We start from the raw sequence: 66,435 nt of genomic DNA, 5'->3' as shown, positions 1-66,435 counted from the left end.
TCTCCAGAGATACTTAATAATTCTTTTTGTTTGTAGGTTTGTCCCCAGTCAAGGGAGCCCCCATCTCCCTGTGCTGACTACCTGGCGGGTAATTAATCAGAGGGGTATTGAAGTGTTTGAAACCCACAAGATGGCACCCAAGGGTACTTGGTGGCCTATACTGTATCCAGATTTGTGTAAATTAGCCTTAGGAGCACCAGCGCCCTGGGACATATCAGATTTCACGGATCCTGATAAAGTACCCGGCCCAGAAAATTATCCCCTGTTTGCGGGACCCCACTTAACAGGGGGAGGGTATTATAAACAAACAAGGACCATGTTGCATCGGCATACCTTCTATGTCTGCCCAGGTAACCATCGTGCTAAGTGGCTTAATTCCCAATGTGGAAAAAGAGACTATTTTTACTGTAAAAGCTGGGGATGCAAAACAACTGGGGATTCCTGGTGGTCTCCGTCCTCATCTTGGGATTATATTACTGTAAAAACAAATTATTCCCACAAGAGCCCAAATGCTCCTAAAGGGGTTTGTCAAGGTAAATGGTGCCATCCTCTCCGGGTAGAATTCACAATAGCAGGAAGGAAGGTCACAGATTGGGATAAGGGACATTCTTGGGGAATTAGGATATATAAGGAGGGGACAGATCCTGGCCTTTTATTTACCATTGAGAGACACCTTCCCCTATTCAGTAGCTATAGGCCCCAACCCCATCTTACCTGTTCAGAATCCCATCCCCAGTCACCCAAATCCTCCGCCAGCTTTAATCTCCAACCCCCTTTCTGAAACTTCCCCTGCAGATATCTTGTTGAAACAGAATTCTAGCTCCCCGGGTTACAAGGTTTCACCTACGGGGGACCGACTGTTTAATCTAATCCAAGGAGCATATAAAGCCATTAGACAGACAGACCCCAACCTAACTGAATCCTGTTGGCTATGTTTAGCAGCAGCACCCCCTTATTACGAGGGCATAGCAATCCAAGGGGCCTTCAATAATACCACTTCGGCCAACTTATGTCATAGAGAGACCCCTCACCCCTTAACCCTCACGGAAGTCTCGGGATCTGGGCTCTGCTTAGAAAACCCACCTCCAACTCATGCCCGCCTTTACAACTCCACTATCTCTGTACCTTCAGGAGAAAGAAATTACTATCTTCTGCCCCCGCAAGGGGCTTGGTGGGCATGTAACTCTGGTTTAACTCCCTGTGCAACTAGTATGGTCCTTAGAACCTCTCAAGATTACTGTGTCAAGATTAAGCTCCTGCCCTGAGTATTCTATCACCCCGCAGAGTCTGTAGAACAGTTTTTTGAACAACAACCAAGAAGGTACAAAAGAGAGCCTGTGTCCCTAACTTTAGCAATACTTCTGGGAGTAGGGGTGGCTGCAGGAGTGGGAACTGGAACAGCAGCCTTAATACAAGAGCCACAATATTATGCAGATTTGCAGATGGCAGTAGATAAAGACATCAAGACAATAGAACAGTCAATTACACACTTAAAAAAATCTCTAACCTCCCTCTCAGAAGTGGTATTACAAAATAGAAGGGGACTAGATCTGCTTTTCCTCAAGGAAGGAGGGCTTTGTGCAGCTCTAAGTGAAGAATATTGTTTCTATGCTGACAACACAGGGGTTGTTAGAGACTCTATGACTAAGCTCCGTCAAAGGTTAGAAAAAAGACAACGGGACCGTGAATCCAGGCAGGGATGGTTCGAAGGATGGTTTAACAAAACCCCCTGGTTAACTACTCTAGTATCCACCCTAGTAGGCCCCCTAGTCATTCTTCTCCTTCTCTTAACCTTCAGACCATACATCATCAATAGACTGCTACAGTTTATTAGGGACCGAATATCAGTGACTCAGGCTTTGGTCCTTACCCAACAATACCATGCTATAAAAAGAACAGAAAACTTATAGATTTTATGATTAAAATCTTGCCATAAGAAAAGGGGGGGATGATGGAATCAAACTAAAGCCCTCCAGGTTAAAGTGGATTCAAACCCAGTCCCCCAGACCAAAGAAGGATATTCAGAACAAGGAAGTAAGAAGTAAAATAATTCTAACTGCTGAGAAAGAGCTGACCTTTTCATGCTCCGTACACAAGCCGGACATCACCCGAAACTTTCCCCCTCCTACTGCTGCCGGCTCCCCTCCCACTACTACCACTTCTGCCGCTTCTGCCGCTTACCCAAAACTACCCCCTCCCACTTCTACCATTTGTAGTTTGTGGTTTTTGCCTTTAAAAGAAGCCTGTAAGCTGAGCTTGGGGCTGCTGTTCTAGCTCTCTCTCTGAGTGAGGCAGGAGCCTCGTCTGCGCAAATGATTAAATCCTCTTGTTTGTTGCATCTCCTGGTCTGAGGACTGAGTTATTGGGGTGCGACCTTCCGTGGACGTTGGGTACCCCAGACCGGGGGGCCCAACAGTAAGAGTGGTGGTCTGCCAGTGGCAAGGGAGGAATCCTGAATGAAACCTGATAGCAATCCTGGCATAAAGTTCTTGGTAGAACTGAGGCTGTTGCTCAGTGGTACAGCCATGTTTAACATGCTCAAGAAGCCTCAGATTTGAGACCCAGTAGCTCTCTTTTAAAAAAAAAAAAAAGTGGGGCTGGAGAGATGGCTCAGTAGTTTAGAGCACTGACTGCTCTTGCAGAGGACCTGGGTTTGATTCCCAGCACCTACACAGTGGCTAACAACCATCAGTAACTCCAGTTCCTGGGGATCTGACACCTCCTGACCTCTGTGGGCATTGCACGACATGAGTGCACTTACCCACATGCAGGCAATACACTCATACACATAAAATAAAAATGATAAACAAAATGTTTTTAAAATCCTGCATGCAGATCAGTTGGAGTCTTTCACCAAAAGACAATGGTCAGAGCAAACCAACTGTCAAGAGAACCAAGCTCTGGGCTTTATCTGACCAGGGAGATCACTTAGCCCTGCATTTGCAAGGCCATCACCAAGCAGCCAGAGAGCTTAGGGCCCAGAGGAGCCTGAAGAGCAGGTTCTTCCTGCTCCTGCTGCTTTTACTGACTTAAAAAAAATGTTTTTACTTATTTATTTTTGTTTTATGTCTATGAGTGCTTTGCCTGCTTGGATGTAAATGCACCTGTCATGCAATACCTTTGGAGGTCAGAAGAGGGCATCAGATCTCCTGGAACTGGAGTTACAGATGGTTGTTAGCTGCCATGTAGGTGCTGGGAACTGAATCTGGGTTCTCTGTAAGAGCAGTCAGTGTTCTTAACCACCAAGCCATCTTTCCAGCTGTTTTCTGACTTTCTAAACATTTTTTCTTTTTTTTTTTTTTTTTGGTCTTTTTCAGACAGGGTCTCCCTGTAGCCCCAGCTGTCCTGGAACTCACTATGTAGACCAGGGCGGCCTTGAGCTCACAGAGATCTGCCTGCCTCTGCCTCCCGAGTGCTGGGATTAAAGGCGTGTGCCACCATACCCAGCAAACTTTTTTTTAAAGCATATATTCACTGGACAAAACGAGTTTCAGCTGGGTGTGGTGGCACACACCTTTAATCCCAGCACTCAGGAGGCAGAGACAGGTGAATCACTGTGAGATAGAGGCCTGCCTGGTCTACATAGGGAGTTCCAGGCTAACTGGGGCTACAAGAAGGTCCTGTCTCAAGAAACAAAAAGCAAACAAACAAAAAATGGGTTTCAGGGTGGTACTTTCTTCATACTCACCCCATCTTTCTTTCCTGTCTCCCCTCCCTACTTCTGCTACTGTTCTTCCTCTTCCCCAATACTTCCATGGTATAAAACCTAGATTCAATGTAAGAGAGAAAACATGCAGTATTTGTCTCTTCTGATTCTGACTTATTTAACATGATGATCTTTAGTACTGTTCATTTTCTGGAAAATTACATGATTTTGTCCTTCTTTGTGGTCGGATCAATTCCATTGTGTGTATACAAGCCATATTTCCATTATCATTCATCTGTCAATGGACACCTATCATTCCTTAACTTGGCTATTGTTATTGCAGTAAAATGCATAGGCCTGCAGGTATTACTGGTAGGCTGAATTTGATTTCTTGATTGTATGGAGGTTTTAGCTGCAGCTTTTTGAGGAGCCTCTATATTAATTTCCATTGTGACCATACTGCTGTTTTTTTCTCCAGAGTCTTTCCAGCAGTTGTTATTGTTTTGCTTTGTTTTTAATAATAGCCATTCCAACTGGGATGAGATGTAATCTAAATCTTGTTTTGATGTAATCTAAATCTTGTTTTGATGGCTAAGGTTTCAGAGTATTTTTTCATTCATTTACCAGGTATTTGTATTTCATTGCTGGAGAAGTGTCTGATCATTTAATTTGCTCATTTTTGATTGAACTGGGGATTTTTTGCATTTAACTTTTTGTTCTTTTATATATTCTATTAATACCCTGTCACATGTACAGCAAGCAAAGCTTTTTTCCCACATTGTACACTGTCCCTTCACTCTGTTATCTGTTTCCTTTTCAGTGTAGAGACATTTTAGTTTATAGTCTATAGTGCTTGACGTCTTAGGTCCATAAGACTAGTAAAAGAAATAAAGGGGCTATAAACAAGAAAGAAGTCAAATTGTTCCTATTTTCAAATGATATTATCCTGTACTTAAAAGACCCTAAGGACTCAACCAGAAAATTCTTATGTCTGATAAATCATTTCAGTCAAGTAGCGGAATACAAAATCAACATATTAGTAATATGGGTTGTGGAGCTGGCTCAGCGGCTAAAGCACCTTCTATACAAGCTTGAGGACCTGATTTCAGATCCCCAGCACCCATGTAAAAGCTGGGTGTGGTGGCATGTGTCTGTAACCCCAGTGCTGGAGTGTGGGAGGAAGCAGAAGACAGCAGATGTATGTGTGTGGCTTCCACACCACACAATGGTGCATACATACACACACAGAGCACACCCAAAAAAGCTACAAAGCTTTTTATATACCAATAACAAACATGCTGAGAAAGAAATCAGAAAAATAATTCCATTCATAATAGCCTCAAAAAAAAAAAAAGAAAACCACTTAGGAATTGATAGAATATGTGAATTTCAGGAGAGCCATAAGCTTTATTAAAGGAGGCCATAAAGCCGTAAATCCCTTAAAGTGTCTAACTGGCCCTAAATTGGCAGCCTGGCTTTGCTCAAGTCTAGCCTTGTCAAGTCTTACCTACTGGTTTCTCCCTCGACAGAGAGACTGTTTGTGGAGCCCACCTGTCTCCTTTAGGGACATAGATAACTCACCCACTGGCCTGAGCAAATAATCTTCAGAAAAGAGACCTTCAAGGACCCCAGACCCTGGCATGGAGTTAACTCTCATAGCTGTGTGCAGCAGAGTTCCTATATAAGACCAGACTGCTCCTTCTTCAGGGTATAGATAATCATTCCTTGAGGAAAAGCTATCAGCCCTTTGCTGTGCTTTCAGAATCCAGGGAGCACATCCCTTGCCTATTGCCTTCTTTTTTCTGCTCTCCTAAATCTAACAGGAATAACTCTAACTAAGGAGGTGAAACATCTCTATGATAAAAACTTTAATATTTAGAAAAATAGAAGAGATTCAGAAATGGAAAGACCTCCCAAGATCATGGATCAGCAGAATTAATGTTGTTTAAAAGGCTGTGTTACCAAAAGGGATCTACAGATTCAATGTACTTGCCATCAAAATTCTTATTACATTCTTCACAGAAATAGAAGACAAAATTCTAAAATTCATATAGAGGCACAAAAGACCCCAGACAGCCAAAGCAATCCTAAGCAGAAAAGAGCAGGGCTAGAGCTATAAAACCTGGTTCCAAATTACACTAGAGCCATAGTGACAGAAGCAGTACATCCTGACACAAATCAGATGCATAGACTAATGTAGTTAAACAGATGAGTCTGAAATAAACCCACACAACTACTGCCACCTTAGTTTTTGACAAAGGTGCCTTTCCAACAAATGGTGCTGGGAAAACTGTACATCTGAATCTAGAAGAAACCAGAGCCCTATCTTACCCTGTACAAAGTTCAAAATGGATCACAAGCTTTAAGCCTGAAACCTTGAAACTGCTAGGGGAAAGCAATCGAAGATACAGGCAGAGGCAAGGACTATCTGAAAGGACCCAACAACCTAGGAAATAACAGTACGAACTGACAGTGTTCCTACACCAGGCGTAAGGGCACTCGCCTTTAATCCCAGCATTGGGAGGCAGAGACAGGCCCATCTCTGTGAGTTTGACACCAGCCTGGTCTACATAGCAAGTACCAGTCCAACAGGGGCTACATGGAGAACCTGTCTCAAAAAAAAAAAAAAAAAAACCAACGCAAAAAAAAAAACCCCACTGCTGCTTCTCAAGTCATCATCTCCAGGGCATCACACTTCCCACTCCAGGATGTCACATGCCTGTTCAGGATGACAAGGATTCATGGGGAAGGGAGCACCCAGCTCTACTCAGGAGGAGGACCCCCCCCCAAATTTGGGAGTAGGTCTGCCATGCTAGGCAGGTAACAAGTGACAGCAACTCACTATGTACCTGACCTTCAATGTCCTGGAGTAATACATTTCTTTTCTTTTTCTTTTTTTTCTTTTGCACTTGACATTTCTTGGGGGGTTCTTCATAAATTTTTCTGAGACAGGGTCTCACTATGTAGCTCTGGCCAGCCTGGAACTCACTATGTAGACCAGGCTGGCCTCAAACTCACAGAGATCACCTGCCACTGCCTCCTGAATGCTGGGATTAAAGGTATGTGCCACCATGCTGGGCTTATAATATATTCATTGAACATTTCATACTTCTTCTTTTTTTTTTATTGAGAAGGGTCTCCCTGTAGCCCCAGCTGGCTTGAAACTCGCTATGTAGACCAGGCTGACTTCGAACTCACAGAGCTCCACCTTCCTCTGCCTCCTAAGTGCTGTGATTAAAGGTATACACCACCATACCCAGCTGAACACTTCATACATGTATGTATACAATGTATATTGATCATATCCATCCACCACTACCTCCCTCCAACTCCCCTGGTACCCCCCCCCCCCCGCCCCCGCATCTCCCAACTTCATGTCCTCTTTTTTTTTTTAAATATTTTATTACTTTATTTTATGTGTATAAGTGTATTGCCTGCATGTAAATGAGTGCACTCTGTGTCGTGCATTGCCGCAGAGGTCAGAAGAGGGCTTCGGATTCCCCCGGAATTGGAGGTAAGGATGGTTCACAGCCACCATGTGGGTGCTGGGGATCGAACCATTGTCCTCTGCAAGAGCAGTCAGTGCTCTAAACCACTGAGCCATCTCTCCAGCCCCGTGTCCTCTTTTTAAATTGTCATTAATAACTTTCTGAGTCCAATTAGCCCATATGCACATGGGTGGGGCCATCCACAGGGACACTGGCAAACTGCCAGCTGCTGGGGCAATTTTTCAGACAGGATCTTCAGAGAAAAGATTATTGACCCTGGGTGTGTACTGCCACATTTCTTTCCAAAAAGAGCTGAAACTAATTCATAAAGCCCATTCCTGACATTCATTTGGAAGCATGCCAGGCAGCAGAGTGCCTGCTGGTCACTGGCTATGCACATTATCATCAAAACAGCTGATTTAATAAAACTATGATGTTTTATTTGTTCCTCTTTTTCTTTGATTGTTCCTATATTTGTTAGTTTATCCTCCACAAGTCTCTGATGATTGGACAAATAAAGTTAACTTTGGACATATTTTGTTCTGATGATTGATTTTGTCATTATTTTCATTTTTGTAACCTTGTGCTAAAATTGGCTTGCTGAAAGAAGAGATTAGTATTAGTTGCTGTGACACTGGAATAGCCCAGAGGCATAAACTGGACAGAAGTTTCTTTCTCTTCCACTGAAGGCCTAAGGAAGGGTAGCATAGCCTTGGACCTGCTCCACGAAGCAGGGAGGAGCCACACTTCTCTTGCTCTCCCCCCCCACCCCCCCCTTGAGACCTCATCCAGATGTCCAAGGAGACTGCTAGGACTCCAACAATCTCACTTAAGGAGGCATCTAATTGGCCAAAATCCAGACATGTGACCTCACCAGCCACAAGGGAGGCTGGCCAATGAGCCAACTAAAAATCTGGATCTTCCTTCTCAGGATGAAGAGAAAACTGATTAGAGCCAGCAGCTAACGCTCTTCCACAGACAAGGGTGAAAACTGTTAAAGACAATCCACTTATGTGAGAATAATCATGGTATTTGTGATGATGAGCTAATCTTTGCTAAATAATTACTACAGTCCACCAGACAGTATTTGTGGGGGACCATTGGTGGCACTTCAGCTCCTACACTGAAGCTCAGAGCTGCAGTTTCTGACTTCAGACGACTACAGGGGCTCTGAAACCAATTAGCCAACGAAGCTGTAAGCAATTAAGCAGTCTCCACACACACACATGTGTTTCCTATAAGCACTGTCAGATAATATTAGGGGGAGTTGTCTGAATCTTGGTTCTGGGTACTGCCCAATGCACAAATAATTTTTGTTTTGTGTTGCTTTGTTCTGCTTTGTTTATAAATTCCTCAAATAGACTTCATTGAGTTTAATTAGTTTAAGATTTTTCCTTTTGATTATTCCCGATAATTATAAGATTATTCCTGGCACTTGCTAGGTAACAATCCTATACCTCCATGAAGCAGAGCTGATCATCCTCATGTCTCAGAGGAAACTGAGGCACAGAGGGATCTGTGCTGGTTTTCCCTACTTAACAGGTGGCAGACCCTGGTTTTAAAACTGGCAGCTGACTCTAATCCCCAGATCTCAACACAACTATGAACATAGGTCTCTCTAACCAGCAGCTACACAGCCATGTCAAGAAAGCTGAATGGGGTTCTTCCTCAGGCTTCAGCCTATCTCCTTTCTCTGGGGTAGAGAGAGAGGATGTAAATCAGGGCTGTCTCTCCATTCTGAACATGTCACATAATCACACATTCAATCATGTCTTTTTTCAAACTACACATATTTGTGATTCACTGTCCAAAACCTGTGTTTGTCACTCTAGGGAGCAAGATTCTGCATCAACAGTAGCCAGCATAAAGTATAGCACATAGTAGGTACTAAAAAATAAGCCTGTTCTGAGTGAATGTATGTATGGGCCTACTATGTGCTAGGCATGCAAAAAGGACAGATACAGATGCAGCCCGCTGGCACTCGGGGCCAAGAAAAAGAAAGCCTAGTGAGCACTTCAGGGACCAGTTCAGGCAAAAGCCAGGACACAGCTGCCAGCAGTCTGGGGTGGCTGAACATAGCTTGGGGTTTTCAGGCAGTAAGGAATTTGGTCTTGAAGGTAGGCCTGAGCCACGCCGGAAATTCCTTTCGAGTCTTAGGCCACTGGAGGCTTAAACAGGGGAACACAGACCAGGAACCTAGGATGGCTCTTCTGATGTGCAGATGGTGGAAGGAGGGAGCACCAAAAGCTGGAGCGGCTGGATGGTAAGGGTGACAGGAGGCAGAGACCAGGCCTGATGAGGGTCAAGAAGTGGGCTCAGTCCCAGCAGAGGAAAGGAGTAGGGGATGTAGACAGGGGAGTGGGGGAACAGATGGGCTTAGAAGGGAGGAGGGGCGGGGCAAGAAGAAACAAAAGCAGCTCAGATGGGCCAGGGAACTGGGAGAGGGGGAGGTGGAGGGGTGGAGGGGTGCAGACACCCAGTAGGGGAGGGGGGCCAGGAAAGGGCTAGAAAGGCCCTGGCTCCAGTTGAGGCAGACAGAGCAGTTGGCTGCCTGCTGCCTTGTGCTCATGGCCCAGAAATGTCCCAGGCCTGCCAGAAGACTGCCTGGCCCCTGCTGGCCCTGTCTCCCACCAGCTCAGGCAGCTCCCACATCAGGAGCTTGGGGCTGCCCCTCGTCTTTCCATTCCAAGTACCCACCCCCCGAATCCCCCTCTGGACCCAGGTACCCCTCCTCCCCTACCCTCCCCAAATGGCTGATGAAACACAGACCAGGACAGGAGTGGGAAAGAAAAGACACTTGCAGAGGGCAGATCAGGAAGCAGAGGGTGGGCAGAGGCCGGCTAGGGGAGCCAGGAGACCCACAGATCCAGCAGGGCGGGTGGCAGAATAAGGTTGAGGGAGCAATCACAGCCGGCAGGGAGTTATGTCTGGTCTACAGTGCTTCCCTGACAGGCCTAATGAGACCCATATGATCCCCTGGCCCCAGACAGTGTAAGCTGATGCTGGGAGCTGGTTGTGTGTGGAGGGGGGGTTCTGTAGTTTCAGGGGCGGGGCTGGGGCTGTGGGCGAAGGCCCAACATATAACTGTGGGCAGCTGCAGTCTGAGGCCCCAGACATCCTGCCTCTCTGAGCTGAGCCGACAACATGAAGGTACTGGCCCAGAGTGGAGAACTCCTGGCTTGGTGGTGGTAGGGGGGAGGGGAGTAAGACTATTTGTGGAGACAAGCCACTTGCCAGAGAGGGGACAGAGAAGCATGGAGGGGTTCTTTTGACATTTAAGTTCTGGGGATATTGAGCCTTTCCCAGAGAGTGGGGAAAGAAGAGGGGACGGAGGGAAGGGTTTCAGACAGGGAAAGTTGCCGGATGGTGGGGGGCGGGCAGCCCAAGTCACGGGCTATGCTAAGCCTGCTTCCCATCACCAGGCCCTCCTGGCTCTGCCCCTGCTGCTGCTGCTCTCCACACCTCCCTGCGCCCCACAGGCCTCCGGGATCCGGGGAGATGGTAAGCAGCCCCCATTTGCAGGCACAGCCTGGAGGCCAGTGGAGGCCATTCTGAGGCAGGCTCTGCAGGGCATGGTTTACTCTTCCACAAATCAGCAGGTGGATGAAAGGCTCTATCTCTAGGAAGCCCCTTAATCTCCAGATTTTTCATGACAGGGTCCTGTAGCCCCAGGGACAAACTGTGGGGTGCTGAGTTGTCCCTTATGCCTTAGTCTCTTTCCTCATGTCCCCCCTCCCCCCAGCTCTGGAAAAGTCTTGCCTTCAGCAGCCCCTAGACTGTGACGACATCTATGCCCAGGGCTATCAGGCAGATGGTGTGTACCTCATTTACCCCTCGGGCCCCAGCGTGCCAGTGCCTGTCTTCTGTGACATGACAACTGAGGGTGGCAAGTGGACGGTGAGTAAGCAGAGGGACCAGAGGCCAGATCTGGTTCTGATCTCAGCTATGTGATCCTGTGTGGCACCTCTGTAAGTCGGTTTCCTCCCCTTTAAAATGGGAACTGGACCTAGGACTGCCAACACTTAAGCACTTGAGTAGGTTAATATATAAGCCTTTACAATGATCCTGTCAAGTAGGTGCCTTTGCTAGACGGAAATTTGAAGCCCAGAGAGGTAAAGTTACTATCCTTGAGCCACACAATCAATACCAGAACTCAATCAGGTTATTTGTATTGTAGAACACATTACTCCCTTTTTTCCCCTGTAGTGCTGAGGCAGAATGCAGGGCCTCACTTATGGTCGACGGGTTCCTTACCACTGAGCTACATCCCCAGTCCTCAGATCCCCCCTTAACCTTTCTCCCGGTCTCTCAGGTAGGTACCATGTGCAGCAGTTGCTTGATGAGGGGCCAGAAGCCAGTACATCTTGCAACCCTTTAACATACTCAGTCCTTCAGTAAACTGGCTCAGCATCACAGTGCCCATGCCAGGGTAGTAGGGCTGAGCAAGCCCCCCCATCAGCCCCTCCATTATCCAATCTTGTCTTCATGACTCCAGGTTTTCCAGAAGAGATTCAATGGCTCAGTGAGTTTCTTCCGAGGCTGGAACGACTACAAGCTGGGCTTTGGCCGTGCTGATGGAGAGTACTGGCTCGGTAAGCAGAGGCTGGAGGGCCAGGGTGGGGGTGGGGGTTGCCCCTCAGCCAGGTCTTTGCTGACCAGCTGCCACCCCTCCCCAGGGCTGCAGAATCTGCATCTCCTGACACTAAAGCAGAAGTATGAGCTGCGAGTGGACTTGGAGGACTTCGAGAACAACACGGCCTATGCCAAGTACGTTGACTTCTCCATCTCTCCCAATGCAGTCAGTGCTGAGGAGGACGGCTACACTCTCTACGTGGCAGGCTTCGAGGATGGCGGGGCAGGTACCCCTTCTGTCAGCCTCTACAGAGGCAGTGGGGGGAGGTGGGGGGATGCAGGGCTGGTCCCACCCTACTGGCTCCCGACCCCTTCAGGCCCCTCCTTCAACCCTTCTGGGCTTGGAAGGGCCACAGCTGGCTCCAGACCAACTCCAGCTGCTAGAGCTCAGCCTTGGGGAACAGCTACCCTGGCCCTGCTCCAGGCAGCCCTGCTCTGGGTGGCCCTGCAGAGGTGCAGCTGTTTCTTTGTGGCTCAGGGAGAGTGCTCCCATCCTAACAGGATACCATATGATGTCTCTCAGTGTCACTCATCACTACTATCACTCACTGCTTGCCAGTGCAGGGCTCCGTTCCTGGCCTCAGCAATCCTATCTTTTCTCCCTCCTGTCAGGTGACTCACTTTCCTACCACAGTGGACAGAAGTTCTCCACATTCGACAGGGACCAGGACCTCTTCGTGCAGAACTGCGCAGCCCTCTCCTCAGGGGCCTTTTGGTTCCGAAGCTGCCATTTTGCCAACCTCAACGGCTTCTACCTGGGCGGCTCCCACCTTTCCTATGCCAATGGCATCAACTGGGCTCAATGGAAGGGCTTCTACTACTCCCTCAAGCGTACAGAGATGAAGATTCGTAGGGCCTGAGGGGCTGGCCCAGGCAGGCCCCATCCCTCTCCCTGAGTGCTCCCTCTATACCCTACCCCGCAAGACACTGCTTCTGTTGCTTCTTTCTGCTGCTTCCTGAGCACCAGCAAGGCCCCTGGCACATCTCTGTACCATATCTGGACTAACATTCCTAAGCCAGGTCCTGCAGCCTTCCACCAGATGCAAGGCTGTCAGCAGCCCTCCAGGCCTTTTCTGTGGCACAGCCATCCCAGCCTGGATCTCGCTGGATTCCATGAAAACTCCAAGTTGCTCCCAGCCTTCACAACAGCTGACAGCCGGAGCCATCTTGTAGCTGCAGCTTCTGCGTTCCACTTCAGCCAGTTCCCTTAATGCAGACCCAGCTGGGCCTACCCTAGACAGAGCAGTGTAGCATATGCCAGCCAGGTCAGGCATGGCCACTGCCACACCCCAGCACTCCCTATGGCCGTCCTCAGAGTACCCTCACCAACTCATTCCCTTATAGTGAGCACCATGGAGCCTAGCCCCACCTCACTACATACCCAGCTCCCTCACCTGCCTGCTGTAGTCCCTCAAAGCTCAGTGACAAAACCATATTCATCGAAGCTACAAGCTCGTCAACCCTCAAGTAGCCACAGGCAAGGTAGGCAGAGAAACTCAGTTCCTATATGCCCTAGGGAATGAAGTTCATCCATGAAGGGTAGCAGAGAACAATCTGTGGGGCTGGAAGTAGGTGGGGAGTGGAGGTCTCAATAAACCTTCAGGACCTGATGGACTGGCTTTGTGAACACAAACATTTGCTTGCCCCACAAATGTGAGCACCTGGCTCTTCCTTACACCTTCACTATATGAGTAGTGATGGTATCCTGGACCCAACTCCAAAAATGACACATGCAGTCAGATAGTAAAGGAAACCTTGTATTTCTCAGGCCTCATTTTGATGGCAAAGACAACTGCATAATAGTAAACAGTAATAAAAATACAATACTGAAAAAGATTGCTTAGTCAGGGGGAGTGGGCTCCCCTAATCCTGTTATGGCTCCGTGGTGGCTCAGATGGCTGCTTAAGGCTGAAAGGTAGGTCTGAGATGAACCTGAAGAATAACTCAAGCTGAGCCTCACCTGCCAGTCTCAGGGCTACAGCCTTCTAGATTGCTCCCCTGGGCCTGGAGCTGGGTCTGCCCTGGCAGCAAGGCACAAGCTGTGGACTTCAGGGCTCCTGGAGGTCTGGTAGGTCAGCCAGAAGCATTGGGGAGTCCATCTGGATCTCACGCTGCAGAGACTCGATGTCAGCAGGGTTCATGCCGTGGCCCTCAAGCCAGTCAGCAAGGAGGGAGGCTGAGAGGGAGGCAGAGTCTGCCTGGCTGCAAGGAAAGGGGATCAGGATGATCCTGATCCCCTTTTCAGCCTGAGCCAGAAAGGCAGCCATCCAAGGACCCTGCCACAGCCCAATTCCAGAAGCTCAGTCCAGCCATCTTACCCGTCCTGTGGCCCGTCAGCCACACCCATGTCGAAAGACTGGTTTAAGAATTCTTCCAGGTCAAAGCCAACACCATAGCCAGCCCCACTGCCCTTTGGAGTACCTGAGAACACAGGCGGCAGAGGATCCTCCACCTGCAGGGGACAGTGGCAAGTTACAACACAGGTGCCAGGAAGGACAGACTGAGGGTTAGCAGGGCACACCCTGACACTGCTGACCACTCTGTCCAGATAACCTCAGACACGGACACTAATCTCACAATCCATCAAGTGCTAGCCTGGGCCAGGGCTTGGACCCATCTCCAGGCCAGGAACTTTCCAGGAGCTGTCTCTGTCTCCCAACAACCTCTTCATTGACATTAGGTTCCTTCTATGAGCAAGAGGACAGGTTCAGAGAGATAAAGCTCCATTTGCTGATTTGTTTTCATCGAACAAAGACCATTTCCCAAACCCACTTTCCCTGGGCCCAGATCAGAGTATCTCCAGGCCTGTGTTTTTTTCCTCACCTGAGACTTGGACAGTTGGTGGGTCACCAGATTGACATCAGGTGATTCTGATGTAGAAGGCTGAGGTGGGACCCCAGGATCTGGAGGCAGTGGACCAGGTGGGAAGTAAGGCAGAACTTCTGGGACACTGGGGCCATGCAACCCAGGAGCTGGCACAAGTGACTGGGGGGCCAGAAGGCTAGTAGAAGGGACAGTTTGGAGTGGGACAGGGACAGGAATAGGTCCAGGAGGACCAGCAGGATGAGAAGTAGGACCAGAGGGTGGGCAGACAGGCTGGGGGGCAGGACTAGGAGTAGAGCCTGTAGGTTGCAGAGGAGGACCAGTGGACTGAGCTCCAGAGCCAGTGGGAGGACTAATGGGCTGAGCAGGGGAAGGCGTTGGGGCTGGGGCGGGGGCCAGGGCAGGGGCTGGAGGTCGAGCCATGCGAGTCCAGCGCTCTAGCAGGCTTCGGTCATTGTCACTAAGTACCAGTCCAGCCAGGGGGTCAGTAGAGGGGCCCCCCAAGGCACCAGCCCCCCTCTCTTTGCGCTCCCGCTCCTGTCGTCGCTTCTCCCGCTCCTTGGCTCTCTCTTGCCGCCTCCTACGCTTCTCTTCTCGTTCTCTCTGGCGTTCCTGGGCTGTCACAGGCTTCCGAGGCTCAGGAGCCTCCAAGGGTGCACTAGGGCCATCTGCAGGGCAGTTGGACAGGGGTAGTTTGGTAAGGGCCTGCAATCCCATCCAAGCCAGAGTCCCTGTCTACCACTCCACTCCCCAGCCAGCTGCTGCACCCACACAGTACCTCTGAGCCGGCTCCTCAAGGACTTCAGCAGGGCAGCTTTGAGGGCAGCCTTGGTGTTGTCAGAGATGGCACCCTCTCTCTTTGGTGGGGTAGGCTCACTGGCTGGTGGGGCAGGCTGCAGGGTCAGATCAACAGTGTCAGGTGCAGGGCCGGAGCACAGTGGTGGGGCTGGAGGGGGTGACTCCATGGCACAGTCCCCACTGGGAGCCCAGGGACTAGGCATCTCAACATCTGGACACACAGGCTCACTAGCCACAGGCTGCAGAGAAGGCTGGAAGCGGATTTGTTGGCGGATGCCCTCCCTTCGAGCATGGAAGTCCTCAATCTCAGCCACAATGGCCTCCTTAATGCGCTCCCTGGTGAGGGCTTCACGGTCAAAGGCAAAGTCAAAGGGTGGGGCACAATCAGGTTCATCATCAGGGTCATGGTACTTAGCCAAGAAAGGGTGGCGAAGGGCAGCAGCTGCTGAAATGCGGGCACTGGGTTCAAAACGCAGCATGCGACCCAGGAGTGAGAGGGCCTGGCGGTCAGCACCTGGGTACACTGTCTCCCAGGGCACAGGCTGCCGTGGTGGCAGGCTCTGGATATATGCCCGCACCCTTTCAGCCCCCACAGCCTGAATCACAGCTGGTGATGGGGTCCCTAACACCATCATGATTAGTTGCAGCTGGTGTACATAGTTTTTGCCTGGGAAGAGCTGGCGCCGAGCCAGCATCTCTCCAAAGATGCAGCCCACAGACCAGAGATCAATAGCCTGCGTGTACTCATGCAAAGAAAGCATGAGTTCAGGGGCACGGTACCAGCGAGTGGCCACATACTCGGTCATGAAGTACTGATGTTCAGCAGGGGAGGTACACAGGCCACGGGCCATACCAAAGTCGCCAATCTTGAGCTCACAGTTCTCATTCACCAGCAGGTTAGAGGGTTTGAGGTCACGGTGGATGACCTGAGCAGAGTGCATGTACTTCAGGCCCCGCAGCAGCTGGTACAGGAAGTATCGCACATGCTCCAGGGTGAGCGGCTGTGAGGAGTGGATGATCTGGTGCAGGTCACTCTCCATGAGATCCAGTACCACATAGCTGGAAATGGGAGGAGAAGTATGAGGTGGCCTACCCACACTACAGCAACAAGCTCTATCCCTCACCAGTCCCCCTCAGCTCTACAGGTAATGGCCTTACCTGAAACCTCAAAGGACTAAAAGCATGGCATGGAGGAACAGCACCAGGTTCTAGATTTCTTTTCTCTTTTTTTTTTTTTGTCTTTTTGAGACAGGGTCTCCCTCCCTGCAGCCCCAGTGGGGCTGCAACTCACTATGTAGGCCAGGCTGGCCTGAATTTCAGGGATCTGAGTGCTGGAATTAAAGGTGTGCACCAGCACGCCCAGCCTAGATTTTTAAAAACTTTTTGACAAATCACTTTTGTCCACTGACCTAATTTCCTTGTCAGATAAAAACCGGGGTTCAACTATACCGGAATTGGCCATTAGGCTTAGTTTGGGAGCTAACTCCATTGTTTGGCAGTAGTCTACTGAAATGCTATGATAAAAATTGTGAAGACTTATCAATTTGCTATTTAAAATATAAGTACTCTGTGATCAAAGTGATATCATACCTGCTTTGGCTATAAGATGATGCCATGACACTATAAAGGTCCTGTGCCTGGCATCTTATACAATCTGGACCTGTTCTGTCCGTTTCTCTTTTTCACTGTGTTTTTTGTTTTCTGAGATAGGGTCTCATGTAGCCTAGGCTGGCCTTGAACTTACTACATAGTCAAGGATGGCATATTATGCCCAGTTCAAGCAATGTATCCTCTTGGGGCTAGAGAAATGGCTCAGCACATAAGAACCCTTACTGCCCTTCTAGAGGACCTGGATTTGGTCCCCAGCACCCACATCTGTCAGCTCACAAACACCTATAACTCTAAGACCAGGGGATCCAATGCCCTCTTTTGGCCTCTACAGGCATGCACACAAGTGGCATACATTCACACACATGCACACAAATAATAAAAATCTTTAAAAATACATCTTTTTTTTCCATACTGAAGACTGAACCCAAGACCTCGAAGATACCAGTCAAACACTTCATCACTGAGCTACATCCCTTTACACTCTTCTTGAAAAATAACAGCTGTCCCTAGCAATGTCCATGGGCCTTTTCCCAGTCGGTCTAATGTTAAGTTCAGCTATCCTTCCATAACTTTAGCAATATGGTCCTATCCTGCAGTACTGGTCCCAACCATGTCTCCTTACACAGATTTGAACTCTCCATAGGGCACAGTGGGCCTCAGGATGTCCTTGATGGCGATGATATTGTCGTGTTTGAAGTGTTTGAGGATCTTCAGTTCCCTGAGGGTCCGTTTGGCATTGGTCACCACGTCAAAAGCATTGGGAATCTTCTTGATGGCCACCTGCTGGCCTGGAGAGCAGGGAAAAGGCAGATACTAGAGGGTACCTTGGAGTAGCTGCAGGGCCCTTTCAGCACTGCCCTTCTAGGACGCAAGTAACAACAGCTACCATGTACCAGGTACCTACTATGTGCCAAGCCTTGTGTGTGACATATCTTTTCCTTTCATGCCCTACCCTAGGGGTAGGGTAGCTCAGGTAGAGGAGACATAGCTGTTGTGTTGACTATTGTGCCTGAGCTCATGCTCTCTCCTCACCCTCTCATCCCAGATCTCCCTCATCCCACCACCAAGGCCTTGCACCAGTGTCTGGCTATAGAACACATCTCTTCTGGACGCCAAGAACGGATTCGCCATTCTGGCCTACTGGGATTGCCATTTTCCTAAGGAGGAGGTAGGCTGGCTAGCAGACGCAGAGTTCCTGAGAACTGTGTCTAACAGGGAGCTGGCACTTAATCGGTGGGTGCTGACTGGAACCAAATCCCTGGCGCGGTTGATCCTCCTGGGGCCTCTGGAAACCAGTCCACACATGCCGAGCCTCAGGAAGCCAGCTCACCCGTGAGGCGGCGGCGCGCCGAGGACACCACCCCGTAGGCCCCATTGCCTATGGTCTCGATGATCTCGTACTCGTCCCCCACGTCAAAGGTCACGTCGAAGGAGCGGGCTTTGAGCAAGGCCAAATTCTTGGCCGCCACAGACGCCGCGGTGTGGACGGGTTCTGCCTTCACCCTCCCCGGGGGCTCCCCAGAGCCATCATCGTCTTCCTCCTTCAGGGGCTCGGCCATGGCGTCTGTGGAGACGCTGGTAAGCAGGGGGCCGCACGCTGCGGACCTCAGTTTCCTCTCTGGGCTTAGGGGGCAGGACCCGCGCAGGGGGCGGCTGGCGCGCGGGGGTCCAGGGGGAAGCGGTCCCGGAAGAAAGGGAGGGGCGGGGCACTCGGGACTCTCCGGGCCGCACTCACCGCCCAGCACCTCGCCGCCACGCCTCCTCGGGGATTTGGAAGTCCCGGGTCTCACTGATCCGGCAAAGAAGATCCCCAAGACTCGTTCACTGGTTCAAAGCCCCGGCCACCGCACCTCAGCGCCGCGCGCTACCGGCCCAGACCACCCCGCCCCCCGAGGGCCACGCTTCTCCAGCCCTTGGCCAATCACGAGGCTGCCCCACGGAGGTTCCCGCCCTGTCAGTGTGCTCTGTCCACTCTGAGTTCGCCGGACGAGGAAGCCCCGCCCTCAACCCTGCGCGCACACGCGCGCGCGTTCACAGCTGTCCAACTCGCGGCGGGTGCCGCCCAAGGAGTGCCGCGCGCCGTGACGCATGCGCTCTAACAGCCCCGGGCGCCGAGCTACTAGAGGGCAACGTCCCTGCACGTGTGGGTACTAGCCCAGGTCCAGCGGCTCGATCTCCTCAGCCAATCATAGCCTGTCCCCGAAGGGGTTATGGTACCTGGGACTGTTCACCTCGGCGCCAGGCTCCCGCAGCCCTCGTCCTTTTGGGCCCCACTTCCCGTCCTCGGGAGTCCCTGTCCTTGGGGATTTGCATCTCTCCGTTTCGCTCCCGGAAGTTCTGAGACCGCATCATTCCCCAGTAGGATCACAGAGAGTCCAGTCCTCCAGGTTCTAGAGCGTCGGTTCTGAAGAGGCCCCTGACTTGCGATGTCGGGTCCCCTTCAGGTAGCATGGGGCGGACCGCGACCTCCGCGCAGGGTTCGCTGGGCTGGCGGAGTGCACGCTCTGGACCGCGGCAGAGCGGGACACCTACAGTTATCCCGCGATCCTCTTGGGCTCATTCCTCCATGTCTTTCCTAAGCCTGGGGCAACCACCAAACTGCATTGTTGCGGTGCGGATTTGCCCACTCTGGACATTCCATAAAAAGGGCTCATATATGTGTCTTTTGTATCTGACTTTTCACTTTGCATCGTGTCTAAGGGTCACCCATGTTGCATTCTGTATTAGTACTCAATTCCTTGTTGAATAATTTTCCATTGTGTTTGCCCATTCATCAGTTCATTGACATTTGGGCTTCTAATTTTTTGGCTTTATGAGTGAATACTGATAAACTCTGTGTACTAGTTTTTGCAAGGACATATGTCTTCAGTTGTGGGTGTATTCCAAGGAGTGGAATTGCTAGGCCTGAAATAACCATATGTTGAACTTTTTGAGGAACTGGCAAACTGTTTTCCCCAATGGTGTCTGCACCATTCTTCAGTATCCCAAGAATACCAAAGAGCTCCAATTTCTCAACGCCTGTTATTATCCTCTTTTCTCTAATTATGGCCATCCTAGTGAGTGTAAGAGGGTACGCTAGTGTGGTTCTTACTTCCATTTCCCTAATGACTGGATGTTAGGCATCTTTTCATGGTTTATTGGCCATTTGTCTTTGGGAAAAATGTCTATTCAAGTCCTTTATCCATTTTTATTGGATTATTCACCTTTTTATTGTTACATTATAAGAATTCTTTATATATTCTGAATATAAGTTCCTTATCTAGATACATAATTTACAAATATTTAGTTTCAGCTTGTGAGTTGTTTTCACTTCTTAGTGCCTTCCATTGCACTGAAGTATTTAAATTTGAAATCTGGTTTCTCAGTTCTGTCACTTGTGGCTTGTGCTATGGACATCATCTCTATCTTCTTTTCCTACAGCTGCATAATATTCCTTTACAAACATGGCCAGTTTAACCAAGACTCAGGTAGATGTTTAGTTGAAATGCTCTTCTATTTCAAGCAGTGCTGCAGTGAGTTTTATTGAACAGATGATTTTCACACTCTACAAGTGTATCTGCAAGGAGGATGGCTGAAGCAGCAGTGCTAAGTCAAAGGTACTACATTTGTCATTTTACTAGGTAACACCCAACTGCTGTCCTTAGGGACTGTCACAATGTAGACATCCACTGCAGTATGAGCAAATGACCCATGTGCTTCCACAGCTTCAGATTATTTGTCTGTGTTACAGATAGATGGTGGAAAATCAGATTTGTCAACACAGGTGGGCATTTCCACGTGGTGGTAATGGGCTGGAAACCCACCACTGAAAGAAGAGGAGTTCTTCAGTTCACAACTGTCCCCGTCACTGCCTCCAGGACAGGCTCAGTGAACAATGTCACTTTTGGTACTTGAACCTCTATGTTCTGTATCTTTTTTAAAAAAAATATTTATTTTTATTTTTTCTGTATGAGTATATTGCCTCCTTCATGTGTGAAGTGCACCCTTTTCATGCAATGCCCATGGAGGTCAGGGGAGAGCATCAGATTCCCCTAGAACTGGAGTTACATCTGTTGTTGTTAGTCACACTGTGGGTACTGGGAATCGAACCTGGGTCCTCTGCAAGAGCAGTCACTGCACTTAACCACTGAGCCACCTCTCCAGCCCCTGTGTTCTGTATCTTATAAAAGTCAGAAAATGGACTGACTCGGAGGATATGCACTTCAAAAACAAAAAGGAAACCAAGCATGTTTGTTTGGGCAAATGAAGACTACAAATGTGTTATATACAAAACTCACCTCTCTTGGCTCCCATCTCCTGTTTGGCCACTGTGCATTTAGCTTGGGATTACCAGGTCAGGCTGCAGGAAGCAGCTGAAGAGTTCTGAGTAGGGGAATGGCCCTTGAGCTTCAGTCCTGAGAGTTGCTTCTGGCAAACACATGGAGGGCACATGTGATGGGGAGAGGCTGGAAACAAGGAGGAGGGTCTTGCTGACAGCTCCATCCTGATGCTGCTGTGGACTGGGCAGGGAACATGTATATGGAGCCAGGCTCCATGAAAAAGGAGTGTGGGGGAAGTGACTGCAGGTAGTGTGGGTGGTGTTGGAGCTCCTGGTAAGGTGATGGAAATGTTACAACATGGGAACCCAGAAAGATGAACAGCTTGGGGGTGGCAATGAGCAATGAACTCAGCAGTGGAGGCTTCAAGTCTTATTTGCTTACCATCTGACTGACCCAAGTCTCATGTGCCATCCTTCCCAAGAGCCAGGACCTTACCCACTTTCCTTCCTTCTAGGGCTCCCAGTCGAAGCCAGCTTCACAACCCTCAGGGCTCCTGTTCTAGCAACCAGCTTCTCTTTCTGTCACTAATGTTATGCCTGGAAAGATGAGCCCAAGGCATGGGGATAAAAGTATTTATCAGACCAGAATTGGTGTGAAAATTTTACTAAATAGTAGACTCTGGAGGGAAAGAAACATAGGTGAATTCAGAGAGTGGGGATGAATGAGAATATCACCCTCCTGAGGGAGAATGGAAACCTCTTAGAGCAGAACCAGGCCTTGTCTCCTGGGCCTTTTTTAATAGAGTTCAAGAGGGACGTTTGCTATCTTAAAGATAAATTTTATAACACCACTTGTCCTGAAACTGACTATTTGGGGTGAGGCACCAGGGACCACTGGACTCTTAATTAATTGTATAGGACATTACAAGTCATTAGAGACTTTTTGTTCCTTTTTTAAAAATTTTATTTATTATTTTTATTTTATGTGTATGTGTGTATTGCTTGCATGTAAGTAAGTGCACCCATGTCATGCAATGCCTGTGGAGGTCAGAAGATATTGTGGGATCCCCTGGGACTGGAGTTACAGACAGTTGTTAGCTGCCATGTGGGTGCTGGGATTCGAACCCGGGTCTTCTGCAAGAACAACCAGTGTTCTCTGAGCCATCTCTCCAGCCCCTACTTTTTGTTTCTTACCCACAAATTTTTTCTTACCCATATCTTCTTGTTAAAGATGTAAGTTTTTTAGAAATGCGTTTGCTAAAAAGCATTCACTTTTCAATTGGACTCACCAAATGGCAGGATAAAAGTTTGGCATCCCTGTCTTCATTTTGTATGTCTCCCTTCCTTTGAATACTAGCTTACCTTTGCAGGAAAGCATGTCAAGTACTCAAGGAAAGCTGAAAGCACAAACATAAATCATTGTTCCAATACATTATAGGGGGCTAGAGAGATAGCTTAGTGGTTAAGAGCACTGGCTGCCCTTTCAGATGACCCAGGTTTGGTTCCCAGCACCTACCTGATGACTCACAACCATCTGTAATTCCAGTTCCAGGGGATCTGACACCTTCTAGCCTCCATGGACATTGAATAGACATAGTATACTTAACATACAAGTGGGCAAAACACTCATACACATAAAATAAGTAAATAACACATTGTAAAAGAGGAGATGAATCTATATTTATAATGGAATGAAATACATAGGGATCATCTGTAAACTGTAAGGTGCCCTTTATAAGCTTCTAAGAAGACAACACTAAGCAAGTTTTTAAATGACATTTTGTTTTTAGTCCCAAATTTTTAGAGTTGTACTTTATCTAGGCTTGGCTAAGATAATGACTTTTTTAAAACCTTTTTTTTTTTTTTTTCAAGACGCAATAGCAGTCAAAAGTCATCCTTCAAATGTTTATATTTTTATACTCACATCTTAAGTTGGACATGCCAAGTGTGATGGTTAATGTTACTTTTCAACTTGACAGGATCTTGAATCACCTTGGAGACAAACCTATCACCATGCCTGTGAGGGATTATCTAGATTAGGCTCATTGAAATGGGAAGATCCACCCTAAAAGTGGGCAGCACCATTCACTGGGATTGGGTATTGGACTGAATAGAAAGAGAAAGCTGACTGAGCATGAGCAGCCATCATTCTCTGCTTCCTGGCTGTGGATGCAACGTGACCAGCTGCCTCAAGCCCCTGACACCAGGGCTTCCCCACTATGATAGACTGTACCCTCCAACTGTGAGCCAAATTCTTTTCTTTAAATATTTTATTTATTATTTTTATTTTATGTGTATGAGTGTATTGCCTGCATGTATGTAAATGCACCCATGCAATGCCTGAGAAGACAGAAGCCATCAGATCTCCTGGAACTGGAGTTATGGACAGCTGTTAGCTACTATGTGGGTGCTGGGATCTGAATCTGGTCTTCTGCAAGAACAACCAGTGTTCTTAACTGCTGAGCTATTTCTCCAGCCCCAGTAAACCCTTTCTTTACGTTGCTTTGGTCAGGCATTTTGTTGCAGCAAGGAAGAAAGTAACTAGTATACCAAGATAAGTAATTTTACTGCCCAGTAAGTTTAAAAACTTCTAAAACTTTATTATTAATTTTCTATTCCTTTTTAACATTTCTTCTTTACTTATAGTTCCTTAAACTCTTATTATTGCTTGTAATTACCAACCAATTTAATTATTTTTCTCTAGATATTTTTATTTTGTCTTTTTTTTTTTTTCCGGAGCTGAGGACCGAACTAGGCAAGCACTCTACCACTGAGCTAAATCCCCAACCCCTCTAGATATTTTTAAATATAATTAAAGTAGTCTGCCCATTTATAATCTCTAATTTATTGTCTAGGACTTAGTGTAGTACACAAAACTTTTTCTAGGAATACCAATGTTCCCTTTGTGGAAAACATAAAGCTAAGTCATCTTTAGTTAGAGTTATCCATTTTCCCAAATACTGTGAAGCTGAATTAACACAATTATCAAACATAAAACCAGCTAGAGTACCAAATGGAGGCTCTTCTCCAAATCTTTCTGCATTCCTTGAGATATTGGGGGAATGGAAAAGGCTGAATGCTCACAAACTAACAAACCAAACACAATACAAAACTCCAATTGCTCTGAAATCCAATGAAGGGAACCTTATAAACCAAATACTCTGAAACCAAAAATCAACATCTAAATAAGGTCCTAACAACAAGCTCAAAAGAAACTGATGACAATTAGAGAGCTGGCTCAGCAGTTAAGAGCACTTGCTGCTCTTCCAGAGACCCAGAGTTCAGTCCCCAGCATCCATGGCTGCCTGTAACTCCAGCTCTAGGGGAACCCATGGCACCTTCTGCACTCATCTTCTGCACTTTCACAGGCTCTGCACTAAGGTATACAAACCCACAAGACACATGTATACATAATTGAAAAAAACTTTAAAAAATTAAAATGTAAAAAATAAACCATCCTAGCACTTGGGAGGCAGAGGCAGGCAGATCTCTGTGAATTCAAAGCCAGCCTGGTCTACATAGTGAGTTCCAGGCCAACTAGGGCTACAAGGAGACCCTATCTCAAAAAGACCTAAGTAAATAAATAAACCAATGGACCATCAACTAAACCAAAGGAGGTCTGAGCCCTGGAAAGAATTTGCCAGCATCCACTCAAGAAGATAGCACCAGATGGTTGGGCACAGGAGCCCATGCTGGTATCTGGTGCCGATTAAGGCAGCTCCTCCAATGAAAGTGGATTATCATTGGGGCCCCGTGTTGGGTGCCAAAACTTGTTGACACAAATCACAGTTCTGAATTCAAAGAGAAAAAGAATTTATTCTAGAGCCTAATGAGTGACCCCAAATACTATGTTCCAATGGGGTAATTCTTACCTAAAGTTTTTGTTGTAATAGAGCAAAGTCATAGATCTAGGTGTTTTCCAAGTGTGGTGGCACACACCTTTAATCCCAGCACTTGGGAGGCAGAGGCAGGTGGATCTCTGTGAGTTCAAGGCCAGCCTTATCTATATACCAAGTTCCAGGACAGCTGGGGCTACAGGGAGACCCTATCTCAAAAAGTCCAAAAAAAATTTTTTTTAATAAATCAGGGTGTTTTGTAAATACATTGGTGAGAACATAAGGTGGATGATGTACAGCAAAGAGTGAAGTCTCTGCTACAGGCCTCAGATGTTATCTGATGACAGTCTTAGCATTTGGCTTGTGGAAGCTAGTTCATGTCTGCATTCCAAAAGGATCTACCTGATACAAAAAGTTGGATATTGGGTCAAACAGATGGGCAATGGATGGCTATTAAGGGAGTCGAACATCAAGGCTGAAGAAATGGCTCAGTGGTTAAGAGCACTGGCTGCTCTTGCAGAGACCCAGATTCAGCTTCCAGCACCCACATGAAGGCTAACCACCATCCATAACTAATTCCAGGGGATCTGATGCTCTCTTCTGACCTCCATGGGTATTACATGACATAGGTGCAGTTGCATACATGCAGGCAATAGACTCATACACATAAAATGAAAATGAAATGTTTTTTAAAAAAGAAAGCCAAATGTAGCCCAAGATCATTTGACGTAGGACCTGTAACATTCCAGCTCTCTGTAGTCACAGTTCTAATGAGTTAGCACTGTAGAATCTTTACCTGGATGCAGCTTTTTTCTAGGAACTTCCATTCACAGCAGGTTGGGGAGGAGAATTTAGTACCAAATAGAGCCATCTCCCATCCTGACCCCACCATACAGGCAAGGCCTGAGCTATAATCCCATCAGCCAGTGTGCCCTTAGTCAGCCCCCACCTCTTAGCCTGGCTCTTTCTGCCTACATAAAGTGGTGACCTGTTGCCCTGTCATATAGGAAGGAATCACCCAAGACTGAAAATGAGGGCTTGGTCTAAATTCTCACTGATTCCAGGTGTGTAATTCAAACAAGAACCCTGATATTAATCTCACAGATGCTGGGAGCAGGGGAGTAGACCTGGGAGTCTCATGATAAGAAAACTCTGCAGGCTGCAGTGCTCCCAGCCCTCCACCAGGGATTGGTGAAGACTGCATCTAGCTGCCAGTAACAGGAGCCCACCAGCCAAGACATAACCACAGGAAGATTTGTTTTTCTTTCACCATAAACAGTCCAGGACTGACAAGATGGCTCAGCAAGTAGAGATCCTTGCTGAAAGGGCTTCGCTGGCCTCAGTCCTGCCACTCAGTAGTGCTTGTCAGGAACTAGCACTCTACCCACTTGTCATCCTCCTCCTTTCTTTTTGCCTCTCTGAACTTAGGGCTGCTGCACTGCAGTTATCACATTCGTGCTTCTGACAGAATAAAGAAATGAGAAGATGAGAGTGACCTCTGGCCCATCATCATGAGAGTGAATGCCTTGTTGGGAGCTCAGAGCAAATCTCAAAACTGTGCACATGACCTGCTGTAGTATGGCTTTCTTCTCTCCTAGCATGATCATCCCAACACCACCATCCTTACCCAGTGGTTAGTAAGCAGACCAAGAGCAACAGCTAGGTCTATTGTAACAATGGCGCTACTGACAGTTCCAACCGAAGGAGAGAGGGAAGGGGATCAAGTGATCTTCAGCTGGGATTCTAGCCTCCACACTGTCCTGTTCTGCCCTCAGCTGCAAGTGACCTTGGGAGATGTAGGAGTATACAAGAAGTAGAAGACTAACTAAATGTGGGGCTTTCTGGCACACCTTCCACAAGGCTGCCGTCTATGTTGAGGTGGGACCTTTAAGTGCTGCTGCTCTTTCGGGTTACCCTTACTCTTGCAAGTAACCCCTCACCCATGCTCCTGTAAGCCCAATCAATTCAGTTATTCACCAAGCTAGGTTTGGGTGGAATTGCTGTGTTAGTCTGTCATCAGCACCCTGTCTAGGGTGAACAGATGTTTATTCACATCTCACCAAGAAAAGTAACACAATATGGCCTCTTCCTACTGTAAGTGAGGCTCAGAAACGAAGGCTTAAAAACATCAGGGTTTTTTAAGGTCAAGAACAGACATTGAGTAGGTAACTCACTGACAAAGGGGTTAAAGAGATCTAGGAGCTAAGAGTGTGGGTAGGAGGCACCCGGGTGTTCAAAACCAAGATTAGGCCTCCACAGGGACCCGAAGGCTGGCAGCCTGGGGCTGGCAGAGGAGCTGATCCCCTACCCAGGTGCATGGTCTCTCCAGTGTGGACCAGAATGCTCGTGCTCCTAGAGGGGGTGCCTTTGGTCTGGAAGCAGAATCCTCCCTTGGCCTAGAGCCCAGTAGCAGTGTTGTCTGGCAACACTCACACTGTCCCTTAGCACCCGAGCACCAAGCACACACTGTGGCACTTCGCACACACCACCCATGCATCCACAAGTCCACCTGCATGCACAGAAGCCTGGTGTGTTCATGCTCCCACCAGGATGCCCTCCAGGGCACAGATTTCACTCCCACAAGGTCACACAAATCATAGGAACACACAGTTCACAAGGCAGACAACACTAAGTGTGCATTTACATTCACAAATGAATTTGCACAAAAAGATTTGCATAAGCACATACACAGGCACTTCATGCACAGTAAACTAACTTCCAGGACTTTTCCATATACAATTTATGTCTAGTGAAATGATATGAGAATATTGGGGTATATTTTTTAAATTTTTATTTATTATTTTTATTTTATATGTATGTGTGTATTGCCTGCATGTAGGTAAGTGCACCTGTGCTGTGCAATGCCCGTGGAGGACAGAAGAGACTGTCAGATCCCCTGGAACTGGAGTTATGGACAGTTGTTAGTTGCCATGTGGGTGCTGGGATTTGATCCTGGGTCTTCCGTAAGAACAGTCAGTGTTCTTAATCTCTCCAGCCCCAAATATTGGGGTGTCATTGTCTTGGAGTTAATAAGGCTTTTCTGGATGGAGGAATGGGGGTGGTGAACTGGTCAGTCCAGTTCTCATTCTGGGTGTTCAGATGCCTTTGCAATTTCAATCTTACCCACACTGGTTTCCAGGAAAGGAATACTCTTTAGTGGAAAACACTGAGGAAAACAAAGACCCTCTTCTGGCATCACGGCCTCTGGCCAGGGCAGAATCAGAGGCATTTTGGCATAAACACTTCTAGCTCCTCTGGTTTCTGGCTAGGATGAGGCTATGACAGGTCCAAGAACATTTCTGACTTTTAGGTAAGAAAGAAACTGGTCACTTTTCAGGGTCTTTTTACACTAAATCTGCATAGCCAGTTTCTAGCTCCTGTTCTCACCATTGCCCCCTACAAAGAGGTAACCCTAAATACCATTGGGGAATTAGGGCAAAGACTGATCTGGCTTTTTCAGACTGAATGGAGTCATTGTGCCCCTCCAGTGGACCTATCTAAATGACCCCAGAAGGGCATCACTGGTTCAATTCATATAGCTGCCAGGTATAGCAAGGGAAGAAGATCTTTGGGCTCCTGGATAGAGATGTAGGGGTTTGGGCACAGTTGAAGCAAGAGAAGTCAGGGGACACGGGGCATTCTTCAGGTTCCCACTCTTGTAGACTTTCAGACCTTGGACAGTGATCAAGGGAACCCATGTAGATGAAGTTAGAATGTTAGGACCATCTAAGTGTGGCTAGACTGTAAACAAGAAGAGATGAAGTTAAAAATCAGTTGAGTACACAAGGTCCAAAGATTAACAGGATTGCTACAAAGATTAAAACAGATGGGGCTGGAGAGATGACTCAGCAGTTAAGAGCACTGACTGCTCTTGCAGAGGACCTGGGTTTGATTCCTAGCACCCACATGGCAGCTATGAACCATCCTTAACTCCAGTTCCAAGGGAATCTGACACCTTCTTCTGACTTCTGCAGCATTGAAGGACACAGGTGCACTCACATACATGCAGACAATATACTCATGCACATAAAAATAATAAAAAATTTTTTAAATATATTTTTTAAAAGATTATAACAGACATAACCCAGTTCCACCATGAAGATCCAGAATCCCTTTCCAGAGCTGTTCATCTAAATGGCATGCACTGTCAAACATGGTCTGAATCTGTTTTTGTAGCTCTTATAAAGCAGATGAGACATTAACAGAACAGCATTCAACCTTGAGAACGGCACAAGTGCCACCCTGGGATGCCATGCAGATATCTAAGGCCATACGGTTTTGTATAATGAACTTCAGAATTAAGAAGGAAATTCCAAGGCTGGAGAGACAGCTCAGCAGTTAAGAGTGCTTCTTGTTCTTCCAGAGGACCCAAGTTTTGTTCCCAACACCTATGTTGGGGCACTCACGACCACCTGTAACTCTAGCTCCAGAGACTCTGACACCCTCTTCTGGCCTCTGCACATACATTCACACACACACACACACACACACACACGCGTGCGCACACACACACACAATCTTGAGGGGGTAAATTCCTGGGCTGTGTCATTTAGAGCCTTTTGAATATATTTAGTGAGAGTTGCAATATGCAAAGTGACATCTTCTAGACTGATGAGTTTTGTTTTTTTTTAAAGGCAGCATGATCTAGAACTTTTAATTGTCTTCCCTGAATCCAAGGAAATTGTACAGTATATCTGCTAATCCATCCTGGGGGTAGCCAGGTCCAAAGGTTAGTGCCACAGAGTTGCTGGGTGCCATTAGGGCTGCCCAGTATATGTTCCTGGCCCTTAACACCAAATCAGTATGATGGATTAAGAACAGCAATATTCTGACATAAGTCAGGAGGGACCCATCCTAGATATTGAACATGACCAGGATTAAAAGAGTATGATTTTGGGGGCTGGAGAGATGGCTCAGTGGTTAAGAACACTGGTTGTTCTTGTAGAAGACCCGGGTTCGAATCCCAGCACCCACATGGCAGCTAACAACTGTCTGTAACTCCAGTTCAGGGATCCAACAGTCTCTTCTGTCCTCCGAGGTCATTGCATGAAATGGGTGCACTTACCTACATGCAGGCAATACACACATACACATAAAATAAAAATAATAAAACATGAAAAAAATTTAAAAAGAGTATGGTTTTATTGTTCCTAGCATGAGGGGACCCTCTGGCTTAAACAGGTTTTTATTGGAGTCATCCACATATTTGTATCCCAGACATGAAAATAGCCACCTTGATATCTTTAGTGGATAGCTTTAGTGTCAACTTGACAGACATGGGTTAAGGGAGCCCCAATTGGGGAATTGCCTCCATTGGACCAGCCTGTGGCCATGTCTGTGGGGGAAATCTCTTGATTGTTGAGTGATGTGGGAGGGTCCAGCCCACTGTGGGTGATGCCACCCCTGGGAAGTTGGGCCTATTTTGTGTAAGAAAGCAGGCTAAGCATGGGCCAGGGGAGCAAGCCAGTAAGCAGCATTCCTCCATGGCCTGTGCTCCAGCTCCTGCCTCTAGGTTCCTTCCCTGGGCTCCTACCTTGGACTCCCTGATGAACTGTGACCTGTGAGATGTAAACTGAATAAACCCTTTTCTCCCCAAGTTGGTATTGGTCAGGGTGTTTTGTCACAGCAATGGAGAATCAAACTAGGACAATATCTATGATTGTTTTCTTTCACTATGGAGGCTAGGACTACTACAGAGACATTAACAGTTTCCCCTCTTCAAAATCTTTCTGTGCAAGGTTGTGTGTGTGTGTGTGTGTGTGTGTGTGTGTGTGTGTGTGTAATATTGTTTTTGTTTATTTGTTTCTCTTTTTGAGACAGGGTCTCCCTGTAGTCCCAGCTGGCCTGGAATTCTCTATGTAGACCAGGATGGCCTTGAATTCCCAGAGATCCCTGTGCCTCTGCCTCCTGAGTGCTGGGATTAAAGGCATGCCCTACCACACCGAGCCATATTGTTTTATGACTGATTTCTATACTTTAGGACACAGTACTCACTTTATAGTGGTGTTATAGAGATCTGCCTCCAGAGTAGTGGGACTAAAGTGACATTAAATGTATGAGCATATTTTTTTCCCCATCAGTGTGAGACTTTTCCTGGGGAGACAATGCTCCAAAAAGGGAACCAGAGTCCAACTTGGTAAGCCACTGAGTTTTTATTGGGGTTACTAACAGTATAGGTGAGGGGTTACTTAGAGGAGCTAGGATGATGTAAACACAGCTGCATCATGGAAAAGTGTACCCCAATATGGGTATGACTCATGAAATCTGTTGCTAGCTGCCATGTGGGTGCTGGGATTCAAACCCGGGTCTTCGGCAAGAACAGTCAGTGTTCTTAACCACTGAGCCATCTCTCCAGCCCATTGTTTACTCCTTCTATAAACCTGGGGAAGAGCCTTCCAGAATCTTGCAAGTTTCCACTTTCAGAGACATGTACTGTTTTGTTTACCTCAGAAAGTGATCCTGACCAGTGACCCCCCCAACCCCCTCCCCCAATGAGGGAATGTTTCAACCAGAAGAAAACTGTTCCACAGCACCTGTTTATTTGATAAGCATTGTATTGAAAACTAATTTTGCAACGGCCACAGGGAGGGGACAGATAGGTGAGATTGGTAGTGGTGAGAGAACGCATTTTAACTGGAAGGAGCCTATTTAAGCGAGACAGAGGGAGTTAGGACCAAGTCCCTGGGAAGGTAGACAGGTCCTCCCTGCTCTACACAAAGCTTGGGACTCAGGCCCCCAACCATCCTGCTTCTTGGCTTTGCACGGTCCCCCTCCCCATCAGGTATTCTGGCCCACTTTTGGTCGGGAGCGAGCTTCAGGGACCCAGGGTGGGCCGCAACCACACCTTCCCTCTTCCCCACATGTGGCTACAGGAACCCCTTACTCCCAAGCTAGCAGCTAGTGGGTTGCAGGTATACAGGGTGTGACGTCCTGGAGTCCATGGGCTTCCTGAAATCTACACCTCCGTGCATCTCTTTATTTCTTTGATTTGAGATAAGGACGCTAATGTCCCCTTGTTAAGTTCTGCCTTTGAAGCCTGCCTCTGCTGAAAAACTGCTGTTATGAATGTGTCCAAGTCACCCTCTGAATCTGAATCTCAGTCTCTTCCTCCAGATAATGGAGATGTATTCAATTATTCATGCGAGTAACTCTCGGGTGTTTACTGTGTGCCCCTAGAAAATGGAGACGTATTCAATTATTCATGTAAGTAGCTCTCAGGTGTTTACTATGTGCCCGGAAAGTCGGATGGGACACTGGCGGCGCCTGAACTTATGAAGCTGGGGTGTCTAGTGGCAGAGGCTAGCATTAGGCCTAGGACAATGACGGGACTAAGAGCAGCTGGATCAAGGTGCTGACAGAAGCTAAATCTCCTGGGGAAGGGTGCTGGTGGCTCACCCTGAGTGGCCAGGAACGCTGAGCTCTGAGTTGCTGGTGTGCGGGGTGCTTGCCCCTCTGTGGACCACAGCTTAACATGCAGGTGGGGTGGCTAGGACTAGAGGATTCTCGCGGGAAGGGGGGCTCAAACGCTACAAGGGCGGGTCCCTGCACAAGATGCAGGCAGCCGATTGGCTTAGGGGTCCCTCTCTGAGCATCCTGCCCAGCAGCTCCAGCCACTGAGGCGCTTAGGCGTTCCTCCGCGTGTGACCACAGCGCCACCTCGTGGCGATGGGTGTCAAAGCACGTGGCTTTCCCACCACCCAGCTCTCCCGCCTGCACGGGTCCAGCCTGGCAAGGCCGGCCGTGGTCACCCACAGTCCAGGCGGGTCCTACGACCCGCCGCGGGGTTAGGTTCCGCACTGCCGGAGGGCTAGCGGCCAAAGAAGGTGGGCGCGGAGCCCCGCCCCCATCGACAACACTGCTCCAGCGCTTCATTACCCGCAAGGGCCAAGGAGAAGAAGTATGTCCCAGGCGCCACGCCGTCTTTTTCCAAGGTAACCCGGCAGCCTCAGCAACAGCGCGCAGCCTGCGGGTGTCTCCCGGGACCCAGCGCCATGGCGGCGGCGAGTCCCAGCGTATTCCTGCTCATGGTTAACGGGCAGGTGGAGAGTGCTCAGGTGAGCGGCCGTGGACCCGGCCTGGGGCCGGCCCGTCCCCCCGGATCGCGTCCCCCGGAAAGCCATTGCCCCGAGTTTCTGGGTTAGCTGGGAATCTGCAGCCGAGGTTGTGAAAGCAGATCTTGGGACGTTGAGCCGGTACCAAAGTTACACTCCTCATTGCCTGTGGCCTCTGGCTTGGAAGGGAGCAATGGGAGTGAAGGCTCAGCTGTCCACTTTACAGCTAAGAAAACTTAGTAGACGGCAGTGGCCATGATGGAATTCGAACCCAGGTCTGCCTGGCAGTAAAACTCGCTGTACTGTTCTTTCAGGGGGGTTTGTTGCTTGTGTTGTTAAACCAACGTTACTGTGAGGTTCTACCAGGCCTGAAACTCGGTAGGTACTTCTGCCTTCCTGGTTCATCAGAGTACTGCGTCTTACCCCTTTTCTCTGTCTCACTGGAGGGCTCCTGGCTGGGCTCGGTGTTCTGAGCATCTTCTTCTGCTCTGTGCCCTCCCTCTTTCGAGGCCCTCAGCTGTTGCAGTGCAACTGCTCGGTGTCCCTCTGGCTTCCTGTAGATCAGTGCCCACCACTGGGTGCACACGGAAGCATGAAACCCGTTCCTTCTTAAGTCCAATGGGTTGTCAGACATTGGCATTGGGTGCTCTGATGAAGGGAAACAGAGGCTGAAGGGGCCAAGCCATCAAGCCAGCCAAGGAATCAGAACAAGCTGACTAAAAGAGTTATAAAGTTTGGGCAAGGAGCTTGCCAGATCATGGAATGGGAAGGACGGCAGACAGAAGGCAAAGCCTGAGCAAAGGCCCAGAAGTATGTGGCAGGCCTCACACTCCCTCACCTGAATCCCCAGCCCCTGCCAAAGTCCACGTCCACATCCTTCACCCTGGGTGCCTCATGTTCAGAATTCCTACTGGCTGCACCTGCCTAGCCAGTGTGTGTGGCTGTTTGCACCCTGTAAACAGAATCCCATATACTTTTCTCGTAGTTTCCAGAGTATGACGACCTCTACTGCAAGTACTGCTTTGTGTATGGCCAGGACTGGGCCCCCACAGCGGTAAGCTGAACTCTTGAGCCTCCCCTACCAATAGCCTTTGTGATTTGTGAAGTATCTATTATAACCTGGTATTCCAGAACTGACTGAGAGTAGACACCAAGGACAGAGGGGACCCAAACACAATTTTGTTCTGGCAAAGCTGGATTAGAGAACACAGCCCTGTTTTTACCAGTAAAACTGCGGGGTTTACTGGTACACCCCTGGAGTCTGTGCTCTCTTACATACCTAACCCTGAGTGCTTTCATGTGGCATCCAAAGAGGGACAAGTGGCAGCACAGACAGGCAGGCCCTCCAGCCAGTCTCCTCCCCAGCCAGCAGAGCAGCCCAGGAGTCAGGACATATGGCAGTGGCGGGGGGGGGGGGGGGGGGGGGGGGGGCAGATTGCTGTCATCCCAAGGCTTTGAGAACAATCTTACCACAAGAAGGGACTGAGATGCAGACCACCACTTCACCATACCCTACTGTTTGCACAGCACTAGTGTAACCTTCACAGCCTAGGGGCAGGGGCATCTCTGTGAGTCCTAAGCCATGCTAGGCTACATAAGACCCTGTTTCAAATAAAAAACAAAAAGTGGGATACCAACTTATATAACTTCTCTGAGCCTTAGTTTCCTCATTTGTACCACTGATATGTTAACACAGTAAGTATTCTGGTATGTTGCCAGAGATGAGTGGACAGTGAGGGCAGTGATTTCAGGAGTAGGGTAGAAAGGATAACAGAGAAACTGGAATCTAGACCAAGGAAGGCTGCAGTGAAAGGCACTTTGGGGTGAAGATTTGAAGGAAGGGTGGGAACAAGCCATGCAGAAAGAACTTAGCTGATTAAACAGCCCTCCCAGAGTCTGGGGAGAAGCCTAGGATCAGGGGATGGGCCGTGAGTGCCTAGAACTCAGGCCAGCTGTCTGTGTCGCACAGGGTCTGGAGGAAGGCATCTCACAGATTGCATCTAAGAGCCAAGATGTGCGGCGAGCGCTGGTGTGGAACTTCCCCATTGATGTCACCTTTAAAAGCACCAACCCCTATGGCTGTGAGTCTGTGGGCCATGCATTCCAGGAGGTGGTTGAGCCTCTGCTGCCTCTCTAGCACTAGCTCCCTCCAGTGGTCACTGCTCCACATCTGGGCTTGTGTCTGGCCTTTAGTGTACTTGCTACATGCCCCTTTCCCTCAGTGTTTTCCTTATCCCCTCCACCCAGTTCATTTCCTAAAGGGTCATAGGTTGGTCAGCTGCAGATCATCTGTTGCCTTTGCCAGCTGCATGCAGAGTCTGGTATGCAGGCTGGATGGTCTGATCCTGGACTCTCAATTTCCCATTGTTTGCTGTGCTCCAGCTTTCTGCAATACCTGCCCTCTCTGCATGTACTCTTCCCTCACCCTTTTTCCCAAAGGCTTTTCTTTAAAAAAATAAATTGAAATTTTATTGTGTGCACACACTCAAGTATGCGCACGCGTGCACATGCACACACACACACACACATGCTGTAGTGCATCATGAGGAAGTCAAAGGTCAACTTTCTGGGTTTGGTTCACACATCTACCTTTACGTGGGTTCCAGGGTTTGAATTCAGGTCATCAGGTTTGCCTGCCCCCAAAGGGTTTCCTGCCTTATCTAGTCATTATTAACCATCTGGTTGTTGACTCTCCCTTAGAAGTACTTGCTTGGGGTCAGGTCCGTGGGAGCTATGAGGGCCTTCCTTGTGCTAGTCCAAGCTGCCTAGTCCTATCCGTTGCATAGATTTTTCTTCTTTTCTTCCCATGTTAGGGAACAGATTAAAAATGATGACAGCACTTGCCTTCAGCTTCACATTTAGTAGCTAAGAGTGTATTTGAATTCAGATCCATCTGATTTCTCAGTCCTGGCCTTCCTACTACACAGAGGGTCTGCCCAGTGGTGCTCCCGGGCAGGGACTCCCACCCTTTTGTCATCCGTGAGGGAGAAAGCTGCCGTAGATTTCCTGGGACAGTACACAAATTGGGACCAGGCTCCTGCTGAGGACACCTAGAAGAGAAAAATCAAATGTTAAAAGGCAAAACCAAAACCAAGCCTTGCAGGCAGCAGCTGAGATACCTGCTCCAGCTGTGTTGGTCAGTCAAGGGCTCTCTTCTGGTCTCTGTTCATGTTCTGTGCAAATGCTCTTCCCTCATCCTACAACCATCCTTCTAATCCTGAGGGCTTGCAAAGCAATGGAGCTTTACCAAGCTAGGTTCCAGGAGAAAAATCAAACCTCAGACATGTGACCCAGTGACCCCTGTGAGTGTGAGCTGAGTCCCCCAGAGGTGCTTATGAGGCTGACCAAGCCCTCTAACAGGATAGGGTGTGGCTCAGAGATGGAGTACTTGCCTAGCATTCAGCAGGCCTAGTGTTCCATCCACAGCATTAATTAATTAATTAATTAATTAATTTAAAGGAAATGCAATGAAATCCACAGGAAGCTACACTGCCCCCTAGAATACATCAAGTTTAAAAGATCAATCTGCCTTGGGGCTGAGAGATGGCTCAGCGGTTAAGAACACTGGTTGTTCTTGCAGAAGACCCGGGTTCGAATCCCAGCACCCACATGGCAGCTAACAACTGTCCATAACTCCAGTCCCAGGGGATCTGACAGCCTCTTCTGACTTCTGTGGTCATTGCACAAGATGAGTGCACAAGTATGCCCAGAGTCTGCACATGAGTGATCCAATACACTGATAATTCTCAAAGTAGAAATAGTCTGTGTGCCCATCACCACCAACATAAAGCTAACTACAGTATATTCCAATGGTCAGGCATTCAACATAGAAAATGAAGAAACTCCTATATATGGAACCATCTGAGTGAGTCTCACAAACATAACAATTTAAAAGGCTGGGTACAAACATGCATTTTTATAAATACACACACACATATATGATATAATTCAAATTCAGGTTACTTTTGGTGGCAGAGTAGTGGGGAGGGCACAGACATCTTTAACCTTCACTGAGCACTTTCTGTATTTCCAAGACTTTTAGACGTGAGAAAGCTAAGAATAGACAGGTTGAGAACTTGCCTGAGGTCATTCAACAGTGGCCAGAGTCAGCTCCCAAGTCTCACTTGTCATCTGGGGTATGAGCTGTCTGCCACACCTGGAGGACAGAGATGCTCAGGATGCCTGGCTGGTATATGAATAGGAAACGTGTGTCGGTAAGCTAAGGAGAGATACCTGGAAGGCCTACTTACTTTCTTACTGCTCTCAGACACCCCCCCAGGACAAGTCCCTCTCCCAAGGGTTCCACAGTTGGTGGGGAACCACATCCATCAGAAGAAAGCAGGGGCCCAGGCTTGGCCCCAGGGTTTCCTAAGGACTTCCTGCATCCTCTGAGTATCAAAGTTGGGACAGTGTCTTGGCTTTGCCTTCCCAGCCGTGAGCAGCGATATGGAGGGTAGCACAGGAAGTACTAAGGGCAGAGACTGGGCATGTGTGTGTTAGGGGGTGTAAGGCAGGGTTCCCAGGGCTTTGGGCACCATCCCATGAACTAGGCACATGGTCTGCTACCTTCCTTCCCTGGTTTCATCACATGCCAACCACCTTGTCCTTCCCAAGGGCCACAGATCGTGCTCAGTGTGTATGGACCAGACGTGTTTGGGAATGATGTGGTCCGAGGCTATGGGGCAGTTCACGTGCCCTTCTCTCCTGGACGGTAGGTACTCACTCACTCTGACCTGGTCCTTGGGCTATAGTCTGCCCCTTACTGGGCTGGACAGACCTTGGGAACACTTTTATTCAGCAGGCTTCTTGGCCACCTCTTCTTAGACTCAGGTCAGATATGCTCAGAAGCATGGGTGGCTTAGGGTGAATGTGACTGGGTATAGTCCATTCCTGGGAAGGGAGCCACATAGGTGAGAGGGGGATGGGAGTAAGCATAGAAGTCCTGTGTGTAGACTGGCCTGCCTGTGAAGGTTCCCACAAGGCTATTACTTTACTCAGCACATCTATGTGTGAAAACTTGTTTCAGGCACAAGAGGACCATCCCCATGTTTGTGCCAGAGTCTACGTCTACACTGCAGAAGTTCACAAGGTGGGTTTTCTGTTTGAAGCCTCTTGATCTAGGGTGACTAAATGGTAGGCACCTTCCACCCTGCTGAGGTACCTGGAAATCCCTAGGTCTTCAGGCTGCTCCATCTAAGGACAGATGGAGATGGGTAGGTAGGCAGGCGGCACTACTCCCAGTCACTGGGCTTCCTTAGGCCACTTCTGACAGCTCAAGTCTACAGTTGTCTTAAGTGCCCTCTAAAAGTCTTTGTCACATGGAAATGTGCATGGGCATGGATGCAGCAATATGAGGCAAGCTCCTTAAGCCAGTCACAATGATCCTATATGGCTCTTAGGAGGCAGCTACTAAATGCCTTCACTACAGGAGCCAATCAGGAAGGAGTGACTTTGGGCAGAGATAATACCAGGACTAAGCAGTAGCCATGAAGGATCTAGGAAGTATGCTTCACACACAGAGCCCAACTAGTTCTTGCAGGGTCTGATGAAGGCTTAAGCTTAGAGTTAGGAATAGCCAAGAGGTTGCTGTGGCCAGTAAGTGTGAGCAAGGGGTGGGGGTGGGGGTGCTTAGGGAGGCAAGCAGGATCCAGGACACAGCTTAGAGGAAAGAAGCCTGGAGATGGCCCAGTAGGAAGGCCTACCCTTGCTGTATCCAACCAGGAGCATGGAGAGCCATCCAAGTCGTAGCTGACCGAGTCAGATCAGGGTGGAAGTACCTGCTAATCCTAGCTTTGTTGCAAGCCACTACTGCTCCCCAACAGGTTTTTGAGGACAAGGGGAAAGTAAAGGACCACCCAGACTTCCAGGTGCCAGCCAGTGAGCAGCCTCTTGCAAGTTGGCAAGTGCCTATATTACGTAGAGGGACCTGGCCAGAGTCCTAATGAGTAGAGGGACAGCCCAGCCAAGGAGGCCACACTGAGTTCTGAGGGAAAGGACAGCATTCTCCATTGGCTTCAGCCCAAAGATTTGGATGCCCATTGCCCCAGGATACCCTCTGGGAGGAACCAAGGTAGGAAAAGGCTTAGCCAAATGCCCTGGCCAGGATCACTTGGACACTACCAGCTGTAGGACTGTTGGGAAGTACTGTTCAGGGGATGTCAGCAGGTTTAGACAGGCTACAGGGCTATTCCACCATCCTGTTGAGGTGTTGACTTTGCTTCTCTGCCTGCAGCCCTGAGAGGCAGGAACCTGGGCCCGTGTTAGAGCAGTGAAGAGACTGTTCTGGGCTATAGGAGGGAGGCCTCATGGTGGACTGTTCAGGCAGCTCCTTGCCTATGCCTTACCTAGATAACCCAAGATAATCTCCACATTGCAAAATCCTTAACTTAGTAACATCCACATGGACACCCTTCATAAATAAGGTCACATTCCCCATGTCCAGGGAATGCTGTGACTCAGTATTTCTGGCGTGGTTACTCAGCCTGCTGCAGACACTGCAACCTAGTCATCGGAGCCCCTAGGAGCCATTGCTACTGGAAGCTGTTCCGCCTGCCCTCTGCATTTAGGAGTCATTTCAGCCTCTCTCCTCTTGCTTCCCGTTTACATGGGCCCCTCACCTGCCTCGGGTTTCTGAGCCCACTGGGTTCTACTCTACCTCAGCCCTTGCTTAGAACATTTTCCCTGAATAGTCTGTCTCTTAGATGAGCAAACCTGTATATTAGAAGAAAGTTGAAAGTGGTGAGGGTGGGATCTGACCACACAGCAGGAGCAGCGTTCCTCACAGTACTGAAGGAGGTAGATGCAGTTAGAGCTTTGCTATGATGTGGGAAACATGCATAGGTGTACCCACCCATCTAGTTCCTGCTGGAATGCATAGCTGCTAAGCAAGAACCCTGGCTTCCCTGTCCCTTTCCTTTGAGTGACTGAACAGCACTCCCTCAGTGTGGTTTCCTCTCAGTCTCCTGCCTGGCAGCCCAGTGGAGTTGCAGAGGCATGGCTTGGAAGCCCAGGGACCCAGCAGTTTGGTACCTGTAAGCATAGCATGAGTGGTGGTTGGGTAGTGGTTATCAGAAGGCCTGCCGGAAATGGCCCTGGGAGAGGACAAAGCCCCACTCCACAGGCAAACCAGGAATGCTGGTAGAATTACTGCGTAGAGCCCGAGTGGATCCTGAGTGATATGGGAAAATCCTGTCTGCTCCAAGCCTATGGTTTCCAGTCAAGCATGACTATGGGCTGCTGGGCCAGCACATCCTCCCCATATGCAGAGCCCAGACTCTGAGGCTGGGGGATGCAGAATGCTACTGGCGCTGGGGGATTGTGGCCTAGGTGAGTCAAAGGACATTCATAGGGATGACAAGACTCCTGTAAGGGTCTGACACAGTAGCCTTCTATAGGGCAAGACTAGAGTCAGATGACCTGACACCTGTAGCATCTCGGCAGCTGACAGGGTGCCTTCATCTCCTAGTCTCATGTGGTGCCTCATGGGGCTTGTTTTACAGTTGACCAAACTGAGGTTTAGTGATGGGATGTGGCTTGTTCAGAGGCGAGGTTCTGGAGACCTATATCCGACCCACCTATGGAGTTGGGTTTTCCCTCTTGAGAAGGCAGAGGGGTACAATGTCTTGCTTCCCCTCCCGACTCAGCTGTCTCTTTGAGGGAATTTCTATGGGTTCAGGTTGTACTCCCACCCCAGATGTCCCTCAGCATTCATCATTGATAACTCAAACCCATCAAAGCCTGGGCTGGGCAGGCTGGACACCACTTGGGCCAGTGGAGTACCTAACAACGCCTGGCAGAAGTACTGGTAGGCCTCTGTTGGCCACAGACCCTGAAAAGGGGCACCACCCTGGAATCACACCTACCCTATCAGATGGTCAGAGAGGGTGCGCTGGGAGGCTCTGTCTCAAGCCTGGTTCCTAGGGGGAGGGGTTATGAAAGGACTCCGGGTCTTTAAGTCAGAAGAGGTTTTGTCCAGTGTGAGGCCAGCAAGCCCTGCTCACTGGTGTTTTCCTGTATCCCCAGCTGGTTCATGGGACGGCGGCCTGAGTACACAGACCCCAAGGTGGTGGCCCAGGGTGAAGGCCGGGAAGGTAAAGCCAAATGGTCCCATTCCTGATTGGAGCCTAGGGAGGGATGAGGTGGGGCCCAAACCCCAGGAGCCTGGGAAACAAATGGGTAAAGCCAGGGAGCTGCCAGACACCTGGGGCCTAGTAATACATGAGCCAATTAGAGAATTTTCCCAGAATGCCTTCCACACAAGGGCCTGGCTGGGGTAGGTCTGCCATGTCTGGTCCAGCCAAGCCCAGCTAACATTGACTTTCTGTCCGCAGTGACCCGTGTCCGTTCTCAGGGATTTGTCACCCTCTTCTTCAATGTAGTGACCAAGGACATGAGGAAATTGGGCTATGACACGGGGCCTGTGGACACACAAGGGGGTCTGGGGCCCAGCCTGCACCAGGGCAATTTGCAATGAAGTCTTGGAACCGCTCTGCCCACCACCCCAGGCCAGGCACCCCACAGCTCTTACAGTCAAGGGCTGGACCGCAAGTGCATCTGAGGGGCTGGGGGCGGTTCAGAAATGTTTTATATAATAAATACCACATTTTTAGAGCCTGGGCCTGGACTTTCTTCTTCCTCTGACGGGCTGGCCAGGCACTGCTTCTCAGAACAGGTGCTGCCCTGAAGGGCATCATCCTGGGGTGGAAGCTGCCCCAGGACAGCCAACCAGCCTGAGTTTTGATATCACTGGCCCCAATGCTCAGAGCTGAGACCTTTTTAGTGCACAAGCACACTCATCCCTAGAACTTGCCTACCTTGGCAGCAAGGAAGTTAAGTTACTCTGTGTCTGGAACTGTGTTCTGTGATTGTCAGTCTCCTTTGGCAAAGGATCTTGCTAGCAGGATCTACATGGAGAGGGGCTCTAAGGGGCACCTACCTCCAGCCTGAAGGGTAAGAAACCTTCCAGACAGGAGGATGCCACCTAGAGTGCAACTTTCTGAGCAAGCCCCACAGTCCAGCACCCCGGTATCTGTGGGGAGCCTGGACCTGGGTCATCAGTTCCCCCATGTATGCATGCTGGTGGCGCATACCCTGGCATGCCAAGGCCTTTGGCCCGGCATGTAAACTGACCTCCCCTTGCCAAACCTTCATACCAGCAACCTCACTGCTGCACTTTACTCTAGGTCATTGAAACATGAGCCAACTCTCCCATCCTTTATCTCCTGCAGCAATCCCATCCTCTGCCCCCACCCCACCTCCACCCCACTGTCCTGCAAAACCCCTAAAGAGTAAGTTCCTACTGCTTCTGAGGCTGGTCCCAGCCCTGCAGCCCTCTGTAGTGGCATCGTTTTCCTCCCACACACCCCATGCCAGCTCTAGAGGGACTGTTTCCTTCCTCTTGTTCAAGCTTCCTGAGCCAGAAGCTGTCAGAAGCTGCAAGCTTTTGTACCAAAGAGGCTGCTCATGATGTGCTCTCAATGGCATGGCTGTGCGGACAGCCTCTTCCACAGCTTCTACACGCGTAGTGATCTTGATAGCTGCATCCCACCCCCTGCTACCTATTTCCAAGACCAGAATGTCTTGTTTAAAATCTGAACCCAAGGGTCCCTCAGCAACCCTTGGTTCTGTCTGGGTTCTGCTTGCATTGTCTTTTCTCCACATTAGAACTCATGCTCATCACTTCTATCCACTCCACCTGTCCTGTGTTCTTTCTTTTCTTTTTTTGAGACAGGGTCTCCCTGTAGCCCCAGCTGGCCTGAAACTTGCTATGTAGACCAGGCAGGCCTCGAACCCAAAGAGATCCAACTGCCCCTGCCCCTCAAGTGCTGGGATTAAAGGCTTGTGCCACCACACCCAGCATGTTCTTTTTTCTAAAAGCCCATTAGCGGAACTGGAGAGATGGCTCAGTGGTTAAGAGCAGTGGCTGCTCTTGCAGAGGACTCGGGATTGGTTTCCAGCACTCACATGGCAGCTAACAACCATCCTTAACTTCAGTTCCAGGAGATCTGACACCCTTTCTGACCTCTGGGCATAACACAACATGGGTACAGTTAAACATATGCAGGCAATATACTCAGACACATAAAATATTAAAAGTCCGGGCTGGAGAGATGGCTCAGCAATTAAGAGCACTGGATGCTCTTCCAGAGGACCCAGGTTTGAATCGTAGCACCCACATGGTGGCTAACAACCCAAGGGTTCCTCAGACCAGTATCTTTCTCCTGTGGATCCATAACTCCAGTTCCAGAGGCTCCGACAGCCTCATCTGTCTTCTGCGGGCACGGCATGGGTGCACTTACATGCATGCAGGCAATACACTCATACACGTAAAATATTAAAAGCCCACTAGCTCACCTGCCACAGCCACCTTTCCACCCACCACCAAACCCCTAGGGCCTCATTGCCCAAAGTTCCTGTAGGTGTCCCTCAAGCCACTCCCTCATGCCCACCCTTCTCTTTAGACCATCAGCACCCCTGCACCTTCCACCCCAGAGATGCTCCCTCAGAAGCCACCCCCAACAAAAGCATTGTACTCTGGCTTCTTCTAAGTGTGACATCCACAAGGAATGCCTTACCCCACACCCAGTCAACCTGACCTTTTAAGGAAGCTAACTCCTCTCCATCTAGGGCCTCAGGCACTATGTACCCATCTACCAGCAGTTTTGATACAGTAGGCTGCCCTCTTCCAGAGTGCAAATGTCAGTTTCCCAAACATTATAAAGCTGTTTAAACAGAAAAATTGAAGTGAATCAAATACCCATTTAGAATCTTGTTGACCATTTTCCTATACAATTGGGTCTCTGTATCCATAGGTGTCATGTCCAAGGGTTCCAACACCCATATATCAAACATTTAGATAAATCAAATCTTAAACATATGCAGACTTTTCTTCCTGTCACCATCCCTCACAACAACTGCATATTATTTACATTGTGTTTGGTATTACTAGTAATCTAGAAACAATGTAAAGTATACAGGAATATGTGGGTACTGTGTAAACACTACACCATTTATACAAGGGATTTTAGAGTCCTCAGACTTTGGTATGTACCCAGGTTTCTAGCCACCCAGGACACCAAGAGACATCTGTCCAGCTGTCCTTTCCATCAGTTCATCCTGGGTTTAGCACATTTCAAACTAAATTACAGGGGTAGTATCGCCTGCTGTGCTTCAGCATGTTCATCATTAGTCATCTTTCAAGTAGACATTTACAACCTACAAGATGCATATGAATCCTGTTTGTCTTGCACTTGAGTTTCAATAAGTGCATACCTCAACTCCATCAAGACAGAGAACTGTACCATCACCTCAGAGCCCATCACGCCTGCCAGTCAAGGTGAGAGAATCATGCAGTAAAGAACTCTGGAGGCTGATGGCTGGAGTGTGACTGGTATGTGGGAGCATCATAGTTTCCTGATCATCTACCTGAAGGTCAGTCAAGGGACATGCACCCAGGTTTCCCCTTCATTCATTGTTGCAGCTGTGTTACTGTTTTTTCTGGGTACACCAGAAGACCACATCTCCCAGTCCTCTTGTGTCCAGCTGGGTAAACTAAAGAAATGATGAAAGGCAGCTCCACTTAGGAAGCCCTTTAAGCCTCCTGAGTTGACACTTCTTGCTCTTGTCCATGGAGCCCTTGGAGGTCCATGCTAAAGGCAGCAGCATGGTGAGGGAGTTAGGTGGAGTCCAAGTTCCAGCCAGAAAGGGAGCTGCAAGGACACCCCTGCTGAGCATTCTGTGGGGGAAAAATACACTTTTATTGTCCTATGTCCTGAACAGAATGAGGGCAGTAGATTTACTCCCACATACCCTATTATTTTCTAATTGACACAGAAACTGCTATGAGAAATGGGTTTATACTGTAACTACAAACCAGAAATTACTGTACAAGGCAAGGCTGTGCAGCAGGCTGGTAGACAAGAGTACAGAACACACACTGGGCAGCAAAGCACCACCCCCTAACCTAGAGGCAGCTTCTGTGGGAGCCCCAGCTCTGGGGGAAGAGGGCAGAAAAGCAAAGCCCAGGAAACAGGCTAGTCTGCAACAGAAAGGAAACATAAGACAAGCTGAAAAACTGGTATCAAAAGATTAGCAAAGACGGTGGCGCACACCTTTGGACCCAGCACTTGGGAGGAAGAGGCATTGAGTTTCAAGGCTGGCCGGGGCTATACAGTGAGACCCTGTTTTTATAAAAACATGGAAAAAAGACTGAATAGAAGATTGAAATTTAACAATGACTGCTCATGCACTGTGGTAACTCCTGCTAAGTTAGGGGTCAGGGGTGCAGGGGAACCAAGTATGGCAGCCTCACAGGAGAACTCTGTGCATTTCAGTTATTATCTATTGCTGTGTAACATATCCCAAAACTAGTTTTAAAAAAGCCTTGTTATTAGGTCCAGGTGTGGTGGTCCACACCTTTAATCCCAGCATTTAGGAGGCAGAGACTGGCGGATCTCTGTTAGAGGCCAGCCTAGTCTACAGAGCAAGTTCCAGGCCAGCTGGGGCTACAGGGAGACCCTGTCTCAAAAATACTGGGGGAAAAAAAAAAAAAAAAAAGCCTTGTTATCTCATGATGCACTGGTGACCAGACTCTGTGTAGTGCTGTGTGCCCTCAGACTGTGGCATTATCTGGGAGCTTACCAGGGGCTCCTGCCCAATGCAACCCATGCACTTGAATGTCTCATAGCCCACCAGGAGGGTACCAGCAGAACATGCCACAAGGATGAGTCATGTGCAAGCATCCAAGCCCCTGCTTGCATCATGCCTACTAAAGTCTGCTGGGCCAGTTGAGTATGTATGGGAGATGGGCTCTAAGTAACTGACTAATGTAGTATGTGTCCAGGGAACCAAAGAAGAAAAGAGCTAAAAGCCTACCAAGGTTCTGAGGGAAATGGCTTCCACAGGATCTATGAGCCTGAGTCAAAGCCTTGAACTCAGAACAAGTCCTGGCTAGCAATATCTATACAGAGAACTGGGCTCCTGGGTTCTCACTCAAAGCATAGGCCACCCCAAGAGCAGAGCTTGGAGCATGGAGAAAGTGGTCAGGGAATGGATGGACACACATACATACAAACACAGAAGAACCAGAGCTCTGTCAGGTCCCGGGCCACCTTTGGTGCTGGGAGGCCTCACAGGGCTCTAGTGCTATGGTTGGTGCTTCCCACTCTACTCTTCCAGCAAGGCTATGCCTAGGTCACTCACCTGGCTATACTGTTGGCTATTGTTGGAAGAAAATACAGGAATGGGCCTCTTGTGAGCCTGCCTTGCTGGAGAAGCCTCTGCCCGTAAATTCTTAGCTGGACATAGAAATGACCAATGGGACTTTCTGGTCTGGGAAGGAAGAAGAGTGAAGGACTTGGTGCCCAGAGGGCCAGCTATAACAGAACTGGGAACCTGCTAAACAAGCCCGTTTCTCACTCCCCGAACATAAAGGAAACTGCCTATCTGACAGGTCAAAGCTTCTCATGACACAGCCACCTCCTTCAAAGCAAGAGGCCATGGCACATCAGCAGACATAGGATGGAGTAATGGACTTGGGCCAATACTTGCCCAGCACAGCCTTTAGTCAGCCCACCAAAAGGAAGGACACAGCAGAAACCACATCATGATATAAATGATAAATTATATTTATACAGTAAATAAGTATCAACAGTCAACACAAATTGAAAACCAACCACCAGCCCTGGGACTGAGAAACAGCTGGGTGACTTCTTCCACCATGGTGTTCATCAGCAAGGGACACAGTGGCACATGTGCAAAACACATGTTGGTGGCTGGTGGCTTCAGGATCAGTGCAATGGGCAACAGGGACAATGTGTGCTAGATGGCCTGTGCCAGGAGAGGGCTTGGGGGCTATCAGGCTAGGGCCTTAGTCAGAAGGGCTCTTGTCTACTCCAGGACAATCGCTAAGCCCCAGCAGGCAGGTCTGGCCATGACTTATACCATGATGCCTTTACATCTCCCTTTCCCATGATGCCTTTACATCTCCCAGGCAGAAGACAGGCCACCAGCCTTCAGTTCCAGGAGGGGTAGCTAGTTGGAAGAGCCCATGATTTGTGGGGCTTAGGAGCAGCATGTGAGCTCTCAGATTTGGGAGGGGCCTGAGTGCAGTCCTCCCTCAAGCAGGGACCACTGAGTCACCCAATCAGATGCTGAGGATCAAAGTTTACTCTGGACCCAAAGTGGCTATCAGGTAGTTTGTTGGTTGCCCTTGAAACAGGAGGTGAGAAGTTCATACTGCAAGATAAGACAAAAAGGTCAGGCGGGCAAACTTCTAGGACCCAAAAGGGAAGAAAAACAAGTCTTTCATGGTCTGTAATTTGGGATTTAATACTTTTCTTAATGGTGGGTAGAGTGAGGACAGCAGGTGGTTGGAAGGGAAGATAGTTATCAGTGCACATTTATTAGACATCTAGCCCATTTGCAGATCTTTTTCTTCATCTCCAAAATAAGAGGTTATTACTTCTTGATTGGCAGCTTGAGTTCATATCGGCCAGGCAGGCAGGCAGGCAGGTCAGGGTCAGACCCGGTCCTGTCTCAGCCTGGGGACCATCCTGGTGACCCATGGGCCCAAAAGTATGGTGCTATCCCCATTTCCACACAATCTTGTTAACCTGAACATGATGGAGATAGGGTAGTCGGCTGTACTTCCCGTCTGTGGTAACTAGAAGTCCCTGGCAAACCCTGTGTGCCAGCTACAAAAAGAACTAGTTGATTAAAAACTGGAGAATCTTTTAACTTTCAAGATGTTGATTTACTAGTAGAAAAAAGCCTCTCTCAGGACCTAGCCAAAAAGGCTGAAGAGTTGATTAATTTGGTAATTCACCAAAAGAGCTGAAGAAAGGAAACAGGCAACTGGAGGCTACAAGTTTTTACTGTTGGAGTTTTTGTTTTAATAAACATCTTTTTTGTGTAATCAAATTCCTGTATTTTTTTTCCTATAAAGAATTTGCTTAGTTTTCCATAAGGCATATTTTTATCATCCAAATATCTCTTTTTTTAAAAGTTTTCTTAAAGTTAAAAACCATAAATAAGAGAAATTAGAATTACTAAAATGATACGTGCCAAGACCTTAATTCAGCCAGACTTGGTCAATTCTATCAAAACTAGACAGTTAAATAAGAACCACGTTATAAAAATATTAGCCAAAAAAAGACTATTAGATAATTCTGCAAACTCAAATATGAAACTGTACTCCACAAAGTATGTGCAAACGTGTACAAGCATAGAGCCACAGGGCAGGGTTACGCTCAAATCAGCTTAAAGCTCCTCTAGTGGGTTTAATGAGTCATCCACAGTGGTGGTGGTTACCTTGGACTCACACGAGTCAAAGGAAAATAAAATATGCACAACCACTTTGCAACAGTCAGTGTGAGTGGGGCTGGAGCTTCAACTTTGTCCACACCTGGGACTAACTGGAGGTCCCTAGAGCTGAGGGTAGGGCACACACAATATGACTTCTAGACAGCATCCCAGGATCTCGGGTCTAGTGTAACACTGACCACGCCTCCTTGTTCAAAATCTCAGTGGAGGACAGTCAGAGCTGAGCACTTGGGAAAAGATGCAGTGGGCCAGGCTGGGATGGTGAGACTAACCCTCCTGCCACTCCAGCCTAAAGGTCTGGACTAGAACAACCCTTTCACCAGGAAGGAGAACCTGAAACTCTAACACCCCCCACAGCCACATCTTCAGCCACTACCCACAAATCAGAGTGAATCCCCACTTGGCATCCTCTGGCATGGCACTGTGGGCGTTTGCTCAGGAAGTCTCAGGCTGGGCACTAGAGAAGGAAAGGGTTGGTTGTGCCAGTGGCCTGAGCTGCAGACGGGGGAATGCCCGCACTTCCTACCATGTTCATTGCCGTAGGGCCCAGTGGTGTCAATGAGGAACCACTGGCCCCCAGTGCTGGGTGTGGGGCCACTGAGGTCATGGGGGCCATAGCAACGGGCTCCACCCCTGGGCCAGACCCGAAGGATGCACTGCTCCCAAGGACAGGACTCCCCCGAAGCTGGTTCAGCGTCAGTGGCTGGGGCTGGTTCACCTGGAAGGGATTGATGGAGACTGGAGTGGCAGCACCTAGGAAGAGAGCAGGAGGGCAGAGCTAAGCCATTGGAAAGTATCATCCCTTCAGGGAAGGCATGCCCCCCACCCCTCCACATTTGGCAATTCCATCACCAAACTGAGCTCTAGAGCAGGGCTGTATTCCTGATCCTGCTAAACCATCAGAGTCTAAGGAGGTGCTGGCAGAACACCTATAGAATGCTGAGAGCAAGGAGACTGACTGGATTGTAGAACCTGTCCTGGCGTTGTGGAGTCAAAGACAGAACTGAGGGCACACCAATTTGGGGGACCCTGTCTCCTCTGCAGGACAGGCACCCAGGTTGCTGTCAGCTGCCCTGCTCCCTCTTCCTAACTGCCAGCTGCGACTGCAGATGCCTCAGAGAAAGGAGGAGCAGGGGCACAGGAACCAGAGGCCATGCAGGCTGGTACATACCATGAAGACTTGAGAAGCCTTCTGTTGAGAAGTCAGTCAGTCTAGTCTTACCTTCTCTAAACCTCCCTCAACCAAAAGGCTCTTTAGCACACTGTCAAAACAGCTGGTGGTTCTTTCCAAGAGACATGGCAACATCCTTGTTGGGCACTACTCACCAAGGTGGCATGCTCATCAAGGGGCAGCATAAGTCACCACTACAAAGATGAGGCTGCTACACTCTGACCCACCCTTGAGAGTGTACTTCTGCCAGGGCCTACTGTGGGTTCTGATGTTACCCGGGTTCACCAAGGACATGGGCACTGCAGAGAAGCAGCCCCTCACCAGGGAAGGGCAAAGTCAGGTCCACATGTGTAGCCCAGAAAGACCCTGAAGGTCTAGCATATTTTCCCAAACCTGTTCAATCTGGCCGTAGCTCCCAGACTCTATGATGGGTTTATGTGCAAGGTCCACTACTGTGCTGCAGCTATTGACAACTACTGGCCTCTGGGAGCAGGGACAGGAGCCTTAGGCAAGGATGGTACCAGTCTGTCTGAGAAGCCCAGGTCGTAACCAGCTCCACCCATGGGGCAACTCCTCTAGGATTCATGAACCCCCTCGACCATTAGGACAACGTCAGGATGGGTTGAGATCTAGGAATTCCACAGAGCCTACTTCTTCCTACAGCCTCCAACCCTAGCCTCTCTAGGCCTAGAGATCACTCTTCTGCCAGGTCCTATTGAGGCAGAGGACTAGGGTCCTCTGAGCTCCTGTGACCCAGTGCCAGATCAGAGGCCAACACTGTTAAAGGATATATTTTTGCCTTTAGTGAGCTTAAGTCTTAAGAGAATCTGTGCAGAAAAAGGGAGGTAAGACTTACTAGGGAAAAGGTCACCTGAACTGGATACGGAAAGAAGGAAGGAGGATGTGCAAAGCAGAGTGAGTAAGGAGTGTCATAGCCTAGAGAGAAAGAGAGGGCCTCAAAAGTCCAAGGATGGTTGTTTAGCTTGGGGTACCTGAAGAGTATGATACACATAGGGATGAAGAGAGAGAAGACAGGCTAGAAGGTCAGAATCAGGCCACAAGGACCCTAGATATGGGTGAAGTAATTGGGCCTATCCTATAGCCAGTGCAGAATCCCTGGAGTATATTGTACAGAATCCTGTGCCAGGCCCTATGGCTAGGGTCCTTCAGTTGCCAGGGGTAGCTCATGATAAAGAGCCATGGCACTGCTTCTCCTACACAGGGACAGATGCTAGACAACAAACCTTGGCTCTTTCTCACCCCAGCATCCATTCTCCACCAGACCCAGAACTGGTACTCAGGCACTGGGGGTTGGGGGAAGGAGGGTCCCTGCAAGTGCAGCATTCAGACAGCTTCTACTTGATGCTCCCCAACAGGAAAGGGTGATATCTCCCCTGACCCCTTTTAAATAACAACTCCCACTACTGCATGGGCTCTACCTCTTCCCAGTCCCACGCCAGAAGCCCCTGAGAGGAGGAGAGAAAGGGGAAGAGGCCAACCTCAGGCAATAAAAGCAGTTAATGAAGCACGTGCCTACCTGGTGCTAGGAAGGGATTGAGGGACTGGGCTGGTGGGGCAGGCCTGGTCACCAGTGAATCCAGGTTCACCAGGGCTGCATTGGGGCCCAAGAAGGATTCAGGTGTTTTCCGAGCACTGCTGGGTTTGCTTGAGGCAGAAGTCAGGGGCTGAGAATCGAAGGGGTCAGGGCTTGTGGTTCCACTGTCCTGGGATGGTAGAGAGGTCCCTGACTCAGCTGCAAGGCAAGGATGCAGACAACATAATGAGGGCTGAGACAAGGGCCTGAGACTGTGCCTATGGTTACAGCCAATCTCGACATTGTAGCTCCTAGGACCAGTGCTCTGTGCACAAGACCTAGTATTCCCTACCTGTCCTTTACTGCAGCCCTGAATGAGGACATAGAATTAGTCATGAAGGGTTAAAGAAACTATGCTTCCATATATCCAAACACCAAAATGCAGGGTTAGAATAATACATAAAAATAAACAAAGGAGCTGGAGACATAGTTCAGTGGTTAAGAGCACTGGCTACTCTTGCAGAGGAGTGGGGTTCAATTCCCAGCACCCACCTGACAGCTAATAACCATACCTAATTCTAGTTCCAGGGCAATCTGGTGCCCTCTTCTGACCTCTAAGAGCATTGACAACACAGGTGCACTTATATACTTATTCATACATATAAAATATACAAAATATTTTTTAAAATAATAATAATAAATATGAACAAAGAAAATGGTATCAAAATAGTAAGTGGAGGACTAGTGAGATGGCTTGGTGAGTAAATGCACTTGCCACCAAGCTTGACAACCAGAATTCAAGCCCCAAAACCCAGGGTGGAGAGAACTGACTCCTATGAGTTGTCCTCTGACCTCCATGTGCACACTGTAGCAAGCATGTGCACGCACACACACATACACATACACACACACACACAAAAATAAATACATGTAATAAAAAAGAGTAAGTGAAAGAGTCAGATTCACAACAGTATGCAGAGCACGATCCTCTAAAAGTACTGAGATGTTATTTGGGGTAAGTAGCAAAGCACAGATAATTTACAATGGCTTATATTCATTTTACATTTTTACTTTCTAGATTTTCTACAAAGAAAATCAATTTCTTGATAGTAAAAAACAAGTCAACTATTTTAAAATTCAGCCAGCATGTGTGCTGGGACTGGCCACAGGCATATGGCTGCCTGGCTATGCATCATGGCCATGGACGCCAGCAGAACCCACTTCTAGGCATCTAGTCTAAGGAAATAACATACAGTGTGAACCAGGATTTAAGCACAAAGATGTTCAGCACATCATTATTTACTTTAAACTTGAAATCAACTTAAAATGTCCTCCCTCAAACTGCAGATGAAATATATTATTGCTAAGTCACAGAAAGATGTATGGAGCTACCACCAACTGCCTTCTAACTAATTTTTAAAGTCATGAGAAGAGTTGTACTCTGTTACTCCATAATCAGGATGAGAAGAAAACCTGACTAATGATTTGGGTAAAATAAGATTGGGGCTGGAGAGATGATGGCTCAATGGTTAAGAACACTGACTGCTCTTGCAGAGGACCCAGGTTCGAATCCCTGCACCCACATGTGGCTAACAACTGTCCATAACTGCAGTTCCAGGAGATCCAATGATCTCTTCTGACCCCCATGGGTAGTGCACAACATGGGTGCATGCACATGCCTACAGGCAATACATTCATACACATAAAAATAATTTTTTTAAATAAAAAATTGCATCGGGCATGGTGGCGTACACCTTTAATCCCAGCACTCGGGGGGCAGAGGCTGGTGGATCTCTGTGAGTTCAAGGCCAGCCTGGTCTCTACATAGTGAGTTACAGGTCAGCTGGACTACAGGAAGACCCTTTTCCAAAAAGAACAACAACAACAAAAAAAGCAATTGCTCAATGTTCAGAAAAGACATCAGATAATCCCCATTCTCAGGGCCAAGCTCCTCACATAGGCCATGAGGGGGTGGGGACAGCACAGGATAGGTTAGGTTGACTACAGAGACTTGTGGGTCCTAATTGTTTTTTTGTTTGGTTGTTTTGTTTTTGTTTATTTTGAGGCAGGGTCTCCCTGTTGCCTTAGCTGGCCTAGAATTTGCTCTGTAGACCAGGCCTGCCTCTGCCTCTGGAGTGCTGGGATTAAAGGCGTGCAAAGGTGTGCACTGCTCCGCTTTCTTTTTTATTGTTTTTATTTTATGTGTATGAGGGTATTGCCTTCATGTGTATAAGTACACTTAACCTCTGAGCCATCTCTCCAGCCCCTCACTCCACTTTCTTAATGTAGCAAAAGACTGAAAAGTAGTAGCTTCTTGAAGATGTAGCTAGTCTCCTGGGGATACTGCCTTCATGTGTGTAAGTATACCCATGTCTTGGAAAGCCTACAGAGGCCAAAAGAGGGCACTGGATCCCCTGGAACTAGAGTTACAGATGGTTGTTAGCTGCCATGTGGGTGCTGGGAATTGAACCTGGGTCCTCTAGAAGAACAGCGAGTGTTCTTAACCTCTGAGCCATCTCCCCAGGCCCCCACTCCACTTTCTTAATGTAGCAAAAGACTGAAAAGTAGCAGTTTCTTGAACATGTAGCTAGTCTCCTGGCTGAGTGCCCCTGAGCTGAGAGGAGTGGGGTGGGAATCAGCCAGGTCAGTGGGGCTAAAAGAAGTAGGGCAGCCACAGGAAGGGAGGTAGAGACGGAAAGAGATGGGAAAGACAGGACAGAAGAAAAAGTATGTGTGCTGCATAAGGCTGGGAGGTGAGGCTCAGGCTGCTTTCCTGTACTTGCCCCCAGGCCCCTACTCTCTACCCCCAAGCTTTCCTAGCCCAGGGGAACCTGGCAGGGGTGTTGAATCTGGACAAGACCAGAGTCTCCTGTCTTGGACTATCACTAGGAAGGAGTAAAAAGAGGCAGGTAGTCTGGGAAAGCATCTAGGGAAAATGGGAAGTTGGCTTGAGGAAGGTGACTAGACAAGAGGCAGGTAGCCTCCAGAACCTGGTTGACTGGAGAGAGCCCTAAAGATGACCTGACAAACCACAAAATACAATTCAACATGAAAAAAAACTGAAAACCTCATCCTTGTTACTTCTGTGACTTTTTATTAATTTGTTTGTGTGGAGCTCAGAGGACAATTTGCACAAGTCAGTTCTCTTTTATCATGTGGGTTCCAGGGATCAAACTCAGGTCATTAGGGATGGTCACAAGCACCCTAACCACTGAGCAATCTGGTCAGCCCTTCCCTGCCTTTTTTTTTTTGTTAGTGCTTCATTTTTATTTTGTGTGGCAGCCCGGGTTGAGAGTGTGCAGTGTGCCACAGTGCACAGGTGGTGGTCAGAGGTCAACTTGTGGGAGTTGGCATGCTTCTTCTACCATGTGGATCCTGGGCATCAAAATCAGGCTGTCAGGCTTGGTGGCAGGCATCCCAACCTGTTGAGAACATCTCGCAGGTCCCTTCTGTGACTTTTTACTGTCAATGCATGAATTCCAAGAAATTAGAAGCTTCAGATTCCCAAAACCAAATTACAAAGACCAGGCATGATGGGGCTGAGGAGATGGCTCAGCCAACACAGTGCAAATTTGAGTTTGATCCTCAGCATCCATGTTAAAAAAGCTGGGCAAGGCAGTGCAAGCCTATAATCCTAGCACTGGGCAAGTGAAGACACATTTTTTAGGTTTATCAGGAATACCACGACGATACTCTGATTACCCAGATGCCTATACAACATGAAATGTGATTTCACCGGATTGTACTTCCTATTTTACACACTAATCGGATCAATCCCTGGGACTCACTGGTTAGCCAGTCTAGCTGAAACAGTGAGTGCCAGGTTCACCAAGAGACCCTGTCTGGAAAAAAAAAAAAAAAAAAAGATGGTTGGAACAGCAAGATGGGTCAAATGGGAAAAGGCTCTTGTTGATTAAGCATGACCACCTGGGTTCAATCCAGATGTGGGCTGGAGAGATAGCTCAATGGTTAAGACTGATATTGTATACTGCTCTTGCAGAGGACCCAAGTTCAGTTCCCAGCATCCACATCAAGCAGCTCACAAATGCCTGTAACACCAGCTCCAAGGGGGCTTCTGAGGGCACCTGCACTCACAAATATGCACGCACACACATGCACACAGAGATAATTTTTTTTTATTATTTATTATTTTTATTTTATGTGTATGAGTGTATTGCCTGCATGTATGTGAGTGCACCCATGTGGTGCATTGCTGCGGAGGTCAGAAGAAGGCTTTGGATTCATTCCCCTGGAACTGGAGTTAAGGACGGTTCGTAGCCTCCATGTGGGTGCTGGGAATCGAACCCAGGTCCTCTGCAAGAGCAGTCAGTGCTCTTAACTGCTGAGCCATCTCTCCAGCCCAGATAATAATAATTTTTAAAGCCAGATGCAGTGGCTCACATCTGTAATCTTAGTAGCCTATAGGAGATAGGAGGCAGAGACAGGAGAATCAATTGGAAGCTGGAGATGAGGCAGGAGAGAACTGACTTCTTAAAGTTGTTCTCTGACTTACATACACACACACGTTGAAAGGCCTCCAAAGCTGGCTATTTCTAGAATCTCCTAAGTGGTCGAATGTACAGAATGCTATAGAACCATCTTTACCTACCTGTTTTTTTGGAAGTTCGAAGGTTGTCAAATTCAGAAAAGTCGTCTTTAACTGTACCATTGAAATTACTGAAGAGCTCAAAGGACCCTGAGGGGACACAGAAGCTGGTGACAAAGGGCATCTCTTTCCACTCCCCAGTGCTGCAGGCATTCAACCTGCCCAGGGATGAGGAGGGGATGAGAAGATCACCACAGGTTATAGGACCTTCTCCCAAGTAGCCTATATTGTACTGTAGAACTCGGGGCCAAAGAGGGCAGTCCAGGCACAGTCATTTGGTGGGCTAGGAAGGGAAAAGTTTAAAGTAGGGAGTCTGATCACCTGCCACTGCTTCTACCATCCCACTCCAAAGGTAAGGGATCAGCAATGTGGGCAAATATGAGCTGGGTCTGAACACTGGGTTAGACGCTGTGGGAAGTGACCTCAGGGAGTACCTGAAGTCATCCTGCTGCCCATGGAGGAGGCCAGAATCTGTGGTTGGGAGCCCACAGCAACACCTCTCTCAAGTGCCCCATCAGGAATGTGGGTACACAGAAGGGCTCCATCTGAGATGGGAGCAAATGGGAGCAAATGCAGTCAACAAAGCCAGCCTCTGCCACTATTTTAGGAGGGACAAGGAGCCAGGCTTCAGGGCCCAGGCTAAGTGACATGCTCACCTGAGGCAGAGCAAGGCTTGACAGCTCCCCAGGCATCTGCTGTTTTCCCAGCATCGGATGCAGGCTGCTGTGAGGCTGCCCAGGGGTCAGAACTCTTGGGCACAGACTGTGTGCTGGCTGTGGTTGGCACCCCCCATGGGTCTACAGAGGTGGCTGGCTTGGCACCTGCAGAAGGCAGAGTCAGAACTCAGAAGTAACTTCAGAAATTTTTGAACAAATGGGACAAGAGGAAAGGATGGTATGACATACCAGTCAATACCCTGCTGGGTGCTGTATCACACTAAGACTGGACAGAGCTAGAGCCAAGGGCCTACCAGGTCAGGATAACTGGGGGCAGTCCCTCCACTAAGTGAGGACACAGCTGAAAGACCCTGTAAATACTCCCCATCACACAAGGGGCTAACAGGGGTCCAAAACACTGTAGAACAAGTCTACTTCCCCCACCTCACCCCCACCAAATGCAGGCTCCCACTCAGACAAGATTAGTGGCCCATCCTACTCTGCCAGGTTCCCCAGCAGCACTCTCACCTGCCTTGGATGGGTTCTGCTCTCTGATGGGGGTGGGGGGTCAGATGAGTGACCCCAAAAAGCTGATAGCTGGATGCTTATCATACCAGTTTCAGCAGTAAAGCACTTCAAGGTCAATTTCATGGGTCACGACTGCCTTTAAAAGAAGGGGGACAGGGCTAGGGAGATGGGTCAGCAAGTAAAGGTGCTTGCCACTAAGTATGCAATCAATATGGTGGAGAACCAACTTTTTTTTCTTTTAATTGTGTATGTATGAGTATTTTGCCTACATGTATGTAAGTGCACTCATGTCAGGTAATATCCAGAGAGGCCAGAAGAATGGCACTGTATCTCCAGCAACTGGAGTTACAGACAACTATCAGCCTCCATGTCAATGTTGAGGATCGAAGCCTGGTCCTCTAGAAGAGCAGCCAATGCTCTTAATCACTGAGCTATCTATCTCTCCAGTTCCAAGAACCAACTTTTACTAGTTGCTCTCTGACCACCACAGGCTCACCTACGGCATGTGCACCCCCACCTAACACATATCCCAAATAAAATATAGGAAAAAAATCTTTTTTAAGAGGGGAATAAAGTACTTCTGTGCATCTGTTAAGTGTCAAGGCTGTGTATCTTCCAATTATTGTGTGAAAATATGAAACAAATCACCTATCTCCTTTCTTGTGGAAGACACGAAATGTTTAAACCAACTGCTATGTTTCCAGGGCCACCACAAAGGACCTCCTAATGACAACCCCATCCAAACTCTTGAGATGTACACTAGCCAGTCTCCTCCTTTACCTTTAGTTTATCATGACTTGAAACAATATACTAGTTAGCTATGCCTATTTTCAGAATTTATTATATTAATAGATTGTTCACACCATTTTTGTGCTTGTGCACACATGACAACTGTTGGCCAGATACCTCACTTTCAGCAAGTAATGCTAGAACCATTTCTAGGTTGGTTCTAACAGTCTATGACTCTCCAGCATGTCCTGTTGCCCTGAGAGTTCCCTCATAACTTTCTGGTTTATCTTACTTTTTTATTTATACCAAACACTGGTAGGTATGAAGATTATTTTACAATGGGTCTGACTTACATTTCCTTGCTCCTTAATTAACTTGTGCATCCTTCCATGGATTCATGAGGCATTCACAAGTCCCTCTTATAAGATATGAGTCTTTAAGCAGGGCGTGGTGGCACACACCTGTAATCCCAGAACTCGGGAGGCAGAGGCAGGTGGATCTCTGTGAGTTCCAGGCCAGCTGGGGCTACAGGGAGACCCTGTCTCAAAAAAGACAAAAAAAAAAAAAGAAGATTTTCATCCACCTTCCTTTACAGTTTAGAAAAACAATTTAATTTTGTGTACTATCCTTGTATCCAGTAATCTTGCCAAACTCTGTACTGTAATAATTAAATGTACTCAATGATAGTGGCACTCACCTTTAATCCCAGCACTCAGGAAGCAGAGGCTGATGGATCTCTGTGAGTTCCAGGCAGGCCAGCCTGGTCTACATAGTGAGTTCCAAGCTAGCCAGGGCCACATAATGAGACTGCCTTTAAAAAATAGAAAATTAAAAAAAAAAAAATCAGGCCAGGCTTGGTAGCGCACCCCTTTAATCCCAGCGCTTGGGAGGCAGAAACAGGCGGATCTCTGTGAGTTTGAGGCCAGCCTGGTCTATATAGTGAATTCCAGGCCAGCTGGGAGACTCTGTCTCAAAAAAGATTTTAAAAAAAAAGGGGGGGGGGGTTGGAAAGATGGCTCAGTGGTTAAGAACACTGGCAGTTCTTGCAGAAGTCCTGAGCTCAAATCCCGGCACCCACATGGCAGCAAACAACCACTCCTAACTCCAGTTTCAGGGGATCTGACATCCTCTCCTGTCCTCCTCAGGCACTGCATAACATAGGTGCACTTACATGCAGGCAATACACACATACACATAAAATATTTTTTTAATTATAAAAAAATCAAAAACAAAAAATACTCACTGAAAGTAATGATTCTAATAATTTTTTTTTTAAAAGTCTTTTTGAGACAGGGTCTCCCCTGTAGCCTAGCTGGCTTGGAACTCACTATGTAGACCAGGCTGGCCTTGAATTCAGAGCTCTGCCTACCTCTGCCTGGCTAGAATCACCAGTCACTGTCAGGACTGATCACCACTACTTTGTCTTGCACTTGATCTTACAACATTTCAACATGGTAGCAGTAAGTATAGCGTTACCTTACAGCTTTCCTTTTTTTTTTTCCTCAGGGTATGTGTGTGTACATGTACGTGTAGGTGTATATACACATGCATAAGGAGACCAGAGATGGGGTGAGCAGATGAGGAGGATACAAGGTATCTTCTTCAATTGCTCTTACCCAGGTTTTTTGAAACAGGGTCTTTCACTGGGCCTGGAACTCACTGAATGAGATAGGCTTGCTAAACAATGAGTCTCTGGGATTTGCTTGTCTTCACCCCATACCCTGCACTGGGATTACAGATACAAGACACAAGCCACCATGCCCAGACTTTTACATGAGTACTGAGGATCCAGAAAGTAACTGGCAAGCGGGCTGCCAAACTATCTCCCCAGCCCCAGGCTTTTCTCCATTTAGAATCCCCTTTTTCGGTTATTAGCATTTCCCATTATTCTAAGTTGGCCAAGAATTCTTCAGTGAAAGGCTGATGGATGTAAAATGTTTCTGCCTTTATGAAGATAACACATTTCTGTTTTAATCTTTAAAATATGGCACACTAACAAATTTTCTAATGACTTCGTTCTTAAAGAAGTTTTTCCATTAATATACTCTATATCTTATTAAAGTTTCCTGGCTTATATTTCTTTCCAATACATCAATATTCATAAGTGGTACTGGCCTGAAATAGTTGTATCCACACTGTACTCTTTGTCTAGCCTGGTGTTACAGTTACCCTAATCTCCGGAAATTAGTAGAAACAGTTCCTATTCTTCTGTTCTTTGAAGGAGTTTGGGCAAAAGTGGATCTGTTTCTGAATGCTATTAGAACTTGCCAATAAAACCCTCTGGGTGGATTTTGGAGGGAGGTGCAAGTACTTTTCCAATTTCTTCCATAGTAATTAGCCTATCTCTGCTTATATTTTCTTCCTTTGGGGAGGGGATGGCAAGACAAGGTCTCCTGTGGTTCTAGACTGGAACTCACTAGATCCTCCTACATACCAGAATTACAGATGTGAATCACCACACCCACCTAAGTTTTCTATTATTCTTTAGCATCTCCTCTGATTGATGTTTTAAAATGTTTCCAGTGGCTGGAGAGATGGCTCAGCGGTTAAGAACACTGGCTGTTCTTGCAGAGGACCCAGGTTCAATTTCCAGCACCCACATGGTAGTTAATAAGCATTCTTAACTTCAGTTCCAGGGGAATCTGATGCCCTCTTCTGACCTCTTCAAGCATTGCACAACACAGGTGCACTTACATGCATAGACATAAAATAATAATCAAAAAGTCTCTCCTTGTGTTAGCAGAATCTGCAGCAAAGCAAAAGTTGTTCATTCTTTTGTTTCGTTTTCTTTTTCTGTTTTTTTGCTTTTTGATACAGGGTCTCCCTGTAGCCCCAGCTGGCCTGGAACTCACTATGTAGACCAGGCTAGCCTTGAACTCAACAGAGATCTGCCTGACTCTGCCTCCCAGGTGCTGGTTTTAAAGGCTTGTGCCACCTTGTCCAGCTTAAAAGTTGTTCATTCTTAACTCAGCCTTTCCTTTCTAATTTTTAAAGAATTAGTGGGGCCTTAGAGCACAGTAATCTCAACTACTTGGGAAGCCAAGGCAGAAAGACTACAAGTTATAGGCCTGCCTGGGCTACAGAGTTAAATTCAAGACTAACTTGTGCAACTCAGCTGAGGACACTGCCTCAAAATAAAAAGTAAAAAGAGAACTGGGGATTCAGGCAGTGGTACAGTGATTGCCTATCTTGAATGAAGCCCTATGTCAATCCACCTCACACTCTTAAAGGGGGAGGGGAGGCACTGACTGAATCCTGCCAGCTAAGGCCTTTTTATGACTTTTTTTTTTAACTACTAACTTCTGTCTCTGTGGATTCTGTTACATGTTTATGTTCTATTTCATTACTTTCTCTTATGATTTCCCTCCTTTTCCTTTGTTGAAATGCAGTACCAATTCTATCCCCCATTAACTCTGTGACTTTCTCCATTACTAATGTGAACATTTAAAGCTATAATCTTTTTCTTACCACTGCTTAAATTGCCCCACAAACTCTTCTATGAAAATACTTATTATAGCCAGGCGTGGTGGCACATACCTTTAATCCTAGCACTAGGGAGGCGGAGGCAGGTGGATCTCTGTGAGTTCAAGGCCAGCCTGGTCTCAATAGCGAGTTACAGGCTAGCTGTGGCGACAGGGAGACCCTGTCTCAAAAAGCCAAAAAAAAAAAAAGAAAGAAAATACTTATTACCTGATTTCCATTATACTTTCTTTGACTTGGGAATACAGAAATATTTTTTAAAATTTCAAGTGTATGGGTATGGAGTTTTTTTCTATTCATTTTTGTCACTGTTTTGAAACAAGATCTCACTATATATCTCAGGCTGGCCTGGAACTTACTATATAAACCAGGCTGGCCTCAAACTCCCACTTCTGCCTCCTAAGTGCTGGGATTAAAGGCTTGAGCCACCACACCTGGCCTCTACTCATCTTTTTGCTAGTAATATTTAGCTTAAGTATTCTGTGATTCTCATTTTTTGAAATTTATTGAGGCTAATTTTTTGGGGGGGGGGTATGTGTTGTACATGCATATGTTCGTCTATCACACTGACGTGTGTGAAAGTGAGAGGACAACTTATGGCAGTCAGTCTCACCTTCCACCACATGGGTTCTGGGATCCAACTCAGGTTGTCAGGCTTAGTAGCAAGAGCCTTTACCCACTGAATCTTGGTGACCCATGTCTGTTTTGTTTTTGTTTTTCTCTAGACATATTTTTCTAAATAGCATGCATGTGACGGCAAAGAAGGCAACAGATCCTTCAGTCCTCTTCACTGCCTGTCACTTTCAAATGCTCCACCACATGAGTTTCCAAGTCCAAGGCCTGTCTGCCTAAGTGGCTTTCTCAGGGTCCCTGTGCTGTAGATGCACTAGCAATCAGTTCTCTTCATGTTCTGTCATGACAAGATGCAGCCCTTCACCTCCACTCTTGAAGCATGCTGTGTCAGTGAATACACAGATCTGGACTTTTGCTGATTTTGTAGATGCTTCAGATTTTCACATATCTTGTTTCTACCATTATCCTCTGAAAAAAGATGATTTTGCTAGGAATGATCGCCAAGGTAGACAATAGCTTCCCCGCAATCCACTGTCCTTGGCAGTGGTATTGCTCAGCTCCTTCCCTCTGCTCACAGAGGTTTCCTAGACAAGCTTTCCTTAGCATTCTTTAGCTTCCTGGTGCTGAGTCTGGGTAGGAACCCAGGAGGCTTCCTGGATCTGAACAGTCTTTCCAAAACACTCTTGGCCATTATCTCCTCCAACACAAACTCTTCTAGAACTCTAAACTGACGCAAGCTAGAGACATCCTCCCAATCTCCATGCCTGGTATGGCCATATTGATTCCCTATGTTCCTCAGGCACGCCAGAGAAATTTCAGGCCTGCTGCCTCAGGCCCAATGGTCTTCCTGCTGTATCCCTTAGCCAGTCTGAAGTTCTCCACTTCCCTTCTTTTAGATCACTTACCAAAGTCACTCATCTAATCAGGACTGAATTTCCCGGGGCGGGGGGAGACACCTCCATGACTCCAGTCCCAACTCTAGCCATGAGGGTACACTCAGCATGGCTATGACAACCAGGTTGAGCCAGGGCACAGAGAAGGGCAGCAAGGACCTGTCAATCTTGGAGGCCCAGAAACTGTTTTCTGAGAGGACTTTACTTCCTAGACCACCATCCCTCCTAGTGTCCCTCTTCTTAGTTTTACCCCACCACTCCTGTGAGTGTTATCACTACTCTGTTACCAAGATGATCCCACTGGGAGTTCTTCACCATGTGCCTTCATGTTTGTAAGACTATGAAAGGCCAAAGGGCTTCTTTTGAACCTACTAAGGTATCACAGTCACTATCCCCATGCCAAACTTCTGGCTTGACTGAGGACATGTGGCTAGTATAGTACAGTACAGGAGGGGTGAAGGCAAGGGCAGCCTTCTCCTCAGTTTTGTTGCAATGAGCAAGTGTCAGTCAGGTGACCTACCAGCAAGAAGCCCTCCACATGGACACCCTTCATGTCCTCACCGCCTACCAACTATTATTGGACTTTCAACTTCTACGGCTGCTGCTCCAGAGCCCATAAGCTCCAGATACTCCGGAAACACCTCTCTCTGAGAAGTACCTCTGACCTTTCACCCCAGGTCTTCTAGTATCTCCTGCAGAATCACTGCCCTCTAGGACTACTTTGTGTCAGGAAAGAGGCCCTGGCTTTAGATGAACTCACTCTTCAGGTCACCAGGAATGGTTCTCGGTCCTGACTGAAGAGAGTGACATGGTAGACATGGTTCATCAGGGAGAGAGCTGGGCTGTATGCCAGAAGAGCTGTGGTGTGATGACAGAGGAAACCCAGGACCCGGTGCCAACTGGGAGCCCTAGGGACATCAGCATGCCTTCCTGTCCTCCTGTACTAGCACCTCATAGACTCACATGAGGAAAGTTGCTGCAAGGCCCACCACCCCTCTCAGATGGCTGTGCCTGTGGGCAACAGGCTGGGAGGTCTCACTGCCCCTGAAGCCCTGACCATGCTGGGCATCAGCTCATTTCAGATGGCTCACTGATATCTTTCCTTCCTCCTTGCAGCCATCAAGGGACACAGTCCCATTCTACCTCCATTCCCCTTTCTCTAGTAAAGAGACTCCATTGCTCTGTGGGAGTTTTCCCCTCTCTGACACAAGCATTTAGCAGCTCCTGTGAGATAAATAGGGAGCAAGTATGCATGTGAGCCAGAGCTCCTGGTGTATTCAGAGCCCCAACTAATCTCTCTCACACAAGAACCACAGGCCCAGCTCAGGTACAAAGCCCAAGCTTCCTCTGCAGTCTGCCCTAATAATCTGCTCAGCATTCCCCAGGCCAAGTCTGAGGAAGGTCCCTGGCTCTAAGAAAAAGAGAGACAAGCCATTGTACCAGCCTACAGACCCTAGGAAGCAAAGAGCTAAAGCACAGGCAAGAGGAGGTCCGGGGAATAGGTAACCACACCTCTCTGAGAGGAACATTCAAGTCATGTACAAACAGGAATTTTCCAGGCAGACAAGACACAATGCAAAGATTAGGCATTTGTGGGACGCAGGCTGCCCAAGTCTCACAATACAAGTCCTGAAGCTTTCCTTGGCTGCCCTGCCAGTGTGGCAGTTCAAGTTTTGCACAGGTTATAGGTATGCAAAAGTAGGGTTCATTTTTCCATCTGGATATATTCTTGAACAATGATATTCTAAACAGTTTCTCCCAAACTGATAGGCTTATAAGAGTTAAAACAAAGTGTTTAGCTTTCCTGGCAGAACTCTTTCCATCATGAAATCCAGCACACACAGCTGCACTGACCCACAGACTACAGTGCTTTCCTGAACCTGCAGCATGCAGAACCAGCAGGGACAAAGTAGTCAAAACAGAATTCTGGGCAGGGAATGAAATGTGTGCTCAGTTCACACCCAGTGACACTGGGGTCCTAGGTATATCTGAGACGAGCTGCTGGGCTGAATTTAGATGTCAAATGAACAGCACATTGTAGACACAAGAAGACAGTCCCGTGGTCAGGACAGCTTGCTTCAAATGCTGTATGAAGACAGCCTACTCCCGGGGCAAAACAGCAGGGCCCAGCTGCCCTCAAAGATGCTGGGAGCTCTACAGATACACAGTGAGCAGTAGGGCTACTGCAAGGCCCCTCTGTGGCCTCAGGGCCTGGACTCAGTAAGTCCAGCCATGCCACATAGCCAAATAAATAAATGCCTGTTTAAAACTCAAGTGAGTGAGAAAGGAAGATGGAACCAAGTTCAGAAAGCCAGCAGCTTCCGTCTTCTCAGTGGGGCCATTCACAGGAGCCCAGTGGATAGATGAATATTCATGTGCACAGCCGGCAGTCACAGCCATACAGGGGTCACTAAGAAACCATAGCACACCTGCTGCTGCCAGGCGGAAGTTAGGTTCAGTCCTGGCCTTGGCTCCAGGGGTGGGTGGTTAGACAGTGCTGGGGACAAAGCCAGCTAAGGCCTTCTGAATTGCAGGCTGTGAGGCCTCTTCAGACCAGGTGGCAGCTTTGTGTGTCTGGAACAGAGGAGGAAGTGCCCCGCTGACCTGGCAGGCTCCAATTTCCCTTCTCTGGGCTCTTAGCATTTCCTCCCAAGGCCACTTGGCTCAGCAGTCCCTAAGGCTGCTCGGAAAGAACTGGTAATGACAGGCTCACTACAAATGATGGCTTTCAGAAAAGCATTTCCTTCATGTAGAGGGCAGCTCAGTGCTATGGGAAGAGGTTTTAATAATTATAGAGTGCCCTGGGACAGAGAATTAGTCCTGAAAACCCATACTTGGGTTTTAACAGAGGCTAAGTAGTAGATCCTACACAAAAGCCAGCTCTGGAGCCAGCTCAAACACACAAGAGGCAAAGCACCTGCTCATGGGGTCAGGGAGTTGGCACAAGGTCACTCCTCCACAGGAATTCTTACAAGATCACAGTGATTTCAGCATCCTTTTTCCCCCCAAAACCGCTTCCTTACATACAGGGCTGCTGAGCAAATAGTGCCCAACCACACTAAAGTAGAGTTTCCAATGGTTCCTGGACATATTCATGGCATAATACAAGCTGGAAAATCTGTGTGCATACCTGTGTGTGTATAATTACACATACAATGTGACTCAACTATGTAAAAAAGTAATGCCAGGGGAAAAAGGAAGGAGATAGCTAATATTTTACCAACAGCTATGCCTCAATGCTGAAATAGGAGGCATTTTCAAGGACTTGCCTGGCCACAGAACTTTCAGTAATCCAGGATGTGCTACAAGCACTGAGCTGGTTCCTCCCTAACTAGCTCTGGGACCCTGGTGGGATGAACAGCCTCTCTGGGCTTTGGTGGTTTGAGTATTCCTCCAATCATTAGTAAAAATGCCAAACACGTCAGAACCAAGGAAGCCCCGAATGGGTAAGTGGGCAAAGGAGAGCCACAGGGGCCAGCCAGAAGCCATTCAGACTTTTCTCTGTTGAAACTGTGTTCACAATGGCCAGGAACTAGACATAACGCAGACACCCAACAGAAGCAGAATGTATGAATCAAGTGCCACATTCACACAATGGGGTGAGGGGTACTCAATTTCTAGCTAGAAGAGGACTGAAGGGCTGCCACACTGCAATACAGACAAACCTCTATCCAATGAAGGCCACAGAGATATGACTGTATTCACACGGCATGTCCAGAACAACCAAGTCTATGGGGAAAAACGGCAAAACAGTAGGTTCTTTCTGGGGTGATGGAAATGTTCTGGAGTTAACTGGTAGCA

At 48.1% G+C, this 66,435-nt stretch overlaps 4 protein-coding genes across 10 annotated transcripts in view; 2 read left to right on the top strand and 2 right to left on the bottom strand.

Annotated features, from left to right (window-relative positions):
* The first annotated feature begins 9,315 nt into the window (after window positions 1-9,315).
* On the top strand, window positions 9,316-13,476 carry Mfap4 (microfibril associated protein 4). 4 transcript variants are annotated; one of them, XM_029558493.1, is made up of 6 exons: window positions 9,316-9,397; window positions 10,557-10,635; window positions 10,877-11,031; window positions 11,630-11,726; window positions 11,811-11,993; window positions 12,379-13,476. In XM_029558493.1, the coding sequence occupies exons 1-6, from the start codon at window positions 9,356-9,358 to the stop codon at window positions 12,624-12,626; spliced, it is 804 nt and encodes a 267-aa protein (XP_029414353.1). In that variant the 5' UTR covers window positions 9,316-9,355; the 3' UTR covers window positions 12,627-13,476. The 4 variants fall into 4 exon arrangements, with proteins under 4 accessions (XP_029414353.1, XP_029414309.1, XP_029414319.1 ...); XM_008826640.3 differs by lacking the exon at window positions 9,316-9,397 and adding an exon at window positions 10,142-10,284; XM_029558449.1 differs by having other exon boundaries at window positions 11,630-11,993.
* Window positions 13,477-13,509: 33 nt separating this feature from the next.
* On the bottom strand, window positions 13,510-19,666 carry Mapk7 (mitogen-activated protein kinase 7). Of its 4 annotated transcripts, none has more exons than XM_029558382.1 (7): window positions 19,216-19,666; window positions 18,329-18,562; window positions 17,621-17,786; window positions 15,368-16,446; window positions 14,590-15,257; window positions 14,085-14,218; window positions 13,511-13,968 (listed from the first exon to the last, which is right to left on the bottom strand). In XM_029558382.1, the coding sequence occupies exons 2-7, from the start codon at window positions 18,555-18,557 to the stop codon at window positions 13,815-13,817; spliced, it is 2,430 nt and encodes an 809-aa protein (XP_029414242.1). In that variant the 5' UTR covers window positions 18,558-18,562; window positions 19,216-19,666; the 3' UTR covers window positions 13,511-13,814. The 4 variants fall into 4 exon arrangements, with proteins under 4 accessions (XP_008824845.1, XP_008824810.1, XP_029414242.1 ...); XM_008826477.3 differs by lacking the exon at window positions 19,216-19,666 and adding an exon at window positions 18,734-18,873; XM_008826623.3 differs by lacking the exons at window positions 18,329-18,562; window positions 19,216-19,666 and adding an exon at window positions 18,734-18,870 and having other exon boundaries at window positions 13,510-13,968.
* Window positions 19,667-32,774: 13,108 nt separating this feature from the next.
* On the top strand, window positions 32,775-41,753 carry B9d1 (B9 domain containing 1). Its single transcript, XM_008826339.2, has 7 exons — window positions 32,775-33,146; window positions 34,129-34,197; window positions 35,113-35,224; window positions 37,758-37,854; window positions 38,170-38,232; window positions 41,166-41,233; window positions 41,474-41,753. Exons 1-7 carry the CDS (start codon window positions 33,084-33,086, stop codon window positions 41,614-41,616), a joined length of 615 nt encoding a protein of 204 aa, XP_008824561.1. The 5' UTR covers window positions 32,775-33,083; the 3' UTR covers window positions 41,617-41,753.
* Window positions 41,754-46,744: 4,991 nt separating this feature from the next.
* The window catches only part of Epn2 (epsin 2), an 80,330-nt gene continuing 60,639 nt past the window's right edge, over window positions 46,745-66,435 (bottom strand). Inside the window, exons 9-12 of the mRNA XM_008826410.3 lie at window positions 56,432-56,596; window positions 55,779-55,865; window positions 51,173-51,388; window positions 46,745-49,217 (exon numbers count right to left, since the gene is read on the bottom strand). Of these exons, the coding sequence (XP_008824632.1) occupies window positions 48,922-49,217; window positions 51,173-51,388; window positions 55,779-55,865; window positions 56,432-56,596 (764 nt within the window). The 3' untranslated portion in view covers window positions 46,745-48,921. The remainder of the gene's footprint in view (window positions 49,218-51,172; window positions 51,389-55,778; window positions 55,866-56,431; window positions 56,597-66,435) is intronic.

The sequence above is a fragment of the Nannospalax galili genome, unplaced genomic scaffold (assembly GCF_000622305.1).
Source record: "Nannospalax galili isolate Female #2095 unplaced genomic scaffold, S.galili_v1.0 scaffold530, whole genome shotgun sequence".
NCBI lineage: Eukaryota > Metazoa > Chordata > Mammalia > Rodentia > Spalacidae > Nannospalax > Nannospalax galili.
The sequence above is the reverse complement of the archived record's forward strand: the minus strand, read 5'-3'. Positions and strand labels throughout refer to the sequence as shown.

What these genes read in the sequence shown, in the direction of transcription:
- Mfap4 (XM_029558449.1), top strand. Translation starts at nt 9,356, where the DNA reads ATGGTGGAAGGAGGGAGCACCAAAAGCTGGAGCGGCTGGATG. An exon ending in CTGAGGGTGGCAAGTGGACG is followed by an intron (nt 11,032 to 11,629) that starts GTGAGTAAGCAG and finishes TCATGACTCCAG; the next exon opens with GTTTTCCAGAAGAGATTCAA. An exon ending in CTTCGAGGATGGCGGGGCAG is followed by an intron (nt 11,994 to 12,378) that starts GTACCCCTTCTG and finishes CCCTCCTGTCAG; the next exon opens with GTGACTCACTTTCCTACCAC.
- Mapk7 (XM_029558382.1), bottom strand. Translation starts at nt 18,557, where the DNA reads ATGGCCGAGCCCCTGAAGGAGGAAGACGATGATGGCTCTGGGGAGCCC. An exon ending in GGCGCGCCGCCGCCTCACGG is followed by an intron (nt 17,787 to 18,328) that starts GTGAGCTGGCTT and finishes CCTGCTCTCCAG; the next exon opens with GCCAGCAGGTGGCCATCAAG. An exon ending in CTTGAGGAGCCGGCTCAGAG is followed by an intron (nt 15,258 to 15,367) that starts GTACTGTGTGGG and finishes ACTGCCCTGCAG; the next exon opens with ATGGCCCTAGTGCACCCTTG.
- B9d1 (XM_008826339.2), top strand. Translation starts at nt 33,084, where the DNA reads ATGGCGGCGGCGAGTCCCAGCGTATTCCTGCTCATGGTTAACGGGCAG. An exon ending in GTGCCCTTCTCTCCTGGACG is followed by an intron (nt 37,855 to 38,169) that starts GTAGGTACTCAC and finishes AACTTGTTTCAG; the next exon opens with GCACAAGAGGACCATCCCCA. An exon ending in CCAGGGTGAAGGCCGGGAAG is followed by an intron (nt 41,234 to 41,473) that starts GTAAAGCCAAAT and finishes TTCTGTCCGCAG; the next exon opens with TGACCCGTGTCCGTTCTCAG.